This window comes from Bos indicus x Bos taurus, chromosome X, assembly GCF_003369695.1.
Source record: "Bos indicus x Bos taurus breed Angus x Brahman F1 hybrid chromosome X, Bos_hybrid_MaternalHap_v2.0, whole genome shotgun sequence".
Taxonomy (NCBI): Eukaryota; Metazoa; Chordata; class Mammalia; order Artiodactyla; family Bovidae; genus Bos; species Bos indicus x Bos taurus.
The window spans coordinates 59,516,165-59,588,253 of NC_040105.1; the positions used below are offsets into that span (position 1 = coordinate 59,516,165).

General features: G+C 42.3%; 3 pseudogenes; 1 reads left to right on the plus strand and 2 right to left on the minus strand.

The window, feature by feature from the left end:
* Nucleotides 1-1,128: 1,128 nt before the first annotated feature.
* Nucleotides 1,129-14,060, minus strand: LOC113888056 (annotated as a pseudogene).
* A 26,722-nt stretch (nt 14,061-40,782) lies between these two features.
* On the minus strand, nt 40,783-42,472 carry LOC113888057 (annotated as a pseudogene).
* A 9,076-nt stretch (nt 42,473-51,548) lies between these two features.
* On the plus strand, nt 51,549-54,240 carry LOC113887499 (annotated as a pseudogene).
* The last annotated feature ends 17,849 nt before the right edge of the window (nt 54,241-72,089 follow it).

The window sequence follows — 72,089 nt, forward strand, 5'->3', positions numbered from 1 at the left end:
TCATGGTTATACAGTGGAGTTTACAAATAGATTTAAAAGATTAGATCTGGTAGACAGAGTGTCTGAAGAACTGTGGACGGAGGTTTGTAACACTGTAAAAGAGGAAGTGACCAAACTCATCCCAGGGAAAAAGAAATGTAAGAAGGCAGAGAAATTGTCTGAGGAGGCTTTACAAATAGTTGAGAAAAGAAGAGAAGCAAAAGGCAGGGGGGGAAAGTGAAAGATGCACCCAACTGAGTGCAAAGTTCCAGAGAATAGCAAGGAGAGATAAGAAAGCCTTCTTAAGTAAACGATGCAAAGAAATAGAGGTAAACAATAGCATGGGAAAGACTAGAGATCTCTCCGAGAAAATTAAAGATATGAAGGGAAAGTTTCATGCAATGACAAGCATGGTAAAAGACAGAAATGGTAAGGACCTAACAGAAGCAGGAGAGATTAAGGAGAGTTCCCAAGTACAAACAGAAGAACTATATAAAAAGCTCTTGATGATCCAGATAGTCATGATGGTGTGGTCACTCACCTAGAGCCAGACATCCAGGACTGTGAAGTCAAGTGATATCATATGCTCTAGGTCCATCCACGTTGCCTATTGACTGTAGGAGTTTAACAGCATCATCTTTTAGGATTTGAAGGAGCTCAGCTGGAATTCCATCACCTCCACTACCTTTGTTGGTCATAATGCTTCCTAAGGCCCACCTGACTTCACAGTCCAGGGTATCTGGCTCTAGGTGAGTGACCACAACACCATGGGTCACTGACTGATATCCGGGTCATTGAATTTTTTTTGTATAGTTTTTCTGTGTATTCTTTCCACCTCTTCTTAATATTTTCTGCTTCTGTTAATCCCATACCCAACTTCCAGATGTAGAAGCTAGATTCTGAAAATGCAGAGGAACCAGAGATCAAATTGCTGACATCCGATGGATCACAGAAAAAGCCAGTGAATTCCAGAAATGCATATACTTCTGCTTCATTGACTACATAAAGCCTTTGACTGTGTGTATCACAACAAACTGGGGAAAATTCTGAAAGAGATGGGAATACCAGACCACCTTACCTGTGTTGGGGATTTTCTCCCCAGGACTTGGAAGCGACGAACCTGAAAGAAAGACACTTGGACAGTCTCTTGCAAGGACTGACAAGTTTATTTCTGCAGTCAAGCTTTTTTATAGAAGTAGGAACAAAGAGCTTAAAGTATACGGTCAGCAGAGCGCATACGGAGTTAACACATAATCAGTAAAAACATTTCAAGGACAGCGTGCTCTAAATGACTCGTGGGCTTATCCCACAACCCGCTTTCACAAGTAACATCCCTATTAACTCTTGGCGCTGAGCACAACCAAAGGCAGGAGATGTTTTTCTGTCCACAGCGCAAAGCCGGGTATTTCTGCCCCTTCGCCATTTTCCCAAGGACTTTCTCCTTTTATGGCTATTTTGCACTACGCTTCCCAACATATCCTCCTTTTGTTTTTAAATTAAGCATGATGGCTTCTAGTTGGACTCCATTGTGGGAGGCATGGAGTCTTGAGTAGAGACTTCTGTATCCCATAATCAAGGACAAAAAGAGCAGGGTGATTAATACATATATAAAAATATTGCTTCCTGAAAGCCAAGCTCTAGGGTCTAGAGACGATAGGGTTTTGGTTAAAGTATCATAGAATTGAGTGCTATACAATTCTCTAGGTACCCTAACTTGAAAATTAGCAACTTGTTGTTTCAACAAATTGATGTCTAAACTTGAGTTATTTGTGAGATCCTGCAAATGCGTCTTAACCTTATTCCAAGGATATTCAGTGCTATTATAGGGCATGTTAGTCAGACAAAAAGAAGTAAAATTCCAGTGACAATGTATACGTGTTTGGAAAGCCAGTTGCTGCACTTGATCTCCTAAGTGGATAACCACAGTTTGTAACTCATTAATTCGTGTTTGTAATTGCTGATCTATTTGAGCTTGTCAAGTCCAAAGATCATGAGAGTCTTTGTGCCAAGCAGTGATAAAATCATGATTTTGTATAGAATTATGTAAAGCCATACCGGACAAAGTTCCTACAGTCACAATGGAGATAAGGCTTAAGATGCCTGCAATAATCCACCCAATGATGCGCTTAGATCGCCTAAGCCTAGTTTTCAACAATACGGAAAGAAATATAGAATCAGTCCAAGGCTCAATTAAGTTTATGGGAAGCCATAACTCAGATCTTTGTTTAACTAGTGCAATGCTAGCATTGTGATATGAAATGGTGTGATTAAGGCAGGTATACAGTGCACATGCAGTACAATTGACAATCTTGGCTGGTAAGTCAATATCAAAATGCCCTACAATAAACAAGTATGGAAGGTGAACACACGATTGAATATAGCCAGTACTATTGTATAGGAAGGTATAATTAGAAGGACGAAACACACCCACAGTCTCATAAACACTAGCAAAGTGCTCTAAGGCTGCTGGAATTTTCCAAATGTGGCATTGCTCTGGCCCCACAATGGGGACGACAATCCTGGGTCATGGGGGTGATAAGCCCCCGTTATACCAATTCAGCAGTACATCCTTATCAGTACAGAAACTTGTCTTAGATTTATGAAAGCCTCCAGTGCTTGATCTATTAAACCAGGAGCAGTTATAATGTTCCTCTTGCTCTTCAGTGTCTGCTCAGCCTGACGAGTCATGTTTTTTCACTTGAGCCCATGTTGGGTAAGGATTAAGACGATGGCGTTTCCTCATTGGCTCCTCCAGGGTCATTGATGAGACCCTTCGCGTCAACTTCGTCACTTCCCGAGGGAGTCTGGTCTTGGGGTCCTTCTCAGTAGCAGACATGGTGAAGGGGAACCCAGATTTCCTCTCCATCTGCAATGACAAGACCATAACCCTTGCCTAGGAGTCGTAAGATTCCTGGCAGCCACTGATTAAATTGCTTATACAATATTGGTGTATTGATTTCTAATTTGCTGCTTTTGTCTTCTGTAAAATGTCTATCTGCACGAGTGTCAGAATTATTTTTTGTTAAGTTTAAGTGAAAGTGAAGTTGCTCAGTCATGTCCGACTCTTAGTGACCCCATGGACTGCAGCCTACCAGGCTCCTCTAGTTAAAGATAATAGTAATTGAGGGTTCATGGGATAAGAAGTGTATCTCCTCTTCCATATTCCCCCTTTCTGTTTTAATAAATGAGTTTTAAGGTGCGGTGGGCTCTTTCAATAATGGCTTGACCTTGAGGATTATAGGGTATTCCTGTAATGTGTGTTATGTTCCATTCTGATAAAAATGAACGAAATGAATGCCAGGTGAATGTAGGTCCATTGTCTGTTTTCAAGACAGAAGGAATCCCCATAACGGGGAAGGTGAGTAAGAGTGCGGAAATGGTGTGTTTGTTGGATTCTGAAGAGACAGGCACTGCCCAGATAAAGCCTGGAAATGTATCAAGTGAGACAAAAAGCAAAGAAAACTTTCTTAAGGAGCAGTGAGTGAAATCAGATTGCTAAAGGGAATTAGGTTGTTGCCCCCGGGGATTAACTCCTGAAATCGTAGTTCGTAAGCCCACAGGGGCACAGACATCACAGGTTTTAATAATATGTCGTGTTTCAGTGAGAGGAATATGGTATTTAGAGTGCAATCTGTTAGCATTGGTATGAAGATTAGCATGTTCGTCATTGGCAGATGTAAAAATGGGAGCTATGAGCCTGTCAACAGCATCATTTTTTGTGACCAGGGGGCCAGGTAAACCTGAATGAGCATGTGTATGTGCAATAAAGAAAGTTCCGTACGTGAACGAATTAAAGTTTGAGTCTGTGAAAAGAGAGTATATAATCCTTCATCTAGGTTGTATAAAAAGGCGGTAACAAAATCAGGAAAAGGGAAGCAAGGTATTTGGAATCAGTATATACGTTGAAGGATAATGGTTGAAGCGACAAAAGAGCATATAAAGCATACAATTCAACTCTTTGTATTGAAGAATAGGTAGTGGGTAATTTCTCTTTGATATCAGGGCCGACAATCCCTGCTATGCCTTTCTTGTTACCATCAATGAAATAGGTGGGTGCATTGGAAATAGGCTGGGATGCAATGATATTAGTTATAATGAATTTAGTACATTGTAGAAAGTCCCATAATTTTCTTTTTGGCAAATGAAATGAGATAACATTTTGAAAATCATTTAATGCCATTTGCATGGTCAGGTTATACTGTAAGGCAATTTGCAATTCCTTTTTTGTCAAGGGAACGTGTATTGCATATGGATCAAATCCAGTCAAAGTTTGTACATTGCTTCTTCCTGACACAATTAAGTGCCCTGTTTTCTCAATATGTGATACAATTTTTTTAGATTGTTTAGTGTGTAAATATACCCATTCTATTGGGCTATGCTGAGCTATAATTGTAGTGGGCGAATGCTCAGTAGGGAATATATATAAAGAAACTGGTTGATCATAATCTAGCTGAGTTGAAAAAGATTGTTGAATGTGTTTCTCCATTAAGGCCAGTTCTTCTTTGGCCTCTTTTGTTAGTTGCCTAGGGCTATTAGGGTCAGGGGATCCCTCTAAAAATTTAAATAAATTTTGTAAGGCATAGGTGGGGATGCCAACAGATGGCCGTAGCCAATTAATATCTCCTAGCAATTTTTGAAAATCATTCAGCATGCGTAGAGATTGCACAGAAATTTGAGTTTTTTGACATTTGATTTTAGATTCTTCCATAACATGTCTTAAATAATTAAAGGGTGCTTTCCATTGAATTTTATCTGGTGCTACAAGCAGGCCATGATTTTGAAAAGTCATAGTAACTTCATTATATAACTGTTGTAAACAGAGTTCAGATTCCATAGAGGGAAATATATCACCCATATAATGAATTATAAATGCAGTAGAATACTTGTCTCTAATGGGTTGCAATAAGACAGATATGAGATATTGGCAAATGGTAGGGGAGTTCATCATTCCCTGAGGTAGCACCTTCCATTGGAATCTTTTAACAGGAGCCGTGTGATTTATAGAAGGAACTGAAAAGGCAAAACGTTTTCTATCCTTAGGGTGCAAAGGTATAGTAAAAAAGCAGTCTTGTAAGTCAATAATAACTACAGACCATCCTTTTGGTACCATAGAAGGGGAGGGCAATCCGGGTTGTAAGGGCCCCATAGGTGACATGGTATTATTAACATTTCTTAAATCTATCAACATTAACCACTTTCCTGATTTCTTTTTATTACAAAAACAGGGGAATTCCACGGGGAAAATGAAGGTTCTATATGAGCTTTTTGTAATTGTTCATTTATTAATTGTGTAAGAGTTGCCAATTTTTCTTTAGTTAGGGGCCATTGAGGTGTCCATATTGGGGTATCAGATTCCCAATTGAGAGGCAGTGGTGTTAACTCAATGGCCCCCATTAAAAAGGTTCATTTAAAGAAATTGTGGCTTTCGTTTGTTCAAGAAAATTTCGTCCCCATAAATTGATAGGGATATTAGTAATATATGGTTTAAGATAAGCTACAATTTGATCAGGGTCATACAGTTGTAAATAGGATGCACTGATAAAAGTTTGTGTGGCATCAGTTTTATCCATTCCTAATAATCTAGAAGGAGCCACAACCTTACCCCAATTGAGGGGCCATTCTGCAGCTCTAATGATCGAAATGTTAGCTCCGGTATCTAACACGCCTGTGAAATTCTTTCCCCGTATGTGTAAAGTAAGCATGGGTTCCTGATGTTCCTTTAATAAGATGGATAGTGTAGCAGTAAGGTTGGTATTGCCAGAGCTTCCCTGCCGAAGTTTATCAGATGCCTTCATTGGTTTGACATATGGCAAGAGTAATAATTGTGCAAAATGTTCCCCTTTTTTGTAAGTATGCATTTCCCGTTTTCACAACATTTACCATAACATGTATTTTCCCTTCATAATCTTCATCCATAACACCAGTCAATACCACTAAACCTCTCATTGTGCAGCTACTACATCCCCAAATCAGTCCCATTGTCCCGGGTGGAATCGGGCCATAATAGTCAGTGGGAATTGTGTGGGGGTTGTATAATTCTATTAGTTCCATATCATAAGGACTAGGTACGAGCACTCTTAGATGTAGCTGCTTGTAGCGTCATAACATTAGGTCCTCCTTTTGTAGTGGGGCTAGAGGATGGCCCCTTTATTAGTTTCCTTGTTGTTTTTGTTGTGCACCAGGGTTCAAGGTGTTTCCATCCTTATCAAATATAGAATGACATTCATTCAGCCAATGGAACCCCCTTTTACATCTTGGACATACTCCTGGGGGTCTCTTCTTATTAGAAGTAATATTATTTTTTCTGGCCTGTGTTGGCATGTGACATTGTTTTTTCATATGGCCGGGCTTCCCACAGTTAAAACATTTGGCATTAGCAGCTTTCTGTACATTAAAGGTTTCCAATGTTGCCAATTTTGCTCTATGGGACATAGATCCAACGTCCCTACATGCTTTCAAATATTCCATAAGAGAGCCAGTCTCTCGAATTGGTCTGAGCACGGATCGACATTCTCATTAGCATTTTCAAAAGCAAGTTGTTTTAAAATAATATTTTGTAAAGTCACATCCTTAATAGATTTCTCGATTGCATCCTTTAATTTTCCTATAAATTGAGGATATTCCTCTTCATGTCCTTGAATAATCTTAACAAATGAACCATCAGAGTTAGTGCTATCAACCTTTGCTTATGCCCTGCAGGCAGTTTCTTTAATGAAATGCAACATCTGAGGGGTAATATTAGCTAATTGTGCAATCATATCAGCCATGGCTCTTGTTCCAGTGAGTATATCATAGGTTAAATTGGCAGGGTTACCATGAGATTGCTGGTCAATCATCAGCTGTTGGGCCTCATCATTAATCCATATTTGCCATTGCAGTAATTGTTGAGGATTTAAAATCATCTTTGCTATTTGAAAAAAAAAAAATCATATGGCATCCAATGGCCAGCCCATCCTCTGAGAAATTCTATACAGTAAGGAGAGGTAGGTCCATACAGAGTGCATGCTTTATTAAAGCTAGACAACATGCCAAAATCTAGATTAGCCCAAGTATTTTGGTCTTGGGCAGGTTGATTAAATTGCATTGGGAAAGCAAAAGTGCAAGCAGGCATCTCCCGAGGAGGAGTGAAATGATTAGTATGAGCAAAGTTAGCAATTGCTGTTACAGGCGGAGCAAAAGGAAAAACCTCAGATTTGAGTTGTCAGTTGAATGAAATGACTTCCGTTCTAAGTGGCTTCAGTTTTGACATATCCTGTATATATGTGTCTCTAAGTTGTTTTTCTAAGGATTGTATCTGATTGAGCATAACATTCTTATATTTCAAAGCACCTTGCATATCTTATTCCTTAAGCTCATATTCATGTAAAGATCGAATAGTTTTTACTTCCAAATCAACATTATGCCCTTCAATTTGTTGTATGATAGGCCGTATGAGTGACCATGTAACCCTTGCCGATATGCTGGCAAAATATTATTTTTAACCCTTTTCTATATGTCTAGATTGAGTGTCCCCTCTTCTGGGAACCATGAATTGTTCCAGTAAAATATGATAGCAGTCGTTCAACTGATCTCTTGAAACATTAACACCGTTTTGTTTCAAAAAATGATGCATTATAGAAATGAAAGGAATTTTACTGCTATGTTGTCCCATCCTGCCTATCTCTTTCTGCAGGGGCTTGTTGCTTTGTTCAGCCTTCCTCTCAAGTCCCTGTTCGTGGCACCACTTGTTGGGGATTTTCTCCCTGGGACTTGGAAGCGACGAACCTGAAAGAGGGACACTTGGACAGTCTCTTGCAAGGACTGACAAGTTTATTTCTGCAGTCAAGCTTTTTTATTGAAGCAGGAACAAAGAGCTTAAAGTATATGGTCAGCAGAGTGCATACGGAGTTAACACATAATCAGTAAAAACATTTCACGGACAGCACACTCTAAATGACTCATGGGCTTATCCCACAACCTGCTTTCACAAGTAACATCCCTATTAACTCTTGGCGCCAAGCATAACCAAAGACAGGAGATGTTTTTCTGTCCGCAGTGCAAAGCCGGGTATTTCTGCCCCTTCGCCATTTTCCCAAGGACTTTCTCCTTTTATGGCTATTTTGCACTACGCTTCCCAACAACCTGCCTCTTGAGAAACCGGCTACAGCTGGGACCAGACACAGAACAACAGACTGGTCAAAATTGGGAAAGGAGTATGTCAAGGTTATATACTGTCACCCAGCTTATTTAAACTCCATGCAGAGTACATTATGCAAAATGCTGGGTTGGATGAAGCTCAAGCCGGAATCAAGATTTCCGGGAGAAATAGCAATAACCTCAGATATGCAGATGACACCACCCTAATGGCAGTTTATTTTATGCAGGTCTTTTCCTTCTCGTGTTGCTCTTGCATAGAGAAAGAAGTTCCTTTAGCGTTTGTTGTAAATCTAGTTTGGTGGTGGTGAGTTCTCCTAACTTTTGCTTGTCTGTAAAGCTTTAGATTTCTCCATCAAATCTGAAGGAGAGTCTTGCTGGGTAGAGTATTCTTGGTTGTAGGTTCTTCCCTTTCATCACTTTAAATATATCATGCCAATCCCTTCTGGTTTGTACAATTTCTGTTGAGACATCAGCTGATAGCCTGATGGGAGTTTGCTTGTATGTTGTTTGTCATTTTTCCCTTGTTGCTTTTAATATTTTATCTTTGTCTTTAAATTCTGTCAGTTTGATTACTATGTGTCTTGTTGTGTTTCTCCTTGGGTTTATCCTGCCTGGAACTCTCTGTGCTTCGTGGACTTGGTTGACTATTTCCTTTCCCATGCTAGGAAAGTTTTCAACTATTATCTCTTCAAATATTTTCTCAGGTCCTTTCCGTCTCTTCTCCATCTGAAACCCCTATATTATGAATATTGGTGCATTTAATGTTTTCCCAGAGGTCTCTTAGGCTGTCTTCATTTCTTCTCATTCGGTTTTCTTTACTCGGTTTTGCAGCAGTCATTTCCACCATTTTGTCTTCCAGGTCACTTCTCCATTCTGCCTCAGCTATTCTGCTGTTGATTCCTTCCAGTGTATGGTTCTTCTGCTATTTTGTTCTTTAGTTCTTTTAGGTCTTTGGTAAACATTTCTTGAAAGTGAAAGGTGAAAGTGAAGTTGCTCAGTCATGCCCGACTCTTTGCGACCCCATGGACTATAGCGTACCAGGCTCCTCTGTCCGTGGGATTCTCCAGGCAAGAGTACTGGAGTGGGTTGCCATTTCCTTCTCCAGGAGATCTTCCCACCCAGGGATCGAACCTGGGTCTCCCGCATTGCAGGCAGACGCTTTACCATCTGAGCCACCAGGGAAGCTCAGAGTGAAGTCGCTCAGTCGTGTCCGACTCTTTGCGACCCCATGGACTGTAGCCTATCAGGCCCCTCCGTCTATGGGATTTTCCAGGCAAGAGTGCTGAAGTGGATTGCCAGTTCCTTCTCCAGGGGATCTTCCCAACCCAGGAATCAAACCCGGGTCTCTCACACTGCAGGCAGACACTTTACTGTCTGAGCCACCAGGGGAGCCCACAAACACTTCTTGCATCTTCTCAATTCTTTTTCTGAGATCCTGGGTCATCCTCGCTAACATTATCCTGAATTCTTTTTCTGGAAGGTCGGCCATCTCCACTCCAGTTAGTTGTTTTTCTTGCAGTTTTGTCTTGTACCTTCACCTGGGATATAATTCTTTGCCTTTTCATTTTGATTAGCTTTCTGTGATTGCGGTTTTCCTTCATGAGCCTGTGGGACTGTAGTTCTTCTTGTTTCCTCTGTCTTCCCTCTGGTGCATGAGGCTAAATTGCTGTTGTGCAGTCCCTCAGTCATGTCCAACTCTTTGCGACCCCATGGACTGCAGCATGCCAGGCTTCTGTCTTTCACTGTCTCCTGCAGTTTGCTCAAACTCATGTCCATTGAGTCGGTGATACCATCCAATCATCTCATCCTCTGTCGTCCCCTTCTCCTCCTGCCCTCAATCTCTCCCAGCATCAGGGTCTTTTCCAATGAGTTGGCTCTTCAGATCAGGTGGCCAAAGTATTGGAACTTCAGCTTCAGCATCAGTCCTTCCAATGAATACTCAGGGTTCATTTCCTTTAGGATTGACTGGTTTGATCTCCTTGCTCTCCAAAGTACTCTCAACTTCCTGATGGGAGTGACTTGCAATGGGAAAAAACAGGATGCTGCTCTAGTGGACAGGGCCGTACTCAGTAAAACTTTAATTCACTTCTCTGTTGTGCTGATGGGTGGAGCTGTGCTCCCTCCCTTTTGGTTGTTTGTCCTGAGGTGACCCAGCCCTGGAGTCTACAGGCTCTATGGTAGGGCTGATGGTGACCTCCAAGGGGGCTTCTGTCAAGGGGCACTGCCAGGACTGCTGCTGCCAGGGCTTCAGTCCTGGTGGTGAGCCAATGCTGACCCATACCTCTGCAGGAGACCCTCCAACATTAGCAGGTAGGTCTGGTTCAGTCTCCTCTGGGGTCACTGCTCTTTTCCTGGTCCTAGTGCACACAGAATTTTGTATGTGTGCTCCAAGAGTAGAGTCTGTTTTCCCCAGTCCTGTTGAAGTACGGCAATCAAATCCTGCTGGCCTTCAGACTCAGATTCCCTGGGGATTCCTAGGCCCTTTGCAGGACCCCCAGGCTGGGAAGCTGGATGTGGGGCTCACAACTTTGACAACAGTGTGAGAATTTCTTTGGTATTACTGTTTTCCAGTTTGTGAGTCACCGACCGGGTGGGTATCAGATTTGCTTTTACTCAAGGTTGCACCCCTCCACCATCTTGGTGTGGCTTCTTCTTTGTCTTTGGATGTGGAGTATCTCTTCTGGTGGGTTCAGCATCCTCCTGTTGATGGTTGTTCTACAGCTAGTTGCAGTTGTGAGGTGCTCTCACAAGAAGAGATGTGTGTATGTCCACGTGTGCATGCATGGGTGCATATGTGTGATAGATTCAAGGGATTGGGTCTGGTAGGTAGAGTGCCTGAAGAACTAGGGACAGAAGTTTGTAACATTCATTGTATAGGAGGCAGTGACCAAAACCATCCCAAAGAAACAGAAAAATGGCAATGTGGTTGTCTGAGGAGGCTTTACAAATAGCTGAGGAATGAAGAGAAGTGAACAGGAAAGGAGAAAGGGAAAGTTATACCTAACTGAATGCAGATTTCCAGAGAAGAGCAAAGAGAGAGATGAAGGCCTTCTTAAATGAACAATGCAATGACATAGGGGAAAACAAGATCAGGAAAAATGGAGATATCCAGGGACCATTTCAAACAAGGATGGGCACGATAAAAGACAGAAACGGTAAGGACCTAACAGAAGCAGAGGTGATTAAGAAGAGGAGGCAAGAATACACAGAAGAACTATACAGAAAAGGTCTTAATGACCTGGAAAACCACGATGGTGTTGGCACTCACCTAGAGCCGGACATCCTGGAATGTGCAGTCAAGTGGATTTTAGTCAAGTGGGCATTACTACGAACAAAGCTAGTGGAGGTGACAGAATTCCAGCTTGGAGCTATTTAAAATCCTAAAAGATGGTGCTGTTAAAGCACTGCACTCAATAGGTCAGCAACTTGGGAAAACTCCGTAGTGGCTACAAGACTGGAAAAGGTCACTTTCCATTCCAATCCCAAGGAAGGGGAATGCCAAAGCATGTTTAAACTGCCATACAGTTGAGCTCATTTCACTTTCTAGCAAGGTTATGCTCAAAATCCTTCAAACTTAGGCTTCCACCAAGAACTTCCACATGTACAAACTGGGTTTCGAAGAGGCAGAGGATCCAGAGATCAGATGGCCAACATTTGTTGGATCATGCAGAAAGCAAGGGAATTCCAGGAAAAAAAAAATCTACTTCTGCTTCATTGCATACCCTAAAGTGTATGGATCCACAACAAACTGTGGAAAATTCTTAAAGGGATGGAGTACCAGATCGTCTTACCTGTCTCCTGAGAAACCTGTATGTGGGGTCAAGGAGCAACAGTTAGAACTGAACATGGAGCAACTCACTGGTTCAAAATTAGGAGAGGAGTGTGAAAAGATTGTATATTGTCACTCTGCTTATTTAGCTTATATGTAGATTGCATCATGCAAAAAGCCAGGCTGGGTGAATCACAAGCTGGAATCAAGATTGCTGGGGGAAATATCAACAACCTCAGATATGCAGGTGATACAACTGTAATGGCAGAAAGTGAAGAGGAACTAAAGAGCCTCTTGATAGACATCTCATAGGTGTAACAATCAATTTTAAGTCTCTAGCAAGTTAACTTCTATCACATACAAAAACACTATGCTTCAACTTCTCCCCCACACCCACCTCCCCCAGCCAACATTTTATGTTATTGATGTCACAGTTTACATCTTTCATATATGGTGGTGTAGTGTCAGACTTTATTTTCTGGGGCTCCAAAATCACTGCAGATGGTGACTGCAGCCATGAAATTAAAAGACGCTTACTCCTTGGAAGGAAAGTTATGACCAACCTAGACAGCATATTCAAAAGCAGAGACATTACTTTGCCAACAAAGGTCCGTCTAGTCAAGGCTATGGTTTTTCCTGTGGTCATGTATGGATGTGAGAGTTGGACTGTGAAGAAGGCTGAGCACAGAAGAATTGATGCTTTTGAACTGTGGTGTTGGAGAAGACTCTTGAGAGTCCCTTGGACTGCAAGGAGATCCAACCAGTCCATTCTGAAGGAGATCAGCCCTGGGATTTCTTTGGAAGGAATGATGCTAAAGCTGAAACTCCAGTACTTTGGCCACCTCATGCAAAGAGTTGGCTCATCGGAAAAGACTCTGATGCTGGGAGGGATTGGGGGCAGGAGGAGAAGGGGACGACAGAGGATGAGATGGCTGGATGGCATCACTGACTCGGTGGACGTGAGTCTGGGTGAACTCCGGGAGTTGGTGATGGACAGGGAGGCCTGGCGTGCTGCGATTCATGGGGTTGCAAAGAGTCGGACACGACTGAGTGACTGAACTGAACTGGACTGAATCCATTGACAAATTATAGTAGATTTTCACATCTCTGATATGTTTGCCTTTTAACGTCTATACTAGAGTTTAAAGTGATTTGTGCACCAGTATTACAGTATTTGTTGGTGGTGGTGGTTAGTCACAAAGTCGTGTCCAATGCTTTTGCAACCGTATGGACTGCAGTCCACTAGACTCCTCTGTCCATGGGCTTTTCCAGGCAAGGATACTGGAGTGGGTTGCCATGTCCTTCTCCATGGGATCTTCCCGACCCAGAGATTGAACCCATATCTCCTGCATTAGTAAGCACATTCTTGTTTGCTGAGCCACCAGTGGAGCCCCATTACAGTATTAGGCTTCTGAATTTGACTATATTCTTACCTCTACAGTGAGTTTTATGCTTTTTCATAAGTTGTCATGTTACTAATTAGCATCCTGTTGTTTCAGATTGAAAAACTCCCTTTTGTGTTTCTTGCAGGGCAGGTCTAGTCGTGGGGTATACGCCTGCAGTTTTTGTCTGTCTGGGAAGGGCTTTATCTCTTCTTCATCTCTGAGGAATGACTTTTCTGGGTAGAGTATTCTTATGTGGCAGTGTTTTTCTTTAGCACTTTAAATATACCTTCCCAGTCTCTCCTGGCCTGCAAGTTTTCTGCTGAGAAACCCCAACTGCTAGCCTTATGGGCGTTCCCTTCATGGGAAGATTATTTTCCCTCTTTCTTCTTTCAAGATTTTTCTCTTGTCTTTGATTTCAGACATCCTTATTACAATATGTCTTGGAGAATATCTTTTCAGATTGCGTCTCTTGGGGGACTTATGAGATTCATAAACTTAGATGCCCAGATCTCTCCCCAGATTTGAGAAGTTCTCATCATTATTTCTTTAAATAATCTGTCTGCTCCTTTCTTCCTTTTCTCTCCTTCCAGGACTCCAGTCATGCATGGATTCTTTCTCTTAATGGTATCCAATAATTGACTTAGGCTATCTTTACCTGTTTCTTTCTCCTTTTTTCTCTTTGATTCCTCTGGCTTGATAATTTCAGATAACCTGTCTTTGAGATCACTGGCTTTTTCTTCTGCTTGGTTGAGTCTGCTGTTGAAGTTCTCTATTGCATTCTTCAGTTCCATCATTGTACTCTTTAACTCTTGGACTTTTGTTTGGTGTTATTTTAATAGTTTTGATTTCTCTGTTGCACCTCTCATTTTGTTTATGTGTTATTTTCCTAATTTCATTCAGTTTTTAAAAAATCTGTGTTTTGTTTCAGTTCACTGAATTTCTGTAAGAGGATTATTGTGAATACTTTGTCAGACAGTTCATCGTTCTCCATTTCCTTAAGGTCAGATATTGGAGCTTTATTCATCTCCTGTCATGTTTCCCTGATTATTTGTGATCTTTGTGTCCTCGTGTTGGTGTCTGCTCATTTGGAGACGTTGGCATCTCTTCCAGTTTTTACATGCTGGCTTTGGCAGAGAAAGTCCTTCACCAGTCACCCTGTCCAGAGATTCAGATCACTCTCTTTCCATCAGTTTCTCTTTTTGCACATGTTAAAATAGATGATTTTAGAGATTTCTACATGCTAAAATAGAAGACTAAAGACTTTGGCTAGTAAGGCCAATGTCTGGGCTTCCTCAGTAATGGTTTCTATTGAGTGTGTCTTTTTCCTGTGTTTGGAATTTGTTTTCATATATTTTGTATGTCTCCTGAGGTTTTTTTTTTTTTTTCCCTTGAAAACTGCATATTTTATATAATATACTATGGCAACCATGAAAATCATATGTCTGATCCTCAGTCCCACCCCGGTTTTTCTCACTGTTATTGTTATAATTCTATTTGTGTAATGATTTTCTGAAATAATTACATAAAGTCTGTATTCTTTGTCATATGTGGCCACGAAAGGCTCTGCTTGGTTAGTCAGTGGTCTGTTAACAACTGGACAGACAGAGATGAGTTCCTTAAATACCTGGAATCAATAAGTTTCCCAGTGTGCCATGGGGCTCTGTGTACCTGTTAGGACTTACCTTCAACCCTTCAGTCACAACCCTTCATTGACAATCCTGCCTTAGCTTCCACTTTCTCCTTGCAAGGAGCTTCAAGGTCAGCCTGAATAAGACAGCTTACAGTCTTTTCATGTCTTTCCTGATCACAGGCACAATCTTATGCCCAGCCTTCTACACCCCCAGGAATATATGGGAGCTTATCAAAGCTCTACATGGACATATCTATTCTCTAATTTTCCTTTTAACATTTTGGTTATCCTACTGTCTTCTCCACCTGTTTATCTACTTCTGGAGGCAGTTGTGGTACTATTGCCTCTAACAGTTTTGGACAATTGTCCCTGGGGTAAATTTGTTTCCCATCGGGTGAGCTCTGAGTCAGACCAAATAAAGACAACCTTGTGAGTGATTGTCCACCGGGGCTTCCAGGGAATCACCAGACAGGTCAAATAATAACAATTTTCTGGGAATGGGTCTTTGATGGAATTCCAGTCCTGTTCTGTTCTCTCTGGCAGCTACCAGGCTGTTGGTGTTCACTGCAGTTTCAGGCTGTTGTTTCTCAAAGTTGCCATGAAGCTGGGGACGGAATGGAAACGGGACAAGTTAAAACACCAGAAAGCTTGCAGTTCTATAGCCGGTTTTCTCATTACTTTTAAGAAATAGATAATTTCCCAGAGGTTGTTACTCTTCTCTTTTAACCAATGTCATCTTCAATTTGGGCTTGAAAGAAGGGTAGAGGTTCTCCAGGAAAACAAGGGGGTTTGAGTACAATATTCTTTGCACAGGGACAGACTTTTCATGGGAAAATTTGTATGCAAGAAAACCTGAGGAAGGAAATAGAATGATGTGAATTCCAAGATAAATAAAATCTGAGTCTTCTCGGAATGTGCAACAGTGAACAGAGGGGACTTTTCCTGTTTCATGCCTCTTTTATGCTCTTCTTTCTAGGCACTTCCCCCTGTATCGTCTTGACATCGGGCCTCTTTATACATTTTCTATGTAAGAGGCACCAGCTGAAACCCAGGCTTGCCTCTTTGGTGTTCAAGAGGGGTGAGAGACAAATGGATAGAAAAAGAAGTTGTCTCATCTTGGAGACAGTGTCTGCCACAAACTTCAAAATAACCTGTACCTTCTGGATCTCTAGAATAAAAATGACTACAAAGACAATGATGATAATATAAATAACAGCTAACACCTGCCTAAGTCTTCCTGCTTGCCAAGGACTGTTGAAAATGTTGATTGGTATGGAAATAATATATACCCACAAGGACACTGTGGGGTAGATACTGTATTTTACCCAATGTGAAATGAGGGCCAAATACCTTTATTCCTCTCCCTATTCACAAAATTCCTGTGAATTCCAAATCCTATCAAATCAGGTGTATTGTACTGGCTACTCCAGTACAATGCCACACGTTGCAGTTGCCTTTCAGAGATACGATTTTCTGAATGGGTACACAGTTATTGGTGAAACTGCGAAAGGAAAAACACAATACAATGTTTCCTTGATTTACATGATCATTTCATATATAATATAGAAATGTGAGTCCATATTGAAACTGTGTAAACTGTATGATTTGTGGTTATACACAAAATGGAGTTTGTTTCTACCTTGGGATGCTTTTAAATGGCTTTTTCACTTCAACTTGTATTCAGTAAGCTATTTGACGACCATGTTATCTTCCACTTAAGGGATGTTCTGCACATCCCTGATCTTGAACACCCAGTAATTCCCTCCCATCTTTTTTTTTATTTCTATTTTAGAGATTGGTTTGTGGTCTCGGACCTCCACTCTCTCTCACTTTTTAATTTTTTTGGTTTTTGGTCACACTGCACAGCAGACAGGATCTTAGTTCCCCGATCAAGGATCAAACCTGTGATCCTTGCCATGGAAGCTCAGAGTCTTAAACATTGGACCACTAGGGAATTCCCCCCCACCCCAACCCACATCTATCTTTTGACATTCAAAACCGCCTATACACATTTCCAAAACATGCACTAGGTTTTGGAGTTATCACTCTATTGAAAGTACTGCCCTGGACTCTGTCATCAATAACTGCAAGTCATATCAATTTCAAGCACTGCAATGTCCCAATAAATACTTCCTCTCTCCAACCCACTTCCAAAGTGCCCTGAAACTGACAGTTTAACAACCCCCAATGGGACCTACTCTCCATTAGCCCTGCAAATTTTTACTGTTCTTCACACTTTTTATGTCCTTGTTTCCCTCCTTACCCAGTTTCAGGCCTTTGATCAATTATTAAAATACCTCTCCTATGTATAAATAACCTCAAATCTCCCTCCCCACCCCACCCCCCACCCCCCCGCCGTGTCACCCACCCTCTACCTCATACCAAAGTTCCATTTCTGTCAGATCATCTCCATACCTACTTAAAACCTGCAGGCCTCCAATGCCCAGTTGAATGTAGCTAGAGAAACCATGATGAATGGTACCATCTTAAATCCATGACCAAGAATCTCAAGTGGGTCTTTAAAGTTGTCTGAAAATAATACTACACTTTCCTAGTCCAGATCTTTCCAATCGTGGCTGAATATTAGAAAAAAGATATAAGAGCTTTTAGTAATACCAATGCTCTGACTCTGTGTCTAGAAAGTCTGCATTTAATTGGTAGTACAAACCATTAACAGCTCTCCAGGTGATTCTTTTGTTTGTTTTTTGGTATTTGGGTTAAAAAAATTTTATCTTTGTTCTGTTTCATTGAGATATATTTGACATACAGCACTATATAAATGTGTAGTGTCCAGCATAATGACTTGATTTATAGATATAGTGAAATCATTATCACCACAAGTTCAGTGGTCAACTCCTATTTGAGAAGGGAGCCAAGAATATTCATTGAATATTTAATGGAGTAGTCATTCTTCAATAAACAGTGCTGGGACAATTGGATATTCACATGAAAAGAATGAAACTAGACCCCTATCTTTCTCCAGGTAATTCTACCATGAAGCTGGAGTTAAGAACCAATGCCCTAGCTCATTCATTCTCTTGCTCTCTTGGATGACCCTTTCCTACATTGTCTCTCTCTCCTATCCTCATTCACTGCCACTGACTTTGTTTTCCACTTCACTAAAAACATAGAGGCAATAAGAGAAGAACATCTACAAACTCCCACTGTCATTGCATGCCACCTGTGCTCATGATACTTGGCACTTCGTCCAGTGTTTCAAATGAACTCCCAGGGCTTCTCTCTAAAGCCATTTCATTCCACTCATGCACTGGGGTCCCACTCATACTTGACAGTTTCCCAAGGAAGTTGCTTTAGAAATTCTCCCACCCACTCCCTCTCTTTCCTTCTTTTTCTCTTTCATTCTTGTCAGTAAACAGACATGCTGTAACTTCCCCCACTTACGCCCCCCAGCTGCCATACCATTTTTCTCTCCCTCTTTCTGGCAAATATCCTTCAAATGCATATCTATTTTCACTGTCTCCAAATCCTTTCCTCCCATTCTCACATAAACATACTCCACTCAGGCTTTCTCTCTTAATTCTCCGCTGAAACTGCTTTGTATCAGGGTCACAAACGACCTCCCTGTTGCTAAATCCAATTGCTGTTTCCCTGGTCTTCATCTTACTTGACCCTCTCAGCTGCATTTGAGGCAATTGATCACTCCTTCCTCCTTGAAACTTTTTCTTCACCTGGCTTCTAGAGAACCATTTTTTTCCTGGTGTTCCTCCTAACTTCTCAGATTTTGCTTGTCTTCTTTATCTTGACTTCTGGATGTGGTTGGCTGTGAGCTCCATATTTAGGCTTCTTAACATCTCTAGTTACTCTCACTCCCATCGAGAGTTCATCCTGGCTAGTGACTCAGAACCCCGTCTGGAGCAGGGGTTTTTTGTTTTACCCTTTTTTTTTTTTTTTTTTTGGATTGTGATAAAGTTATGGCCAATTATTTATTCTAGATCCTTTTCTCTGAGTAAAAAGACAGAATCTCACAAGGGAAAATGAACAGACAAATTCTTAACCTCTTTGTCTTTTCTCTATATTGCTACTATAGTTATGACATGACACATATTATTACATCATATTGCTTTATACTTTATATGCTTATGTTTTCTTTGTTTTCTTCAATTTTTTATATGGTTGGTGCTTTTGCCAATTTCCTTTTTACCCTTTCTGCTCATTTGTAAGGTTCTTAGCCTATCTCTTTTTTAAATGTAGTTGATTTACAATATTATATCAATTTCAGGTATATACAGAAACATTAATTCAAAAAGATACATGCATCCTAATGCTCACAGCAGTGGTGAAATTCTGCCATTTGCATCTACGTGGGTGGACCTAGGGAACATTATACTTAGTGAAATAAGTCAGAAAGTCAAGTCCTGCATGGTATCACTTATATGTGGAACCTTAAAAATAATACAAATGAACACACACACACACACACGGACACACACATATTCGTCCTATCTTTAACTCTACTCTTGGTGTCTTTAGGTCAGTGGTTTTCAGTGCAAGGCACCTGCACCAGCAGCAGCAGCATAACCTGGGAATTTACAGTGCTCATCTCAGACTCACTCACTCAGAAACTCTAAATCATAACAATCTTAGTTTTCACATAACCCACCCTCTGCATGTTGCTAATGTATACAAAATTTGTTTATGTCTCTAATTTTCAGTTACTGTCAGAAATAGAACAGTATATACTGGCTATCCTGTATGAAAGCTGAAGATTTAGTGCCTTTATCCTTCTCATATCTACCCATTTCCTGCCCTCCCTGTAAATGTTTTATTGGTTGCTATCCTCTCAGATCGAGGGACATGTTGTCATGCTGGCACGATTATCCCTAGAGCAGCTTCTTCCTTGCCCACTCTTAGTCATACTGCTGCTGCTGCTGCTGCTGCTGCTGCTAAGTCGCTTCAGTCATGTCTGACTCTGTGCGATAGGTTGAACACTTAGGTTGTTTGCTATCATTAATATTACAGGGATGCCTACTCGTGCTGTCATTCTATATTGACCAGAAGCATAATACCTACATATAGCTTAAATTGCTCCAGCTAGTTTATATGGTTTACTCTCCGTAACGTCTCAGCACATGCCCCTGGTTGGGAGACTAGAAACTAGTCAAAAGTAGTGTTTGTAGCCCTGTGGTCATGTTTGTGGAAGAGTCTGGCCTGCTTTCTTGGTGGAATTCTCTCTGTGCTTTGTTAAGCTTCTTTACAGTGTTTCTGTTGTGGTCTTTCTTCTCTAAATATAGAGCTTTCCCCAAAGACTGAGGTTAGAAATTTACATGCCTCCAGTAAATTGTACCTGGGCCAATGTTACTGGCAGTTTGTATGCTGCAATTTTGACTCTGTGGAAGGGAAATCCTAACATTCTGTGAGCTCCTGTGAGAGAGTCTCTCCATCCTCAGTGTATGTACTGTGGCGATTAGAAACTTTGGGGAGGTATTGAGATGACTGCATTCACCACCTAGAACCTCTCTGCCCAGAGAAAATCACTGCAAAGATGTTACTGTATTTCATTCACTCCTTTTCTCCAGAAATGCATGCATGTATGTAGGTATATAGATATAGCTATCTACATAGGTACATATCTACATACATACATATACATACTGTATTTACACTACCTTTTGGAATAAAAAGAATTTAAAATGCTCTTTTATCATTCAATACAATGAAAAACTTAATTGTATGGATACCCAAAAGTCCATCAAATGTTTTAGCATAATTATTTAACTACTTCCCTAATTATTTCTTCTATAATTAGTACTATAGTGAATACCTTTGTTCCTAAATATTTCAAGGAATATATTTCTCTTATTAAAATAATCAAGTGGAGATGAAAGGTTTAAGATGTGTTACAACAAAATGATATGTGATTCAAATAGAGGTTTGTGGCTGTATTCCATTGACATGTACCAAGGAGCAAATGAAGAGTAAGTGACAATTTAAGCAAGGTCAGAGTTTTATAGGGTAGCAGGAAAGATGTTCTTGCTGTTTTCGATTAGGCAGCAGTTTTCTTCTTTAACTGCAAGTCACAGTTGGAGGCTGCTCCTGGTTGTGTGCTATTTGCTTGGGGTGATTGATGCCACCTCAATAAACAAGAGAGTAGTATATTCTGAGAAAAGTTTTTGCAAGCCTTGTAGCCAAAATTTTCAAAGTGGGGGAGGTAGAAAGGAAAGGAAGGAAGGAAGGAAGGAAAGGATGGGAAAAAAACGAGAGGAAAGGAAAGCAAAGGAAGGAAGAGGAAAGGAAGAAAGAAAGGGAGAAATTGGAGACCTTTCATCATGCCTGTTTTAGTCCTTTCACAGTCCCCGTGGCCAAACTGAATTCTTTTTCACTGCTGGACCATCTAGAAAAAGATATAGACAGATATAGATATGGATGTGGATATGGATATAGATATAGATATAGATATAGACATAGTATAGATATAGATATGTTCAGCCAGACTCCTCAGGAGCTAGAGTTAAAGGAACTTCTTGAGAAGAGTTGGAAGAGGCTTGTTCTTTGGCTTTTTGTTTTCCTTAATCATGGCTTGAATCATCTGCTTGGTACTGCTGTTTTGATTAGATGTGATAAGACTGACTTAATGAGGAGTCACTAGCCCTTGAGGGGGAAAACGTGTAAGGAAGACAGCCCTAATTGGAATCTATAGGAAAAGATGTCCCATCCCTTCTACCTGAAGCTGACTCAAAATGTCCCGAGAGGTAGGACAATGTCATTCAGTTATCAAATGTTTTAGTTATCTTCACAGATGTGTTAATACATCAAAAAGGCACAGTAAAGGTTTCTGGGATTCCACTGGATTCCACTTGCAGCAGTTTTCAGCAGTGACAGTGCATGTTCTCCCCCTAGTGCCAGAATGATTCCAGTTGATGATGGGAGACAGCCTTTTGTCTGGGAGTTTCTGTATTTATCAAGCAAGTATGCCAATACTTTTAATGGTATCAGTGAGTGGCTCAGGTGAATTCATAGATGATGGCATGGAATACTCAGGCATTACATCCAGGAACTGTGTAATTGTGTGGTCTACAGGGTACCCCTCAGGTGATAGCTGCAGCATAAAATCCATCCCGAGCAATGAAGAGTCCTTAAAAACTGGTGTTTTTTCTATCAGATTCTTCACACAATTACTCTTCATCATCAGTGGCAATGGATGTTTTTCAGAAGGGTCTACCTGCCCCTAACCTAAGCTGTTCTTCTGGTTTAGATGATAGCTTATGGTGAACGGTGGCAGATTCATGATCTCCAAAGAAGGTTTAGCTTTGGGACCAGGGACCAGGGTTGATCACTCAAGAGCTTTTGTGTAGCAGAGTTTTATTAAAGTATGAAAAGGGACAGAGAAAGCTTCTGACATAGACATCAGAAGGGGGACAGAGAATGCCCCCTCACTAGTCTTAGCAAGGGAGCTATATACTTTTTTAATTGGTTATTACAGTAAATCAAAAGAATGTCTCAAGGTTGTAAAGGTCTTCCTAGACCAACTCCCATAATTTACATTTTAAGATGACAGGATTAGAACTAACAGTAGAAAGATCTTACCAGACCCACTCCCATAATGTACATTGTAAGATAACAGGATTAGTCATTAGGTCCTCAGGAAGGAGAAACATATCCTCAAGCAGGATACATTGTTGTTATGTAATCCTTAGTACAGAGTTTAAGCTGAGTTGTTTTGTTGTACAATCATCAGCTCTAGGCTTAAAGAAAAAAAAATGTTTTATGAATAAAACAAACAAACACGTTTGTCCTTTTGTCCTCCTTGAGAACTCCAGACCCCTATCTCCTCTTTGAGAACACCAGATTCTCTCTCCTCTTTGGGGATCCCGGACTTTTATCAACCTACCTAGAAATTGACTCTCTCATTCCCCGCTTTTCTTTTAGGAGAATGATGTTGCCAAGGGAAAGGGGCATCGTTTTTTGTTCCATAACTACTTCCTGCTGTTGAGGGGCGTCATTCCTCGCCCCTCAATTGTTGAGGCAACATATTCTCCGAGCCCTCATATTGCGGGTCTCTGATCTAGGGGCCCCATGTAACAGTTGAAGGAGGCTGTGGCACTCCTAGGAGCCTGGACAACCATTTGTAACTTAAAAGCTTTCAGATGGTTAGAAACAAATCCAGTTACACAGTTGCAGATGCAGGGAGCAAACAGTAAAAACAGAACAATTAGAATTATTACAATTAAGATAGTTTTGACTATGGGGAGCTAGTTAACCTTTCCCAAAGTGAGGTGACTGAAGTTTCAAGGGAATCCATAGCCTGAATCATCTTGTTCGTGTGTTTAGTATGTGAGTAGCATTAGTACTCACATCTGGTATATGTGTGCAACTTTGGGTATGAATAATGGCACAAGTTCCTCCTTGTGCGGCTGTTAGAATATCTAAGGCCAATCTGTTTTGTAAAACCGCCTTTCTAATTTGTATTTGTTTAGCATTAAGGGCTGAACTAGCTTTGTGAGAATCTTGTAAAGCCTGTTGAGTTAAGTTAGTCAGAGCATCAACTCGTAGCATAACATCTGTGTCCCCAGAGAGGGGATGGATATTGCAGCCAGATAATCATACCAGTGAAATACAGACCTTGCCCAACGAGTTTTAAGGTGCAGCAGATCAGCAGGATTCTCTGGAAGCTCTGAAAATATGAAGCCACGAGTAAAAGCTAGACCTAGGGTGCACCTCCCTATCCAGCCAGGGGGAAGCCATGCCCATAGATAAGAGCCACATATCCAATAGGTCCTGTTGGGAGCAAACCAGCGTGACTGAGGGATCCAGTCCCAATGAGTTCCTGGCCAGGCAAAAGGAGGGCCTGAACTGGAATTGGAAAACACAGGAATGATGACATTGCATATTTCTTGAGGCAAAAATCCCAATTGTTTCCGATCCTTTTAATTAAGTTGTCAGCTAACTTCTGGGGATGGCTCTATTTGTTCCCAGCTTATGGGAGCATTAGGTAGTAGGCGTCCCTTTTCAGGAGTTAGCCATATGACCTCATCCCATATTTGATAAACATTAGGCAGGAAACCATGAGATCTAGACCCATTTACTTTCTTAATGTTCAGCAAAATAGACATTAAATCAAGATACTGTATGATCAAAGTTGAAAGTCACATTATATCCATAGTTAAGGTACAGAGTGTTACACCAGTCCATTTTAGGATTGCTAGATGTCATCAGATTAAAGAGAAGCATCACATGTGATTGTTGTTGGTGAAGATATTTTCACAGAGTTGAAGAAAGTCTTTTCCTTGAAATGGAAAAACCCACCATGGGAACACTTCAACTGATGAGAGGGGAGCACTCCGCAGACCCAGCAATTAGACCGATTGTGGAATGCAGCATGAGAATGAGCCCAGGACAGAAAGGCGTTGTCTTGAGGGTCAAATGGCAGACTCGGGACGTTTGGAGTCAGCAGAAGCAGGCCCATGTAGATTATCAGGCCCATCTGAAAAGTAAAAGGTAAAAGCATAGAGGATAAAGACGTAAAATGACATGGTTTAGTTTTGGTCAGGGTGCCACTTCTTAACTTGAGTGTGGTGCACCCAGGAATCAATTCCTGGCACCTTGACAGCTGTGGGGGAAGAAAGAATAACCTGGTAAGGGCCTTCCCAGAGGGGCTCGAGAGACTGATCTCCAGATCCCAATGTCTTTTTCAAGACCTCGGTGCCTGGTTCAGAGGCTTGTTTGACTCAGGCTGGGTCAGGAGTCACCTCCCAGAGTTTCCGTAATGTCTGTTGAAAGGCTGAAAGCTGCGTCACATAGTTAATTCTAAGGCTTCAGGGTCTATAACGATGTCTGTGCATAAGAAGGGTCTTCCATAGATACATTCAAAGGGGGACAGTCCTTCCTTTTTAGGGGCAGTCTGAGCCCTCATTAAAGCTATGGGTAGAACTTTAAGCCAATCGTCCTGTGTCTCTTGAGTTAATTTACGTAGATGTCTCTTAATAATATCATTAGCCTTTTCAACTTTTTCTGAAGATTAGGGTCTCCAGGAACAGTGTAAGTGATACTCTATTCCTAGAGCTTTCGACATCCCTTGAGTTACAGCAGCTTTAAAGGTGGAGCGTTGTTGCTCTGAACTTTAGAGTTTAAGATCCCACTTACATCATGACAAGTCAGTACAGTAAGATTTCGCCCATTCCTTAACCTCAGGCTTTAATGGATACTGCTTTTGATGTGGAAATAGGTGAGGGTCTTTGAGCTTGATAGGGACAAGAACAGTATTTTGTGCTCAATCCACAGTTTTTCCATCAGCCCACACTTTAGGATTTACATTTTGTTCAATTAATGGGAGAGAAAGAGCAGACTCCATATTCATGAAAACAGAGGCCTGGACCTTCCTCAGTCTGTCCCTCCTGAGAAGGGGTGAGGGGGACTCTGGCATGATCAGAAACTCGTGGGAAAACAGCACAGAGTCCCGGTTGCAGCTTAAAGGATGACTGAATATTTCAGTCATAGCGTTTGGCTCATCCTGACAGTCCCATTACAGTAGTGGATCAGGAGGAAAGCAGACTAGGGGCTTCAGTGAGCACAGAGAAAGTTGCCCCAGTGTCCAAAAGAAAATCGACTGATTGGCCCCCCACAGTTATTAATACCTGTTGTTCCTCGGGTGTTATTAGGACAGGAGCATGTGTGGGGATCCCTGGGCACCTTCAGTCCTGATTGTCCTGAGAGTCTGACCCCTGGGACCTGTGCCTCTGGGGGCAGTCTGTCCTCCAGGGTGGTCCTTTACAGACCAGACAGGGAGCCAGGGGCGGCTTAGACCCCTGAGAGCAACTTCGCTTGTGATGCCCCTCCTTTCCACAGTAATAGCAAGCCCATCCCTTTTCACCTGGGTTCCTCTGGACATTTTTCTCTTCAGGCTGATTCATAGCAGTTTTCATAGCCATCACTAGAGCCTGAGCCTTTTCTTTGGTTCCTTTCTGTTGTCCTTTCCCATTCTCATATTCTCTACTCTAATATACCGTCTGAGCCAGCTGTAACAGTGTTTTAAAAACTGATTTGGCCCAAACGCCTGTGTTTGTAACTTACAGCAGATATCTGGAGCTGACTGAGTGACTGAGTGAGAAATCTATCTTTAAGATCATTCCTCCTCTGCACATTTGGGATCAATGTCAGTAAACTTGTGGAGAGCCTCCCGTAGTCTATCTAGGAATTTACCAGGAGTTTCCTTCTCTACCTGTTCTATGTCAGCCAACTTAGCATAATTTGAGGCTTAGTTCGAGCTCTCTTAAGCCCTTCAATAATGTAATTGACAAAGTTGGTCTCCTCCTGTCTCCCTTCCTCTTTGTGATAATCCCAGTCTGGCTCTGCTGTGGGAACTGCTTGGCTCCCTGTAGGGAGGGCTAGTTCGTGTTCCCTCTTTCCCCTTGTCTCATGTTCAAGCCATTCATCTCCAAAAATAGTAACTTCCCCAAAAACTCAAGCTCTCGAGTCACGAGTCAGCGTCTGTCCAAAGACATACATTATATCTCTCCAAGTAAGCTCATAAAGTGAGTCCTGTAAAGGGTTCTATGTACTTTTCTGGATCATCTAGTCTCCCAGATCTCTCTTTATCTGTTGTACCTCTGGGTAGGAAAAGGGCTTATGGATTTTTATGGATTGGTTATTTTTCCCAGTGGGGGCCTCCTGGAGAGGCAGTAAGTTGTGTGGCTGTTCCTCGGCCCCTCTAGCTACGCTTCACTTACGTTCCGAGGGATAGATTAGAGAAACCTGCTTTTTCTCATCCTCATCCTCTTTCTCATATTTTACCTTAGTTTTAGTTATCTGCACCTTCTCTACTTTGACTGTCTGAGTTCCCATTGAAACCAGAGTACTCTGAGGCTGCATTGGAACTGGGGTTGTTTGAACTTCTATCGAGACTGATGCAACCCTTCCTGGAGGGGTGCCTTGACCCTCAGCGTGCTCAGTTGTGAGCCCCGGATACAGAGGCAGAGGCAGAGTAAAAGGATAGGAGGGAGCTGAAGGCTTTACACCCAAATCTGTACCCTTAGGACTTAAGTCTGGTATATCTCACAGAGAGAAAAAGAGTAACACATATGGCACTTCTACCCATTTCCCTTGTTTTCTACAGAACCGGTCTAGTTGTAAAACAATATCATAGTTAAGAGACCCTTCAACTGGCCACCCTTGTCTGCCACCCTCCAATGGATATTGTGGCCATGCAGATTTGCAAAGGAAAGTCAGGTGTGTCTTCTTTATGCTCTGGGGTCAAACTTATCCCAGGTTTTCAGCACACAATCCAAGGGTATGGGTCTGGAACTTTGAGAGTGGAGGAGGAAATGGCAACCTACTCCAGTATTCTTCCCTGGAGAATCCCAAGGACAGAGGAGCCTGGTGGGCTGCCGTCTGTGGGGTCACACAGAGTCGGATACGACTGAAGCAACTTAGCAGCAGCAGCATCTGTAAGAGAGAAAAAAGTGGCAACCAGCGCCTTTGCTCCTTTCCATCGGAGGTGTCCCTCCCTGCTCTAGATGGGGGTGGAGACAGACTTTCCACCGAAGCTTTTCCTTCCCTAGACGGACTTAGTCTGTCACTTACTGACTCAGGCGCCTTCCCTTCAGCCCGCTCATTCTACCATCGAGGCAAGAGGGAGATGCACCAGGGGTAGACCTGATGGCATCCCAAATTGATTTCTAGTTCCATACCACCACGACCTTTGTTTGATTTGTCCTTTTCCTCTGATGCCACCTGGGGTGTAACAGAGTAGTTTCCTGGAATGTTTCCCAAGCTGGGACTCCTAGGGGAAGCATCCATCTTACGAGTGCCTGTGCACATTCCTGAGTACAGTCCTGACCACAGTGGAAGTGGTGAGTTATAAAGGGACAAACAACAATCAATATGTCCCTTCTTTGTGTCACCACACCAGTGTATGTGACAGCAAAAGAGGTGGTAGAGTGTCGGCCAGTGAGGAAAAAGTGACTTTTGTCCTCAAGCTATTAGGGCCAATCCTTCCAGCTCATTTTCACAGATTCCACAAAAGGAATATCTAAGGAGTTGAGACAGAAGGCACTGGAGAGCTTTCTCTGGTCTGCTAAGAGCTAGCACTACCAAAGGAAGAAGCCCATTGTACTTCCAGTCTGGAATTCCTGACCTATGTTCTTAGAAACCTCATGCTCTCTAGCAGCACTTCCATCCATGTAGTTCGGAGGCACAGGTATGGCAAGGACTCGCTTTTAGGACTCTGGCCCCATATGGAAGCAGTCAAGAGAGAGACGCTGCTGAAGCTAGAGTTTCACCTAGTTCCCAAAGGTGCTGCTGGACCTAGAGTTCCACCTCATTCCTGAACGTGCTCCTAGCAAGTCTGGGTTCCCCATGGCTACCAAGCTTGGGGTCTAAGTAAAAGTACACAGTAATGGCATGGATCACAAGTCCCTTGAAAGTCTATGATCTGACGGATTAGGTTAGTAGTTCTAATTCCCCATGCAATTATGAAATGGTGGAAGAGACCAGGAAAAGGTGACCAAGAAAGGAAAGTTCAGCCCACGTGCTTTGCCCTTTTCTGGCCACTCCCCTCGAAGGGAAGTTGGGTGTCTCTTGGCATTGGCAGGTGGGTATAAACTCCCAACAAGGCTCCCTTTTTGGGGGCTGTCTCAGTCATTACGAGGCACCATGAAACTGCAGAGCAGGGCTCAGTGCTCATTTCATACTCATTTTGGTACATCTCTTTCATTCTACATTCACACAGACAGGCACAGCATAGCGTTAGTAAAGTAAAGCAGAAAACGTGTATACTGAGAAAGCAGAGACTAGAGCTCTGAGTGTTTTTACCTTGTCCTGAAGATCCTGGATGAAGCCCCAAGATGTTAGCTTACAGTGAACCGTATCAGATTCATGATCTCCAAAGAAGAAGATTTAGCTTTGGGACCAGGGACCAAGCTTGATCACTCAAGAGCTTTTGTGTAGCAGAGTTTTATCAAAGTATGAAAAGGGACAGAGAAAGCTTCTGACATAGACATCAGAAGGGGGACAGAGAATGCCCCCTCACTAGTCTTAGCAAAGGAGCTATGTACTTTTTTAATTGGTTATTACAGTAAATCAAAAGAATGACTCAAGGTTGTAAAGGTCTTCCTAGACCAATTCCCATAATTTACATTTAAGATGACAGGATTAGAACTAACAGTAGAAAGATCTTACCAGACCTACTCCCATAATATACATTGTAAGATAACAATAAGAGAGTCAGAAGGTCCTCAAGAAGGAGAAACATGTCCTCAAGTGGGATACATTGTTGTTATGTAATCCTTAGTACAGAGTTTTAGCTGAGTTGTTTTGTTGTATTATCATCAGTTCTGGGCTGAAAGGAAATTATGTTTTATGTGACTAAGACAAAGGAGTGTCAGCTCAGTTCTGTTCAGTTCAGTTCAGTCGCTCAGTCGTGTCCAACTCTTTGCAACCCCATGAATCGCAGCACGCCAGGCCTCCCTGTCCATCACCAACTCCCGGAGTTCACCCAGACTCATGTGCATCGAGTCAGTGATGCCATCCAGCCATCTCATCCTCTGTTGTCCCCTTCTCCTCCTGCCCCCAATCCCTCCCAGCATCATAGTCTTTCCAATGAGTCAACTCTTAGCATGAGGTGGCCAAAGTACTGGAGTTTCAGCTTTAGCATCATTCCTTTCAAAGAAATCCCAGGGCTGATCTCCTTCAGAATGGACTGGTTGGATCTCCTTGCAGTCCAAGGGACTCTCAAGAGTCTTCTCCAACACCACAGTTCAAAAGCATCAATTCTTCAGCACTCAGCCGTCTTCACAGTCCAAGTCGCACATCCATACATGACCATAGGAAAACAATAGTCTTGACTAGACAGACCTCTGTTGGCAAAGTAGTGTCTCTGCCTTTGAATATGCTATCTAGGTTGGTCATAACTTTCCTTCCAAGGAGCAAGCGTCTTTTAGTTTCATGGCTGCAGTCACCAACTGCAGTGATTTTGGAGCCAAAAAGATAAAGTCTGACACTGTTCCAATGTTTCCCCATCTATTTCCCATGAAGTGATGGGACCGGATGCCATGATCTTCGTTTTCTGAATGTTGAGCTTTAAGCCAACTTTTTCACTCTCCACTTTCACTTTCATCAAGAGGCTTTTTAGTTCCTCTTTCCTTTTTGCAATAAGGGTGGTGTCATCTGCATATCTGAGGTTATTGATATTTCTCTCAGCAATCTTGATTCCAGCTTGTGTTCTTCCAGTCCAGCGTTTCTCATGATGTACTCTGCATAGAAGTTAAATAAGCAGGGTGGCAATATACAGCCTTGACGTACTCCTTTTCATCTTTGGAACCAGTCTGTTGTTCCATGTCCAGTTCGAACTGTTGCTTCCTGACCTGCATACAGATTTCTCCAGAGGCAGGTCAGGTGGTCTGCTATTCCCATCTCTTTCAGAATTTTCCACAGTTTATTGTGATCCACAGAGCCAAAGGCTTTGGTATAGTCAATAAAGCAGAAAAAGATGTTTTCCTGGAACTCTCTTGCTTTTTCCATGATCCAGCAGATGTTGGCAATTTGATCTCTGGTTCCTCTGCCTTTTCTAAAACCAGCTTGAACATCTGGAAGTTCACAGGACACATATTGCTGAAGTCTGGCTTGGAGATTTTTGAGCATTACATTACTAGCGTGTGAGATGAGTGCAATTGTGTGGTAGTTTGAGCATTCTTTGGCATTGCCTTTCTTTGGGATTGGAATGAAAACTGACCTTTTCCTGTCCTGTGGCTACTGTTGCGTTTTCCAAATTTGCAAGCATATTGAATGCAGCACTTTAACAGCATCATCTTTCAGGATGTGAAATAGCTCCACTGGAATTCCATCACCTCCACTAGCTTTGTTCGTAGTGATGCTTTCTAAGGCCCACTTGACTTCACATTCCAGGATGTCTGGCTCTAGGTCAGTGATCACACCATCGTGATTATCTGGCTCGTGAAGATCTTTTTTGTACAGTTCTTCTGTGTATATTTGCCACCTCTCCTGAATATCTTCTGCTTCTGTTAGTCCCATATCATTTCTGTCCTTTCTCGAGCCCATCTTTGCATGAAATGTTCCCTTGGTATCTCTTGTTTTCTTGAAGAGATCTCTACTCTTTCCCATTCTGTTGTTTTCCTCTATTTCTTTGCATTGATCGCTGAGGAAGGCTTTCTTATTTCTTCTTGCTATTCTTTGGAACTCTGCATTCAGATGCTTATATCTTTCCTTTCCTCCTTTGCTTTACGCTTCTCTTCTTTTCACAGCTATTTGTAAGGCCTCCCCAGACACCCATTTTGCCTTTTTGCATTTCTTTTCCATGGGGATGGTTTGATCCCTGTCTCCTGTACAATGTCACGAACCTCATTCCATAGTTCATCAGGCACTCTATCTATCAGATCTAGGCCCTTAACTCTGTTTCTCACTTCCACTGTATAATCATAAGGGATTTGATTTAGGTCATACCTGAATGGTCTAGTGGTTTTCCCTACTTTCTATAATTTAAGTCTGATTTTGGCAATAAGGAGTTCATGATCTGAGCCACAGTCAGCTCCTGGTCTTGTTTTTGCTGACTGTGTAGAGCTTCTCCATTTTTCGCTGCAAAGAATATAATCAGTCTGATTTTGGTGTGGACCATCTGTTGATGTCCATGTGTAGAGTCTTCTCTTGTGTTGTTGGAAGAGGGTATTTGTTATGACCAGTGCATTTTCTTGGCAAAACTCTATTAGTCTTTGCCCTGCTTCATTCCGTATTCCAAGGCCAAATTTGCCTGTTACTCCAGGTGTTTCTTGATTTCCTACTTTTGCATTCCAGTCCCCTATAATGAAAAGGACATCTTTTTTGGGTGTTAGTTCTAAAAGGTCTTATAGGTCTTCATAGAACCGTTCAACTTCAGCTTCTTCAGCCTTACTGGTTGGGCCATAGACTTGGATTACTGAGATATTGAATGGCTTGCCTTGGAAATGAACATAGATCATTCTGTCCTTTTTGAGATTGCATCCAAGTACTGCATTTCAGACTCTTGTTGACCATGATGGCTACTCCATTTCTTCAGAGGGATTCCTGCCCATAGTAGTAGATATAATGGACATCAGAGATAAATTCACCCATTCTAGTCCATTTGAGTTCGCTGATTCTTAGAATGTCGACATTCACTCTTGCCATCTCTTGTTTGACCACTTCCAATTTGCCTTGATTCATGGACCTGACATTCCAGGTTCCTATGCAATATTGCTCTTTACAGCATCGGACCTTGCTTCTATCACCAGTCACAGCCATAGCTGGGTATTGTTTTTGCTTTGGCTCCATTCCTTCATTCTTTCTGGAGTTATTTCTCCAGTGATCTCCAGTAGCATATTGGGAACCTACTGACTTGGGGAGTTCCTCTTTCAGTATCCTCTCCTTTTGCCTTTTCATACTGCTCATGGGGTAGTCAAGGCAAGAATACTGAAGTGGTTTGCCATTCCCTTCTCCAGTAGACCTCGTTCTGTCAGATCTCTCCATCGTGACCCACCCGTCTTGGGTTGTTCCATGGGCATGGCTTAGTTTCATTGAGTTAGACAAAGCTGTTGTCCTAGTGTGATTAGATTGACTAGTTTTCTGTGAGTACAGTTTCAGTGTGTCTGCCCTCTGATGCCCTCTTGCACCACCTACCGTCTTACTTGGGCTTCTCTTACCTTGGGCGTGGGTTATTTCTTTATGGTTGCTCCAGCAAAGCCCAGCCGCCGTTCCTTACCTTGGACGAGGAGTATCTCCTCACCGCCGCCCTTCCTGACCTTCAACGTGGGATAGCTCCTCTAGGCCTCCTGTGCCCAGGCAGCCACGGCTCCTTGGATGTGGGGTTGGTCCTCCCGGCCGCTGCCCCTGTACTCGGGAGTCGGGGCTTGGAGTAGCTTCTCCCAGCTGCCGCCCCTGACCTCAGACGTGGGGTAGCTCCTCTCCACCATTCCTGCGCCCTATCGGCGAGTCCTACTCAATCAACAGTAGGCTCCGTTATTGGAGCCACCGTGACCCTGATAGTCAAATTTGCTCAAGATATTCCATTTGTTCATGATAGTCAGCCTGCTTTGTGAAACTGGTTGAAAGTGAAAGTCACTCTGCCGTGTTCGACTGTTTGTGACCCCATGGACTATACAGTCCGTGGAATTCTCCAGGCCAGAATACTGGACTGGGTAGCCTTTCCCTTCTCCAGGGGATCTTCCCAACCCAGGGATCGAACCCAGGTCTCCTCCACCGCACGTGGGTTTTTTACCAGCTGAGCAACACAAGGGAAGTTCTGCTAAATACATTACTTACCTTGAGGAACACAAAATTGGCTTTCTCTACTTGTAATAAATGATGCTTATTCTCCTGATAGAGGCCGTGCCACAGTGATGTACTATTCATTATGTAACATCTTATATAACAACCATATGGCATACGCTAACTTATCTTGTGTGTTCAGGATAATTGTTGAGACTCTGTGATATGTTAAACTAAACATTCCAGCAGATCTTGTTTCCCAGAAACGGGTGGGGGAGGGGGGAGGGGTTAGAGAGAGGGGATTATCCAGTAACAGTCAAACCAATTTCTTTTAAAAACTCACCAGGAAGGGCTTCTCTGGTGGCTCAGATGGTAAAGAATCTGCCTGCAATGCAGGAGACCCGGATTCGGTCCCTGGGTTGGGAAGATCCCCTGGAGAAGGGAATGGCAACCCACTCCAGTATTCTTGCCTGAAGAATACCATGGACAGAGGAGCCTCCTGGGCTATAGTCCATGGGGTTGCAAAGAGTCAGACATGACTGAGCGACTCTCTCTCTCTCTCTCTCTCTCTCTCTCTCTCTCTCTCACACACACACACACACACAAGAAGAATAACTGACTCCCTATTCATATAGGCTTTGTGACTTGCTATTCTCACATAAGGGAAAATCATAACTAGCAAGGGTGGTCCAAAACTTGTCTTTGATTCTAACAAAAGTCATGTGGTGCTCAAAGGTGAACCCAGCTGGATTCATTGCCTGGTTTTTATAATCCAAGCCCTTGACTTCAAGTCCTGTTTCAAGGACTAATAATCATTGTGTTTCGTTTGATTACTTGTTTTGCAGTTGGCCAATGCATCCTGTCTGGAGTCTTAAATGCTATTGCACAGCCCGTGTCACACCAGAGTATTCAATGATGCATTCTACTGCAAAAGGAGCAGGAGAGACCAATCCATGTCCTACTACAGACTACATTCTCTAAACAAATTCCTGATCATCAAAATCAGAGCAATGTTGATAATCTAGATAACATGGGTTAATGGCTTGTGGCCAGAAGGGGGTACTAAAAAATATCTCTTGACATCCAGGCTAGGACATGTTATTCTCCCATTAGACATTGAAAAAAATCTCAGGGAATGCCAACTTCAGGTGAGATCATGAGATCTTGTCACTCTGAGATCATGATAAAGTGAGACAAAACAAAGGCCACTTCATGATTTTTTTGTTCCTTAGCACAGACAAAAGCAAAATCACTGTACAAATCACCGTATATCCCTCTCCTAGCTAGTATGAGTGACTGCTAGTTTGGGGGTTTTGTTTTCCCCTTTGCTTTGTTTCTTTGTTTGTTTTCAGCAATTGTAGCTTTAACCTCAATCTAATCTATTCTCTCTATACAAAAGGTTTATTAAGATACTGTCATAGAAATTCCCTGTCTTCCTGACAGTATCCAATCCAGATCAGAGCTCTGCTTCTTTAAAAATTCACCCAAATCACCTAAAACAAGCCCACCTCTTTTCTTCTTTAATTTTTTTTTTTGAGGTGGTCCCTTTATTTAGTCTTGATTCAATTTGTTACCATATTGCTTCTGTTTTGTTTGTTTGTTTGTTTGTTTTCTTTTATGTTTTGGTTTTTGGCCACAAGACATGTGGGACCTTAGTTTCCCCAACCAGGGAGCGAACCCACACCACCTACTTTGGAAGGCAAAGGCTCATCCACCGGACCAGCAGGGAAGTCCCAAGCCCAAATCTCTTAACATCCCTTTTCTATCACCCACGTACTTGTGTGGCCCACAGTTCCTTCACTGTGTATGTTCTCCTTCACTGCAAAGAATAATAAACTCAGATTGTTCAACTACAAATGTGTTCCTGCTGGTCTTAAGCTGGGAGGCATCGAAATATCATATCACGTTAAACCTGATGGCAAAGCAAAGCAGAAGACTCAAATGTATTTGATTTATGTATTTACGTATTTGTATCTAAATGTATTTACAATAACCCCACATGCTATTATTTCTAATGTAAGTTTCAGTTTACAAAGACATTTATTTTGTATCCTTTCAACCAGCGATTTCAAGGCCTAGCGACTGAGAAGAGGGCTAGTATACTGGTGGAGATACTAACAATATGAACAGTAAAAGACCAACCATCAAATATATTGAAAATAGATATTCATGATCGTGGAATGGGAGAAAGAAAGCAAAGGTTGAGTTTTGGACAATGAGTTTGAGATGATGGCCTGACCACCAGGTCAGATGCTGTATGGGCCACAGAAGATTAGACCCAAATTCTTCACATTCCAAAGCACAGGGTTCCAGAACAAACGGTTCCTTTGGGTGGCTACCAACCTTCCTCAAGCCCTGTCCCCAGCCTCCATAACATCTCAGTAAGCACAGTGAGACAAAAAAGACCCTGATGAGACCCTGTAAATCCAAATGTGACCATTCTGTATGTCCGTTTTTCTAACTCCTCCCCATCCCCACAAACATCACCCACCCCCACATAGGTTATCCAGGCGACCTATGTATTCAGAAGCAGAAGGAAATGTAAATTTTACTTGGAATGACTGATTATAGAACAGCACTATCTCACAGAATCCTCTGCGCTGATAGAGATGTTCCATATCTGCGCTGCGCACAGTATAGTAGCCACGGGTTTACATGTAGCCATTGAGCACTTCAAATGCTGCGAGTGAGACTGAGAGACTGAATTTTCCATTTTATTTAATTTTAATCATTTTAAATAATCACATACCACTAGGGGCTACCATCTTTAAGAATATACCTCTACAGCAAGTCTCCTCACCTGTGGTGGACCATACTCAGCCACTTGCCTTCACCCAAAACATGCTCTTCGTGACCGCTTGGATGATTTTAATTCACTTAGAGTCACCACTCTTCATAAAATCCCATGTACAGCAAACACGCTCATCAAAACCATCAGCTGCTTGTAGATTCCTATTTTTGCCATCACCATGTACTATTTTTATTTTTTAAAATAATTGACAGACATCACCAATGTAATGCAGTGTGTTTATGTGATGAATACTGCTCAGAGAATTAAGGATCTTTTGGGTATTCAAATCTTACCTTGAATCTGCCCAGATAGTTTTTGTTCCTTCCACTGCATCTTATTACCCTGCTGGTCTTTAAACCAAGTTTGATAGTTGAAGTTTGCTACAATGTGGAGTGAAATTTATCCTTTGGTGTCTGATCTCAGAATCTAATCATAGCAATTGACATGGAAAACGTGTTCAGAGACCAAACCAAACTTTCATCTGCACTGTTAGAACAAATCATTCCCGAAGACTGTTCATATATCAATTGGCTATTGTCTAAATAAATGAGGTAAATTTCAATTCTCTTACTACTAGAAAAAAAAATTGCCACCTTTCTTTAGAATGTCATGAATAGACAAATTTTACTTCTGAAACACAAGCACTTGAAGAAGTATAAGTTTCAGCTAACATCCTGGTTATTTTCTCCTTACCAGCATCAGTGTCTTTCTATTTATTTACTCAAATGAGGAAGGAATCTACATTTAGATTAAAATTGGTTGCCTGGACTATACGTTCTATTTTGTTCCTTTGTAGATCGCACCACCTTTGAGATTTCCAAGTGGTGGGGCAGACTGCTGGCTATAGGTCTGGATTCAAAGAAGAGGTCTGTGCATGGGCTATGAATTTGAGAGTCTATGACATATAGATGGTGCCTGGAGTCAAGCAAGTAAACCTTAGAACAGGGGGCAGATGACACACCCCTTTCAAGAGATTTATCTTGAATAAAGGGAAGGGCATCAAGGCCCAGGTAGCTGAGTGGACAAGGAAAGGGTGGAACCTCATGAGGGCTCATAAAATATAAATATGTGTGTGTGTGTGTATGAATGTCTTAGAAGTCATGTTACTAGCTGAACAGGTGATGACATAAAAACCTTGGATTCTGCTTCAATCCACTTATTTCCTTGTGTGTGTGTGTGTGTGTGTGTGTGTGTGTGTGTGTGTGTGTTTGCTGACCCCAATTCAAAAGTTTAAGTTTAATCGCATGATTAAACTGATGTGATGTGCTTATATAAAATAGGTGAATTTTGCTATTTTAACTCTCACCAGGCAGTTTCATGTCCAAATTCTGTGGCTGAGACTTGGCAAGTACCTTCCTGTAGACCTTGTGGCTGGACACTCCCTCTTCTTTTTATTTTCCTCTTAAAAAGATGGTTTTCTTTTTCCAGCACATGATTTATCTTTCATCGAAATTTCAGTGTCATCTTGGTGCTGTTTATATATAGACCCTTTCCACAGTAGCATAATTTACACTGGTCTGCTGTCTGTGTCCATCCCACTTCCACCCCTGGGGCACTGCTTTCTCCTTCATAAGTCATTGTTTATTTAAGTCTCTTGTGTCTTTGCACACGAATGCTAAGCTTTATCTTCTTACAGCACCTATCTCTAGGACACCACTGGAAGGGAAGATGACAGAAGAGGGTTTGTCTACCGAATTGTAATAACATTTCATTCCTGTCTCCTTAAGACAGGCAGAAGAGAGATGGACTATCAAAAGATGCAACAGAACCAGATGTAGAAACAGCCAGAGACAGGACTTCCTGACAGAAAAACGGAGATAGCTGGTCAGGCAGGCTGAGAAAGCCCAACAGATGGACAGACTCAGAAATTGTACCTCCTCCCCCAAAAGAGACAGGTAGAAAGGCATACACAGAAAGGGGCAGACAGAGACAGGTAGAAATAGATGGAGACAGAGACAGGGAGGCAGAGGAAGCCAGGCACAGACAGGGACAAACAGACACCCATTCAAACTAAGGCAAAGAATGATGGTTGCAGACAGAGACAGGGAGACAGGCAGAGGCTGATTGACACAGATAGAAAGACAGAGACAGACAGACTGAGAGACAGAGAAAGACAGATGCACACTGAAAGAGAGCCAACAGACATAGAGATAGTGATGGGGAAAGAGAGAGTCAGAGAGAAACAAGGTTCGGGGTGGGGAGAAAGACAGAGACAGAGCGGGACAGAAACGGAAAGACAAAGACAGACAGATGGAGAAAGAGACACAGAGAGATGCAGATACAGACGGATACAGAAGCACTGGAGAAATACAGAGACAGAGACAGAAACATAGAGACCCAGACACAAACAGATTGTCAGAAACAGAGAGAAACAGAAAGATAACGGACAGTAAGACAGAGACAGAGTGACGAAGATAGGCAGTCTGAGACAGAGACTGAGGTAGACAAAGACAGAAGTAGATAGAAATTAGACAGGGATGCAGACAGACATCATGCAGACAGAGATAGGGGATGACAGAGAGAGTGGCAGACATACAGAGAGGGAAAAACAGAGACAGGGATAAATCCTCATCATTGTCAAGGACCACGTGGTATCCCATAGGGGTACATCTCCTTTAGTGTGGCGTTTACTTTGCTGTTATTTAGCTTGATGGTTTCCTGTAGCGTTACCATGACTGTTCGTCGCCCTACCTCCACATTTCCCCATGCCTTACGAAAAGGCTAACAAAATGAGTATCAACATGGGAAAAGGTTTCTTCCTCATCCTGAGCAGTCAAAAAGAAAAGAAAAAAAAAAAGAGAAAAATAGAGACAGGTATTGGATAAATTGCCCAAACTGGCAAATGGCAACAGTCAGGGTTTGTGAGAGTTTAAATGTTTAAATGAGTGTATTTCAGCTGTCACTGTTTGTACATTATTGAACATCTTTCTATTGTAAGCGGCAACAAGCAATTTAAGGATTTAAAGCTCGTTGGGTAGGAAAACAAAAGCAGATCTTTCAGGCAAGGTACACTTGTAGCTAAGTAGTCTCTGAATTTCCCAACTGAGGATACCTCTGTTTAGATGAAATGGCATCTTGGCATTCAGCTCAAGAACAAGTGATTTCAAATTGCTTAGAGAGTTTATATAAAGAAAGTGAAATTCTTACCAAAAAAAAAAAAAATAACAACAATTTTTACGTTTCAACTGAATCATGACTTACTCTTCTCCCCAGTTATTTTTAAACACAAATAAAATGAAGTCTATTGTTTGTAGTTGGTTAGGTATATGGAATATAAGGGAACACGAGAAAGGGTAGGGGGCTGCAAAATTAAGGGCAAACATCGAAGGATGCAACAGCAGCTTCCTGGTTGAACCATTTCATATAAGTAACTGTCACGTAAATATTACTCTAATACTAGTATGTGGGTTTGGGATAAGGAAGCCTTTCAAATCTCCTTAAAGAGTAAAAGGAATGAATGAATGGATAAAGTCAAAAGTAATTTGTTCACTGAATGACAATGGATAAAATCTAATTGGGAAGAGAAACATAAACCACCAGTAAGGAAAATTCTGATTTCAGCTAAGTAAAGCCTTAAATCTGGTGACTGTTTTTTTTTTTTTTTTTTAATTAAATTTACATTTATTTATTTTAATTGGAGGCTAATTACTTTACAATATTGTATTGGTTTTGCCATACATCAACATGAATCTGCCAAACACCAATAGAGTATACTATTTTTTTTATTTGTTCATCTTGTATTAATTTATCACACTCTTTCCAAGCATGTATTTATTATTTATATGGATTCTTAAATAGAGTTTTCCATTCTTTGACCTCAAAATGACTCAATGGAGGGGATGGGATGGTGACAATTTGTAAGTTAACAGTAATCAGAAACTAACAAATTCAAATCGTGACTAGTGTGCTTCTCCTTTTGTGACAAAAACACTTTTTATCTTACCCTTTTGATTACTAGTGTGGACTTCTCGTGATCCCACTTCCAGATGCCAAATAATTCCCATTATAATTCAAAAGCGTTTCTTTCCAGAGGTTACCAGACCTGTTTTTAAGCGGGAAAGAGTCTTTCCACGTACAATTCCAACGTCAAATGTTTCTGAAGGGCAAAGGCCATCAGCGTGCTTAGAGAGTGCATTCTGGTGCATAAATAATTCATGGCTGTATGCCACAGAAAAAGTCTGTCTAGTACCGAGATGTCCTCATAGCATCAATCTGCCGCCTTCCACTCCACCCCCAATATAGGGTTGTATAAGATTTGAGGCGTCTTTCTAGGGTTAAAATGCTAGGAAAGTCAAAATAAAGCCAAAGTAACATCAAGATACGATATGAAATCAACTAACCTAAGAATGTTGAGGAACAACCAATAAAGAGAAGATCATCAGTGTAGCCTGGGTGCGTTCACAGAGTGAGAGATCATGGGAACCAAGTACTACACGCTCAGTGGCAGGGAATGGGGAAAGGGAAGCAATCCAAAGGAAGCTAGCGGTAGTAGTGGTAATGAGTGGGGCAGAGTGGCTCTAAACACGCGAACTGAAAGAGAAACCAAACGGTTTCTTTAACATTCCTTTAATCAAGCTAAAGGAAATGCATATTTTAAAAGAGTTTCCCCAACAGTAGTAGAGTAGGTAGGTTCACAGGTTCTCTCTAAAGTCAACTGGCCTTTGACTTTGCAGAAATGATGGGAGGGGGCATTGATGGATGGTAAACCAGGAGGACAGGTTGCCACTTTAACAGCACAAATGAGGTCTAAAGGTGTTGGGGGAGCAGGGCTTTAAAATTTCTCCTCTTCATAGGCTCAGGTAAACAATCTCAAGTATTATGAGCTACAGTTCAACAAAGACTCTGACAGAGGTGGGCCACCAGAGGTGGGCAAGTCCGGTTGGTCCCGCAGAAGGAGCTGGCATCTGGACAAAGCTGGTCATCCCTGACCCCAGGAAAAGAGCTGCTCACCTCTCTGAGATTTTGTTTTCAGGAGTCCTCACTCAGGAAAACGCCCCTCTCTGGGGAGGTACAGGAAATTACAGGTCACATATATGGGGAAAACCACATCTTCGTTCTCCAGATTCACCACCTCTAGCTCTTCATCCTTTCCCAGGGAAAGCACCTGGAGTTCTGTCTCCTTCCGGAAAATGGCTCTTCCAGCCCTGTCCAAGGAGGCCAGGCGCAAGCGGAACGCGACCTTTCTCTGCCAGAGTAAGCTGACCCCGAGACCGCAGGACTTGTTCAGTGCGCTGCGCTTGAAAATGATGCGCCGGTTGGCATAGCACACCACCAAGTCCCAGCCGACGTTGAAGCCTGCCCACCGCCAGCTGCACTGCTTATCCCTGAGGAGCTGGCCCCCGCACCGCATGCTGGTCCTCTGGAGGTCGGACACGACGACATCCACGGGCCCGAGGTCTCTGGTCTGCTCAGCCCGGAGGAGGGCAAGCCACTGCTCTTTGTACACTGGGGTCAGCCACGTGGCAGGGATCAGTGCATCCTGGTCGATGATGCGTGCTGACGGCAGGTCGCAGATCATGTAGGCAAGCCGCAGCTGCTGGAACGCTGGCACGAAGGCTCTGCCCTGCTCGGTCTCCAGGAAAGGGGTGCCCTCTGACTCCTGCCTGGACCTGGCAAACCACGAGTCGGCGTCAGGCAGCAGGTCTCTGCGGGGGCCTCTCCATGTCGGCTGCAGCTGCAGGAACATCCACTTTTTCAGCGTCGTGTACACATCCATCTCTACCTCCATCACGAAGAGCTCTGAAGAGGCAATGACCTCTTTCATGAGATCCAGGCTAACTTCTCTCAATACCTCCTCACTATGCTGGGTCATCAGGTTGTCCAGCAGCCACTGAAGACACATGGCCCTGATGTTCTGGAGTCCGTAGCTCTCAGCAGAGCAGTAGTAGCTGCACACGGTCTGATCACTGACCGTCTCCTTCATTATCTCTCCGCACTGCTGAATCAGCTTGTCCAGCTGCAGCATGCTGGCTGTGGCCAGCATGGGGACCACTCGACCGGGTGGGATGAGCACAGAGTTTCGGTACAGGGAACCTAAAGCCTCGTGCAGTGCCTCACAATCAATGTTCTCGTCAGGCATCTGCAACTCTACAGTATCCATGGTTGTCTCACGCCACGCACCACTGAACATGCTAGCAAAGTATCCTGACCGGCACAAGTAGACCTTGTGCAAGTTCCACTCCTCCCCCAGGGCACGGATCTGCACGTCACTCCCTTCTCCTCTCAGAAAAAGTGTCTTATAAACGGACTCTAAACGGTCTTTTGCTCGCTTCCTGTGAGGCGCTTTTGTGAGCTGCCCTTCTGGGCCTGTCTTCCGCTTGTGGCGCCCTTGGCTAGTGGTGGGTCTGGCCTCTTCGCTCTCCTCCCCTTCCTCTATCACTGCCACTGCTACCTCCTCGGCCTCCTCCTCCCCTCAGGGGCACCTGGCTCCTCTGGGGCATGCCCCACTCTGTTCGAGGGCATCTGACTGTTGACTGCTCCCATGGCTTTTACCTCAGGGGTACAGAGGGCAAGCTTCCTCACCAGACGCAGCCGCCACTGGCACTAGCTCAGCCCACGGTGTCGTTGGATACGGCTGATGTTTGTGACGTCATCTTGGACGCCACGCAAAGCCACACCCACGAGGCTTTCCCCTACCCCTCCCACTCCCCATCACAGGATAAGTGCACTCTGTACCAGGAATTCCACTCTGTGTATCTTTCCCTCCAGGGATGATTTCTCTGCGGCTCCCTTCGTAGGATAATGGTGGAACAGAGGACTTTGTGTATGAATTTTCCCCATGAATCTTAAGAACATCATTTCCTCTTCCCCATTTGACATAATTACTGATCACTCCTTTTTTTGGATAATTACATCTTGGTTCCAGCTCTGTGCTCTATGCACCTTAATTTCCGTAATTATTTTCTTAGGTTATCCCATCATTTGCGGCTGTCAAAACATTTTCTGTGATAAAAGTGGCAATGTGTGCCCAGTCTTTGCTTTTGTCTCTATTTTAGACACCAGCTAAGCATGTAACAAACTTAAACACTGAAAGAAATGAGGAATGAATGAGATGGATTTTGATTTTTGAGGAAATTAATAATATTAAATACTGACAAGTGTTATATGCTAAACAAAGTATACGGTGTAGAGAGAGTGTGGACCTTTCAATGACAAGGAAAGTACAATGCAAGGGAAGAAACCTTGAAAACGGTAAGTCTCTCAGGTCATTTGACCTTGCCTAAGTAGAATGTTTGGGGCTTCCCAAACATTCCCAGTGGTAAACAATCCACCTGCCAATGCAGGAGACGCATGAGGCATGGGTTGGGAAGACTTCCTCGAGGAGGAAACGACAACCCACTCCAGTATTCATGCCTGAAAAATTCCATGAATAGCACAGACTTGCAAACTCGTGTCCATGGGGTCGCAAAGATTCTGCCCTATTCAAATCATGTGAGTAGAATGTTTACACACTTTGAATAGGACAGGATAACCTTAAATCACATTTTAAATATTCTCTGTTAGATGGCTATAGAAAGTTGATAAGAAGGTCTATATAATGCTTCAGGTTGAGTGGTGCTTGGCATGAGAGAAACATGAATACTGACTCTAGAGTTGTGACAGCTAATGGTGAATGGTGAACAGTGCCGCCAGATTCATGGTCTCCGAAGGAGAAGATTTAACTCGGGACCAAAGACAGTCTCAGTCACTTGGAGCATTGTGTAGATTTTATCTAAAGTGAAAGTGACAGAAAAAGCTTCAGACATAGACGTCAGAAGGGAGCAGGAGAGAACCCACCTCACTACTTTAAGCAAGGCGTTATACACTTCTCAACTAGCTGCTGAGACTAGATAAAAGATACCTCAAGACTTCGAGAATTTTTCCAGACCCTTTCCTGTAACATACCTCCTGGGATGACATCAGCACGAGATTAGCCAGAAGGAACAGGTTAACCCAGAGCTACAGCTGTGGAAGTTTTTACCCAGACCTTCTCCCATAACATATATCCAAAGCTTAAAAAAAAAAAAAAAGACATGTCCTTGAATAAGAGATACTGCTGCCTACGAGGCCTACATATCTATAGCAAAGAATGTGAAAAAGAAAGAATGTTTATCTCCTCCTTAAAGGGGCCTTAGGCTTTGACTCCTTATCAACCTGCCTAAGTTAACTCTCTCATTTCCCCCTTTTTATTTTAGGAGAATATTGTTGCTGAGGGGAAAGGGGCAGAGAAATCTGTCAGTAACTGCTTCCTGCAGGTGAGGGGCACTGACCCTAAGTGGTTGAAGCAACATATTCTCCTTACCCTTTTACTTAGGGTTTCTGATCCAAGGGCCCCAAGTAGTAAATACACAGTTACATATGTAAGGAGCAAACAGCAAAAAACAGAATGATTACAATGATTGTAGTCAAGATAGTTTTTCACAAAGGAGAGCTTGTAAACCAAGATTGTATCTGTAACCATGGTGGAACATCAGGGGAGTCCATTTTGAAGAGTGGCCAGAATCTCTGCATCACTGTTACTTTGTCTGGGAAGCCATTGTATCCTTTAGAAAGAACAAACTAGATAAGTAGATTAAAAGGCAGAGACCAAATATCAGTAGATGAATTACTGTAATCAGCAGTCCAAGAATAACCTGCAAGAATCAGCTTACATTTGATAGTAACTTTGATCCTGGTCTGGGTAGAGTCAACACTTGGGCTGCCCTATTTATAAGAATGGAGCCATCTGGCATATTCATATACATTTTGAATGTAGGTATAAAAAACCCAGTTAGAAGTAGCTGAAAGAATGAAAACCTGAAATTTAACAGACAAAATAAATCTTATAATTTCCTTTCAGGTGAATGAGTCTATAACCCAGCGTAGACAGGTGCTTGAGGTAGCCAGTTGTCAAAGTTTGTCCAGGTAGGCCTTGGCTTCTTACTGTGGTATTACTGTAAAAGCCAAAATAGTTGTCCCCATTAACAACTTAGGTGCTTTTCTAGGTATGAGAAGATGCAAGAATTTGGGCTCAAGAAAATCTTTACCTGAAAATCTCTAACTCTCCAAAGGCCTGTTTTGTCCATTTTTCCAGAACACAGAGCGAGTGCCTAATTTCTGATTTTCACCCTGAACTCCTTTCAGGGGACGTTGAAGGTCAGCAGCTGTAGTGTCCATGAGTTAATCTTTGTAGAGGCAGATAGCAAGTGCCAGTTGCCAGAGCAGGGCCCTTTTATGGCCATGAGTTTGACCATGGTTCGCAGAGCATTTCATTACCATCTTGTTCCATCGTGTTGGGAGGGTTCGTTCGCAGGTCTGTCAAAGACCTCACTGATAGGCCACTCAGTGTGTTATTACTGGACTAGGCCCTGTGAGTAACAAAAGTCTCTGGACCACACCTGTCTTACTAGTCTCTTGGTCCAGGAAAATATTCTGTCTTGTTGCTTCTTATATACAGAGTCACACCTTTATACTTATGGATTTCATATGGAGCTGCACACCATCATTATATCAGTGGCTCAGTCACACACTTGATAATGTAAGGAACAACACTTCTTGAAGCAGGCAGTATAGAAAATAATATCGTTAGAAGTAATAGTAGAATCATCAGTAAGAACTTCAATCAAGAACTTCTATTAAGTATAGCCCAGTGACATATCCATGTCATCTGATTTCGTTTGCTAAATGACTTTCAGATCAGATCAGATCAGATCAATCGCTCAGTCGTGTCCAACTCTTTGCAACCCCATGAATCGCAGAACGCCAGGCCTCCCTGTCCATCACCAACTCCCGGAGTTCACCCAGACTCACGTCCATCGAGTCAGTGACGCCATCCAGCCATCTCATCCTCTGTCGTCCCCTTCTCCTCCTGCCCCCAATCCCTCCCAGCATCAGAGTCTTTTCCGATGAGCCAACTCTTTGCATGAGGTGGCCAAAGTACTGGAGTTTCAGCTTTAGCATCATTCCTTCCAAAGAAATCCCAGGGCTGATCTCCTTCAGAATGGACTGGTTGGATCTCCTTGCAGTCCAAGGGACTCTCAAGAGGCTTCTCCAACACCACAGTTCAAAAGCATCAAGTCTTCGGCACTCAGCCTTCTTCACAGTCCAACTCTCACATCCATACATGACCACAGGAAAAACTATAGCCTTGACTAGACGAACCTCTGTTGGCAAAGTATTGTCACTGCTTTTGAAATGGCTATCTAGGTTGGTCATAACTTTCCTTTCAAGGAGCAAGTGTCTTTTAGTTTCATGGCTTCAGTCACCATCTGCAGTGATTTTGGAGCCCAAAAAGATAAAGTCTGACACTGTTCCACTGTTTCCCCATCTATTTCCCATGAAGCGATGGGACCGGACGCCATGATCTTCGTTTTCTGAATGTTGAGCTTTAAGCCAACTTTTTCACTCTCCACTTTCACTTTCATCAAGAGGCTTTTTAATTCCTCTTCACTGTCTGCCATTAGGGTGATGTCACCTACATATCTGAGGTTATTGATATTTCTCCCGGCAATCTTGATTCCAGCTTGTGCTTCTTCCAGTCCAGCATTTCTCATAATGTACTCTGCATATAGGTAAAATAAACAGGGTGGCAATATATAGCCTTGACGTATTCCTTTTCCTCTTTGGAACCAGTCTGTTGTTCCATGTCCAGTTCGAACTGTTGCTTCCTGACCTGCATACAGATTTCTCCAGAGGCAGGTCAGGTGGTCTGCTATTCCCATCTCTTTCAGAATTTTCCACAGTTTATTGTGATCCACACAGTCAAAGGCTTTGTCATACTCAATAAAGCAGAAATAGATGTTTTTCTGGAACTCTCTTGCTTTTTCCATGATCCAGCAGATGTTTGGCAATTTGAACTCTGGTTCCTCTGCCTTTTCTAAAACCAGCTTGAACATCTGGAAGTTTACGGTTCACATATTGCTGAAGCCTGGCTTGGAGAATTTTGAGCATTACTTAAGTACCATATGAGATGAGTGCACTTGTGTGGTAGTTTGAGCATTCTTTGGCATTGCCTTTGTTTGGGAATGGAAGGAAAACTGACCTTTTCCAGTCTTGTTGTTAATCTCCTGGTTGTAGATCCTGGAGCATTTAATCTTTATTCAAAACTGTTTACTGAGATAAGCTTCAGAAACAAACTCAGAGTGTCCTTTTTCATAACTTAAACTTCTTAACAATATTAACATAACCACAAGGAACTACCTTAGAAGTTAGTCTTAGTAAATACAGATCTTAATTAACAAAACTAGAACCTAATATTCAGTGAAACTTAATAGATACCTTAGGCCTGACATCAGTTGGGTCAATTTTTCTTTTAGAGCCTCCCAGTATACTTTTGGAGAAGGCAATGGCACCCCACTCCAGTACGCTTGCCTGGAAAATCCCATGGATGGAGAATTCTGGTGGGCTGCAGTCCATGGGGTCGCTAAGAGTGGGATATGACTGAGTGACTTCCCTTTCAATTTTCACTTTCATGCATTGGAGAAGGAAATGGCAACCCACTCCAGTGTTCTTGCCTGGAGAATCCAAGGGATGGCAGAGCCTGGTGGGCTGCCATCTCTGGGGTCTCACAGAGTCGGACACGACTGAAGCGACTTAGCAGCAGCAGCAGCAGTATACTTTGAGATTTCCGCATATGTTGGGAGGCAGTCTTTTTATTTACCTGATCAGGCTGTTCAGAACCCAAGTGTCTCCAATTTCTTCTGGAAGGACGAGGCAGAGAGAAAAATGTGATAATTTTACCCACAGATGTAAATCACTAAATTGTTTTGAACTATCAGTAACTTGAAAAGAGCTTCTTTATATCTGTAAACAAAGATTAGAAGCCAGTAATATGTCAGACAAAAAGTCATGAAAATTTCAATCATATTTAGCATTCTGTTCAATCCCATGTAACCAATCCCTTTGTTCTGCCGTCCTTGCCTGACAACTGAGGATGCCAGTGAAAGCGACAGTCTCCAAGAAGTTCGTGAAGATTTTTATCAACATCTGTACGACCTGTCCAGCAAAGTGGGTACTCCAATTACTGGAGATTGTAGAAAACACATTTTAACCTTTTTTTTTTTCTATTGTGAGACATTAACCCTGAAGCCGGGAAAGGGTTTGTCTTATCAAATAAAAATGAGATTTGTCAGGGAGCCAGGAAAAGCTAAGCAGTCATCTTGGATTTCCCATAGCCCCAACTATTTGGTTTACAGCCATTGTTTATCCATTTAAAATGCCCTGATGAGGGGTTAATTTTTGTAGAAGCAGAATGAGCTTTGTCTATGTGTGCCATTGTCTGTTATCAAAAGCCACATTCCAAGAAAACTTTGTTCTTTTATCAGGAAGAGAAAACCAAATTCCAGATTGGTGCCAGCTTATATTCACTGTCAAACAATAGTTATTCTCTTAGTCAAAGTAACAATAAAAGATTTCAAAGGCAGTTTAATGTCTTAAGAAACTTGAGTCATGCACAAAACTCTCTTCCACTTGCCACAAACCTTTTTTCATTTGCCACAAACATTTTTTATATTTTTTGTATTCATCACTTTATTTGCCCATTCAGAGAACCTGTAAGTTCAAATTTACTTCCTTTTTTAATAGAATGTAATTTCATTCCTTATACCTTTTTATTGAAAACACACATCCTACTTTCTTTCAGCAACTATGAATTGTACTTTATATCATCATTTTGTAGACTGGTAAATATAATTTTCTATCTTCAAAATGTCTATGTTAATTAGATCAATAAACAAACATCAATACCAGGTATCAATTCAACAGTGAATATTTCCCAGTTCATACAAGTCTGAAATTCATTTAATTTAGTTTTCTTGAATTTAGAACTGTTTGATTTATAAGTGCTTACTTCTCCTTAGGCCAGATAAATAGAGCTCACTGACCAACTGGCCTTTAGCAATTTTGTCCAAGGACAAAGACACACACTGAGACACACATAAATCTAGACAGAGACTTCACAGTTTTCCATTTGAAATTTAAAATGTCTCTGCCCATTTTTTCCCTTGGCTTGAAGTTCTACCAATTTGCTCATGGCTGGAGTTTCAGACAGAGTGGGCTGTGTATCTCAAGGACATGATAAGAGTTAACTTCAGGTTTTTTCCCCAGACATATTTTTGTTTCTCATGCAGGATCAGAGCTCCCAAAAAAATATTTTAACAAGCCAGCTTTTTCTTAATTGCATGTGCAAAAAGAAACAATTTTGCAATTTCAAAAAGACTTCATTTTAACCAGTTTTCTCTGGAGTCTAAAGAATATCATGGCCATTCAGTGTCAAAAATGTCATCTCTCCTTTTTGTAGTCATAGTTTTATATCTAAAATTTAAACCAGACAGTGTTCAAATTGGCTCTGCTGACAGGAGTTGACTGACTGATAAGATGTTGTCCCAGCAGGGATTGTCTCTCTGGGGAGGTGAGGTCTTCTCTTAAAGCAAAGAAAGCCTTCATATAAGGGATTTTTTAGGCTCTGGGGATCAAACTTATCCCAGGTTTTCAAAATACAACTCAAAAGGGTGATTCTGGAACTGCTAGCTCCCATCTGTAAGAGAGAAAAAAGCGATGCCCAGTTCCATGGCTTTTTTTGTACTGGAGGCATCCCTCTCTGCTCTAGATGGGGGTGGAGAGACAGGTGTTCCACCCAAGCTTCCTTGCTGGCTGGAGTTAACCTGTCCCTTATGAATGCAGGTTTCTCATTACTGTCCCTTCTCGTTCTACCACGGAGGTGGGGTGGAGATGCAGCAGGGATAGACCTGATGGCATCCCAGATTGATGTTCAGTTCCTCACCATTAAAACCTTGGCTTGATTTCCCTTTTTCTCCAGTGCCATCCAGGGTGGAGCAGAGTAGTTTTCTGGAATGCTTTCAAAGGTAAGACCACCAGGTGAAGCACCAGTCCTGTATGTGTCTGTGCACATTCCTGAGCATATCCTTGACTGCAGTAGAAGTGGTAAGTCATAAAGGGATGAACAGAAAACCCAAGATGTCCCTTCTGAGAGTTGCCACATGCATCTATCTGATAACAAAAGAGGTGATGAAGGGTCAGCCTGTGAGGAAAAAATAATTGTTCACATTCATGGTGTGTCAAGGTCAACCTTTCTATTCCTGTCCAGGAGATTGTACAAAAAGAATATCTAAGGATGAGACAAGAGCCAATGGAGGGCTTTCTCTGACCCACTAAGAGCTAACACTACCAAGGGAAGAAGCCAGCCACATTCCCAATCTGCCCAAATCTGGAGTTCCCCAATCTGTGTCCTCCAGAATCTCATGCTGACCAGCAATGCTTCAATCCATATCCATATAGTCTGGAGGCATAGTCGTGACAATAACTTGCTTCTGGGTCTCTGGGATTAGGATGGTGATTTCTGGTCTGAGAGATGTCCCTGGAGCTAGAGCTATAGCTAGCTCCCTAAGTGTTCCTGCCTGCAATGTCCTGTAAAACTTGGAATGGAGTCGGGCTAGAAAAACACAACAACAGCATGGATTGCAAGTCCATTGAAAATCTACAACCCAGCATACTAGGTTAGTAGCTTTAATTCCCCAAGCATTTATGAAATGGTCAGACAGCCCAGGAAAAGCTGACTGGGGAAAAGAAGTTTGGTCCATAAGCTTCTGAGTTAGTAGAGACTTTACAGGAAAAGAGCAAAGGAGTCCCAGCTCTGAGTATACTTACCTTGTCCTGTATATCCCAGATGAGCTCTCAAGATGATAGCTTATGGTGAATGGTGAACAGTGCTGCTGGATTCATGGTCACTGAAGAAGATTTAACTCCAGGACCAAAGACAGTCTCAGTCACTCAGAGCATTGTGTAGATTTTATTTAAAGTGAAAGTTCCAGAAAACGCTTCTGCCATAGATATCAGAAGGGGGTAGGAGAGAACCCACCTCACTAGCTAAGGGAAGGCCTTATATACTTCTCAACTTGTTGCGGAGAATAGATAAAAAAATATCTCAAGGCTGTAAGAATTTTTCCCAGACCCTTTCCTATAACATACATCCTGAGATGACATCAGCACGAGATTAGTCAGAAGGAACAGATTAACTCAGAGATCCAGCTGTGGAAGATTTTGCCCAGAGGTCCCATGACATACATCCAAAGGTACAAAAAAAAAAAGGCATGTTACTGAACAAGAGATAAGGCTGCCTACCAAATCTACTTGTCTAAGGCAAAAGAATGTGAAAACGAAAAAATGTTCATCTCCTCCTTACAGGGGCCGTAGGCTTTCACTGCTTATCAACCTGCCAAAGTTAACTCTCTAGGATGGAGATGCCTGACATGAGGCACTGCACAAGGCTTTAGGTTCCCTGTCCCAGGGAGTCTGTGCTCATCCCACCTGGTCGAGTGGTCCCTATGCTGGCCAATGCCAGCATGCTGCAGCTTTGAATAGGACAGAATGTTTGCAACCCCATGGACACTAGTTTGCAAGTCTCTGCTATTCATGGAATTTTTCAGGCATGAATACTGGAGTGGGTTGTCGTTTCCTCCTCGAGGAAGTCTTCCCAACCCATGCCTCATGCGTCTCCTGCATTGGCAGGTGGATTGTTTACCACTGGGAATATTTGGGAAGCCCCAAACATTCTACTTAGGCAAGGTCAAATGACCTGAGAGACTTACCGTTTTCAAAGTTTCTTCCCTTGCATTGTACTTTCCTTGTCATTGAAAGGTCCACACTCTCTCTACACCGTATACTTTGTTTAGCATAACACTTGTCAGTATTTAATATTATTAATTTCCTCAAAAATCAAAATCCATCTCATTCATTCCTCATTTCTTTCAGTGTTTAAGTTTGTTACATGCTTAGCTGGTGTCTAAAATAGAGACAAAAGCAAAGACTGGGCACACATTGCCACTTTTATCACAGAAAATGTTTTGACAGCCGCAAATGATGGGATAACCTAAGAAAATAATTACGGAAATTAAGGTGCATAGAGCACAGAGCTGGAACCAAGACGTAATTATCCAAAAAAAGGAGTGATCAGTAATTATGTCAAATGGGGAAGAGGAAATGATGTTCTTAAGATTCATGGGGAAAATTCATACACAAAGTCCTCTGTTCCACCATTATCCTACGAAGGGAGCCGCAGAGAAATCATCCCTGGAGGGAAAGATACACAGAGTGGAATTCCTGGTACAGAGTGCACTTATCCTGTGATGGGGAGTGGGAGGGGTAGGGGAAAGCCTCGTGGGTGTGGCTTTGCGTGGCGTCCAAGATGACGTCACAAACATCAGCCGTATCCAACGACACCGTGGGCTGAGCTAGTGCCAGTGGCGGCTGCGTCTGGTGAGGAAGCTTGCCCTCTGTACCCCTGAGGTAAAAGCCATGGGAGCAGTCAACAGTCAGATGCCCTCGAACAGAGTGGGGCATGCCCCAGAGGAGCCAGGTGCCCCTGAGGGGGAGGAGGAGGCCGAGGAGGTAGCAGTGGCAGTGATAGAGGAAGGGGAGGAGAGCGAAGAGGCCAGACCCACCACTAGCCAAGGGCGCCACAAGCGGAAGACAGGCCCAGAAGGGCAGCTCACAAAAGCGCCTCACAGGAAGCGAGCAAAAGACCGTTTAGAGTCCGTTTATAAGACACTTTTTCTGAGAGGAGAAGGGAGTGACGTGCAGATCCGTGCCCTGGGGGAGGAGTGGAACTTGCACAAGGTCTACTTGTGCCGGTCAGGATACTTTGCTAGCATGTTCAGTGGTGCGTGGCGTGAGACAACCATGGATACTGTAGAGTTGCAGATGCCTGACGAGAACATTGATTGTGAGGCACTGCACGAGGCTTTAGGTTCCCTGTACCGAAACTCTGTGCTCATCCCACCCGGTCGAGTGGTCCCCATGCTGGCCACAGCCAGCATGCTGCAGCTGGACAAGCTGATTCAGCAGTGCGGAGAGATAATGAAGGAGACGGTCAGTGATCAGACCGTGTGCAGCTACTACTGCTCTGCTGAGAGCTACGGACTCCAGAACATCAGGGCCATGTGTCTTCAGTGGCTGCTGGACAACCTGATGACCCAGCATAGTGAGGAGGTATTGAGAGAAGTTAGCCTGGATCTCATGAAAGAGGTCATTGCCTCTTCAGAGCTCTTCGTGATGGAGGTAGAGATGGATGTGTACACGACGCTGAAAAAGTGGATGTTCCTGCAGCTGCAGCCGACATGGAGAGGCCCCCGCAGAGACCTGCTGCCTGACGCCGACTCGTGGTTTGCCAGGTCCAGGCAGGAGTCAGAGGGCACCCCTTTCCTGGAGACCGAGCAGGGCAGAGCCTTCGTGCCAGCGTTCCAGCAGCTGCGGCTTGCCTACATGATCTGCGACCTGCCGTCAGCACGCATCATCGACCAGGATGCACTGATCCCTGCCACGTGGCTGACCCCAGTGTACAAAGAGCAGTGGCTTGCCCTCCTCCGGGCTGAGCAGACCAGAGACCTCGGGCCCGTGGATGTCGTCGTGTCCGACCTCCAGAGGACCAGCATGCGGTGCGGGGGCCAGCTCCTCAGGGATAAGCAGTGCAGCTGGCGGTGGGCAGGCTTCAACGTCGGCTGGGACTTGGTGGTGTGCTATGCCAACCGGCGCATCATTTTCAAGCGCAGCGCACTGAACAAGTCCTGCGGTCTCGGGGTCAGCTTACTCTGGCAGAGAAAGGTCGCGTTCCGCTTGCGCCTGGCCTCCTTGGACAGGGCTGGAAGAGCCATTTTCCGGAAGGAGACAGAACTCCAGGTGCTTTCCCTGGGAAAGGATGAAGAGCTAGAGGTGGTGAATCTGGAGAACGAAGATGTGGTTTTCCCCATATATGTGACCTGTAATTTCCTGTACCTCCCCAGAGAGGGGCGTTTTCCTGAGTGAGGACTCCTGAAAACAAAATCTCAGAGAGGTGAGCAGCTCTTTTCCTGGGGTCAGGGACGACCAGCTTTGTCCAGATGCCAGCTCCTTCTGCGGGACCAACCGGACTTGCCCACCTCTGGTGGCCCACCTCTGTCAGAGTCTTTGTTGAACTGTAGCTCATAATACTTGAGATTGTTTACCTGAGCCTATGAAGAGGAGAAATTTTAAAGCCCTGCTCCCCCAACACCTTTAGACCTCATTTGTGCTGTTAAAGTGGCAACCTGTCCTCCTGGTTTACCATCCATCAATGCCCCCTCCCATCATTTCTGCAAAGTCAAAGGCCAGTTGACTTTAGAGAGAACCTGTGAACCTACCTACTCTACTACTGTTGGGGAAACTCTTTTAAAATATGCATTTCCTTTAGCTTGATTAAAGGAATGTTAAAGAAACCGTTTGGTTTCTCTTTCAGTTCGCGTGTTTAGAGCCACTCTGCCCCACTCATTACCACTACTACCGCTAGCTTCCTTTGGATTGCTTCCCTTTCCCCATTCCCTGCCACTGAGCGTGTAGTACTTGGTTCCCATGATCTCTCACTCTGTGAACGCACCCAGGCTACACTGATGATCTTCTCTTTATTGGTTGTTCCTCAACATTCTTAGGTTAGTTGATTTCATATCGTATCTTGATGTTACTTTGGCTTTATTTTGACTTTCCTAGCATTTTAACCCTAGAAAGACGCCTCAAATCTTATACAACCCTATATTGGGGGTGGAGTGGAAGGCGGCAGATTGATGCTATGAGGACATCTCGGTACTAGACAGACTTTTTCTGTGGCATACAGCCATGAATTATTTATGCACCAGAATGCACTCTCTAAGCACGCTGATGGCCTTTGCCCTTCAGAAACATTTGACGTTGGAATTGTACGTGGAAAGACTCTTTCCCGCTTAAAAACAGGTCTGGTAACCTCTGGAAAGAAACGCTTTTGAATTATAATGGGAATTATTTGGCATCTGGAAGTGGCATCACGAGAAGTCCACACTAGTAATCCAAAGGGTAAGATAAAAAGTGTTTTTGTCACAAAAGGAGAAGCACACTAGTCACGATTTGAATTTGTTAGTTTCTGATTACTGTTAACTTACAAATTGTCACCATCCCATTCCCTCCATTGAGTCATTTTGAGGTCAAAGAATGGAAAACTCTATTTAAGAATCCATATAAATAATAAATACATGCTTGGAAAGAGTGTGATAAATTAATACAAGATGAACAAATAAACCATAACCTTGACTAGATGGACCTTTGTTGGCAAAGTAATGTCTCTGCTTTTCAATATGCTATCTAGGTTGGTTATAACTTTCCTACCAAGGAGCAAGCGTCTTTTAATTTCATGGCTGCAGTCACCATCTGCAATGATTTTGGAGCCCCCCCAAAAAAGTCTGACACTCTTTTCACTGTTTCCCCATCTATTTGCCATGAAGTGATGAGACCAGATGCCATGATCTTCGTTTTCTAAATTTTGAGCTTTAAGCCAACTTTTTCACTCTCCACTTTCACTTTCATCAGGAGGCTTTTTAGTTCCTCTTCACTTTCTTCCATAAGGGTGGTGTCCTCTGCATATCTGAGTTTATTGATATTTCTCCCGCAATCATGATTCCAGCTTGTGCTTCTTCCAGCCCAGCGTTTCTCATGATGTACTCTGCATATAACTTAAATAAGCAGGGTGACAATATACAGCCTTGATCCCTCCTTTTCGTGTTTGGAATCAGTCTGTTGTTCCATGTCCAGTTCTATCTGTTGCTTCCTGACCTGCATACACGTTTCTCAAGAGTCAGGTCAGGTGGTCTCGTATTCCAATCTATTGAAGAATTTTCCACAGTTTATTGTGATCCACACAGTCAAAGGCACTTATCATGTGTTAAACATTGTGTATTGGATGGGTGGCTGGATTGATAGGTGGCAAAGTTCCTGAGAGAATACACAGTGGAAAATGATGCCTTTTTAAAAATTTTCCTTCCACATTCAAAATCTCCTTGAGCAATGTCCTCAGGAGCATAGTTAAACATTTCATCCTGCTGGTGCAGAGTAAGACGTGAGGTCAAAACAGAGTAGCACTGTTGAGCTCAGAAATGCAAGGCCTAAAGGATGAACCAATTTATATTGAAAGCTGGAAAACCCAACCTACTCCTGGGTTCTCCCTATAAGGTGAACAACCTAAAGCAACTCTTTGCTCTTCCACCATTGTGTACACCATGGTAAATTTCATGTCCAGTCTCACAGGATGATGAGGACATTGCTTAGGTTACTCTAGATCCTCCAGCACATGGAGATCTCTGGACAACAGCACTGGTGAAATGTGACAAGGTTAAACCCTAAGATACCGTAGTGGACTCTCCTGAGAAAAAGGCACAGATGCCTTTTGCCTGCCCAATAGCCTTGGTGTGCCTGCTTGCATTTAAGTGTGGTGGCCTGGACTCACTGTAATGGATTTGGTCTGTGATGGCTAATGATCTTATTAATGTTGATGATGATCTTCCAATTTGTCTGTCATCAGTGAATTGGGAATTGATGTAAATAGAGGGTGAATTATCTGGCAAGAGAAAGGTTTCAAGTGATGACTAGATTATGGGATGCTGCTGCTACTGCTGCTGCTAAGTTGCTTCAGTAGCATCCAATTCTGTGTGACCCCAGAGATGGCAGCCCACCAGGCTCCCCCGTCCCTGGGATTCTCCAGGCAAGAACACGGGAGTGGGTTGCCATTTCCTTCTCCAATGCATGAAAGTGAAAAGTGAAAAGTGAAAGTGAAGTCTCTCAGTCATGTCCGACTCCTAGCGACCCCCATGGACTGCAGCCTACTAGGCTCCTCCATCCATGGGATTTTCCAGGCAAGAGTACTGGAGTGGGGTGCCATTGCCTTCTCCACTGAGGCATAGGGAATTGCATAAAGAATATATGCCAGGTTTAGATAATGCCAGGGAAGCCCCTTATAAAAGCAAACTCCTACTTAACCAAGACTAAGGTCAAGAAACAGACCATTGCCAACCTTCCAGAATACCGCCACTGGTATTACTCCCAATCACAACCCACTCCCTTCCCTATGGATCTTGACTTTATGATAATCAGTTCAGTGCTTTCCTAAAAAACATGACCTTACAAATTTTGTATGCATTCCTAAACAATACAGTTTATTTGAAGTTGTATCAGAGGAATCATACTGCATGCTCCCTTTTATGGCCTGCTTCTTTCACTCTATCATATTTATTTGAGAGACTCATCTATCTTGTTCCTAGTAGTCTTAGATCTTTTGTCTCCATCATTGACTAGCATTCCAATGCATGATTTTAGCAAAGTAATTTTGAAATGATTATACTGTTCTACACTGTGTGAATACTGGGATGCTTTTAGCTATTTTTTTCCCTAACAATGCTTTTAGCTTTTTCTTATGAACAATGGTGCAATGAATATTCTTGGGTGTTTTTCATGTGACTCATGTTTAAAAGTCTCTTGGGTATACATGCAAGAACAGAATCACTGGTCCATAGTTATACATATCTTCAGCTTTTCTGCAGGGTGACAAACTGTTTTCTGTAGTGGTTGTAACAACATGTAATCCCTGCAGCAACACAGAGAGTTTCTCTGCCTGCACATCTTCATCTACGCCAAGTGTTGGCAACATTTAATTTACTTGTTTATCACTACTATTAAGTTTTTGCACATTCTCACCTTTATGAACCTTTTGGACATTCTCTTCTATGAAAAGCCTGTTCATGTTCAACTCTTTTGCCATTTTTCTATTCTATTTTCCATCTTGTTCTTACTGATTCAGTGAGTTATTTATGTGTTTTCAATACGAGTTATATGTGTGGCTAAAATAATCTTTTGCTTTGTTGTTTTTATTTTCTCTTTTGTGCTGTGCTTTGTGAACAGACTTTAATTAAGACATACTTAATTATATAACATACTTATAGTCAAAATTTATCATTCTTCTGCTTACGGCCAGTGCTTTTCTGTTTTAAGTAATCTGTCCCTGCACTGGGGCCATGAAACTATTCTCTATCTTGTCTTCTGGAATATTTATGGTTTTGCCTCTCACAGGTCATAATCCAGCTACAAGTGACGTGTGTGTATAATGTTGAGTAGGGTTTCTTTCTGTTTTTATATTTTATCCTATGAACAGCTACCTAAACTTTTATTGATTCTCCCAATTTCAGTGAACCACTTATTGAAAAATCTGCCCTTTTCCTACAGATTTGCAGTGCCACATGTGTCATAAATCAAACATCTACCTATGTATGGGCTAATTTGTGTACTCTCCATTAAGTCCTATGGCCCAATTTATCCGTCTATTTAAAATACCACATATCAGTATTCATCACTACAAATTTAAAGTCAATTCTGATATTTGGATAAGGCCACTCAATTCTGTCTTGCTCTTCAAGAATATATAGGTTATTTTTGGCCTCTCTCAAATCCATTTCAATTATCAATTCATCAGAAAAAGTTTAACCAAAATCCTTTCTAGGGCTCTAATTAGAATTGCATTGCACTTTTGATGTAATACACCACATTAACAAACTTAAAAATAAAAACCATATGATTATCTCAATAGATGCAGAGAAAGCCTTTGACAAAATTCAACAACCATTTATGATAAAAACTCTCCAGAAAGCAGGAATAGAAGGAACATACCTCAACATAATAAAAGCTATATATGACAAACCCACAGCAAACATTATCCTCAATGGTGAAAAATTGAAAGCATTTCCTCTAAAGTCAGGAACAAGACAAGGGTGCCCACTTTCACCATTACTATTCAACATAGTTTTGGAAGTCTTGGCCACAGCAATCAGAGCAGAAAAAGAAATAAAAGGAATCCAAATTGGAAAAGAAGAAGTAAAACTCTCACTGTTTGCAGATGACATGATCCTCTACATAGAAAACCCTAAAGACTCCACCAGAAAATTACTAGAACTAATCAATGAATATAGTAAAGTTGCTGGATATAAAATCAACACACAGAAATCCCTTGCATTCCTATACACTAATAATGAGAAAACAGAAAGAGAAATTAAGGAAACAATTCCATTCACCATTGCAACGAAAAGAATAAAATACTTAGGAATATATCTACCTAAAGAAACCAAAGACCTATATATAGAAAACTATAAAACACTGGTGAAAGAAATCAAAGAGGACACTAATAGATGGAGAAATATACCAAGTTCATGGATCGGAAGAATCAATATAGTGAAAATGAGTACACTACCCAAAGCAATCTAGATTCAATGTAATCCCTATCAAGCTACCAATGGTATACTTCACAGAGCTAGAACAAATAATTTCACAATTTGTATGGAAATACAAAAAACCTCGAATAGCCAAAGCTATCTTGAGAAAGAAGAATGGAACTGGAGTAATCAACCTGCCTGACTTCAGGCTCTACTACAAAGCCACAGTCATCAAGACAGTATGGTACTGGCACAAAGACAGAAATATAGATCAATGGAACAAAATAGAAAGCCCAGAGATAAATCCACACACATATGGACACCTTATCTTTGACAAAGGAGGCAAGAATATACAATGGATTAAAGACAATCTCTTTAACAAGTGGTGCTGGGAAAACTGGTCAACCACTTGTAAAAGAATGAAACTAGAACACTTTCTAACACCATACACAAAAATAAACTCAAAATGGATTAAAGATCTCAACATAAGACCAGAAACTATAAAACTCCTAGAGGAGAACATAGGCAAAACACTCTCCGACATACATCACAGCAGGATCCTCTATGACCCACCTCCCAGAATATTGGAAATAAAAGCAAAAATAAACAAATGGGACCTAATTAAACTTAAAAGCTTCTGCACAACAAAGGAAACTATAAGCAAGGTGAAAAGACAGCCTTCAGAATGGTAGAAAATAATAGCAAATGAAGCAACAGACAAACAACTTATCTCAAAAATATACAAGCAACTCCTACAGCTCAATTCCAGAAAAATAAATGACCCAATCAAAAAATGGGCCAAAGAACTAAACAGACATTTCTCCAAAGAAGACATACAGATGCCTAACAAACACGTGAAAAGATGCTCAACATCACTCATTATCAGAGAAATACAAATCAAAACCACAATAAGGTACCATTTCACATCAGTCAGAATGGCTGCAATCCAAAAGTCTACAAGCAATAAATGCTGGAGAGGGTGTGGAGAAAAGGGAACCCTCTTACACTGTTGGTGGGAATGCAAACTAGTACAGCCACTATGGAGAACAGTGTGGACATTCCTTTAAAAACTGGAAATAGAACTGCCTTATGACCCAGCAATCCCACTGCTGGGCATACACACTGAGGAAACCAGAATTGAAAGAGACACGTGTACCCCAATGTTCACCGCAGCACTGTTTATAATAGCCAGGACATGGAAGCGACCTAGATGTCCATCAGCAGATGAATGGATAAGAAAGCCGTGGTACATATACACAATGGAGTATTACTCAGCCATTAAAAAGAATACATTTGAATCAGTTCTAATGAGGTGGATGAAGCTGGAGCCTATTATACAGAGTGAAGTAAGCCAGAAAGAAAAACACCAATACAGTATACTAACACATATATATGGAATTTAGAAAGATGGTAGCAATAACCCTGTATACAAGACAGCAAAAGAGACACTGATGTATAGAACAGTCTTTTGGACTCTGTGGGAGAAGGAGAGGGTGGGATGATTTGGGAGAATGGCATTGAAATATGTATAATATCAAATATGAAACGAATCACCAATCCAGGTTCAATGCACGATACTGGATGCTTGGGGCTGGTGCACTGGGACGATCCAGAGGGATGGTATGGGGAGGGAGGAGACAGGAGGGTTCAGGATGGGGAACACATGTATACCTGTGGCAGATTCATTTTGATATATGGCAAAACCAATACAATAGTGTAAAGTTAAATAATATAAAATTTAAAAAAAAAAGGATTGCATTGCACTTTTGGATTTGACTTCTTTTCTATAATATAGAATGTGATTGAATGGATAATGGTGCACTTTTCCTTTTAATAAAAACTTCCTTAATATGTCCCAATAATATTTCTTTTTTTTCCCAATAAGAGAGCGTTTTATCCTAGGCACTTCATATTTTGCAACTACTGCCTTTGAAATTTTCATTTTGTAAATCTGTTGCTGGTAAATAGAATAAAATTGTCTTCTGTATGTTAATATTTTATCCTGTGAACAGCTACCTAAACTTTTATTGATTCTCCCAATTTCTCTGTAAATACCTGTAGAATTTAGTGTACAGAATCATATCATCTGCAAACAATGACAGTCTTGCTTCTTCCTTTCTGAGCACTTTGTTCTTTCTCTTCCCACTTACTATATTTTCTGGGTGATAGTGGACATTCTTACTTGATGCAACTCTCACAAGGAAGCTTTCAGTAATTCCAAGAATGATATTTGCTATAGGTGTTGTGTTCTGTAGCAATCTGGATCCAATCAGGAGATGGAAAGTACACAGTGGTCAGGGGAAATTTAACATAAAATTTAACATAATGTTTAAACATAAAGAATTATTAAATATGACACGTGCAGAATATATAAGATTTAGGAAAATTCTATATGGTATCCTGGGTTTAAGAAGCATACCCAAAGAAAGACAAACTTGAAATGGGGGTTCCTCCCCAAGCCTGGAGATCACATCTCATTGGAGAAGGTGTAGGAGAACCTTCTGAAGGCAGAGAAGTTTGCTAGTTTACCAGCACCAGAGCCAGTCTGCAGAACCAGAGCTGGTCTACAGTTGAAGAGTAAGCAGGAAGGTACCCTCTGGAGCACATCAGTGTGGAAAGGCCACAGCTGGTGGCTGGCATGTGGACATGTAGTAGGAACAAGGGACCTGGCGGAATTGGAGGCCTGGAGCTGGCAATGGCCTGGAGCTGGCAATATGTAGGATCAGGAGGGCCTCAAGCTTGTGAGGGCTGCAGCCTTGGGATAAGTACAGGAGATAAAGCTAGTGGTGGGGTAAGGTGGGGGAATGAGTGAAATTAAGTAGGGGGAATCTGTGGGTAGGTGGCTTGGAGCACAAAATATCCATATGAAGAGGGCTACAGAAAGCCAATGACTAGGCCACACTGGTTCTGCACAGCCAACAAGGACAGTTGTTCTGGGCACATGCTTGGAGCAGAACACCTAGGCTATCATTACACTCACACTGCTGACAGCCTGAAGTCACAGGAGAGCTACTTCCTCCTTCAATGTCCATCCAGTGTCTTCTAACTGAAAAATGGAACATCATGATCACTCTGAAGGAGAGATTCTTAAAGTAACCCATCCATTATCAGAGAGCTTATCATAAACAGTGAATTTAGAACAGAGAGGCAATGCCCTAAAAATTGGCTTCATATCCTTTATCAGTTTAGGGGAGTCCCTTCTACTGCTATTTTGTTACATGAATCATAGGCACCCTGTTGTTGTTCAGTCACTAAGTTGTGTCCAACTCTGTGCAAACCCTTGGACTCTAGCGCACCAGACTTCCCTGTCCTTCACTGTCTCCCAGAATTCGCTCAAATTCATGTATATTGTCAGTGATGTTATCTAACTACTTCTTCCTCTGTGGCCCCCTTCTCCTCCTGCCCTCAATCTTTCCCAGCATCAGAGTGTTTTCCAATAAGTCAGGTGGCCAAAGTATTAGAGCTTCAGCCTCAGCATCAGTCCTTTCAATGAATATTCAGATTGATTTCATTTAGGATTGACTGGTTGATCTCCTTGTTATCCTAGGGACTCTCAAGAGTCTTCTCCATCACCACAATTTGAAAGCATCAGTTCTTTGGCACTCAGACTTCTTGTTCATCCAGTTCTCACATCCATACATGACTACTGGAAAAAGCATAGCTTTGACTATACGGAACTTTGTCAGCAAAGTGATGTCTCTGCTTTTTAATCTGCTGTCAAAAATAGGCACCCTCTCTATCATCATATTGTTTCTCTGGTGAATTAATGATTGAAGCAGCAGGACTGCCCACATCCAGAGTTTTAATAGACCACTTATAATTCTTGTTGGACCCAGGGCTCCTTGGCCTGAAATGAGTTTTGCTGCAAAACCTAGGCTCTGGCACAAAGCGGGTGTCATGGGGTAGGGCAGAGACACTGTGACGTCTGCATTCTAGTCCTACCAGGGCTTGCCTGTTCTACCTGCAAGAAGAGACCAGGTGTATGGTAAGATTGCCTCTTACACCATGAGTGTGAATAGCACATGTTCCCCTCAGGAATAGACTAGTTTATACATGAAATGTTGCTCTACTGTCTTGATAGCTGTACCTGAGATAAACAGGGAGAGAGGATACTTGGATTTCATTTAAAGCCATGCTCATCAGAGCCCTGTCCACGGAGGGGCAAGGCAAAAGATGCCTGTGTGCTAACAAAGTCTATGTGTTTACCAGTGTTGGCAACTTGAATACTTTAACTACACTTTTCTAACTTGCCTTTAGGCTTGAAAATGGACAAAAACTGATGAGGGGAAATGACCCATAATTTTGCTGTTCTTAAGTGACAAATTATCCATTCTTTAGTGATTGAAATGTCATCGTATACTGGGAAGGAGAGAAAATTTAATTTAAAAGAAAAAGAACTTATGTCTGTATTCAATAGATAGAATAAGAAACCACAAAATCCAGAGGGAAAAATATACTGCTATATTTCTCTTTCTGACTTACTTCACTCTGTATAATAGGTTCTAGCTTCATCCACCTCATTAGAACTGACTCAATGTGTTCTTTTTTATGGCTGAGTAATATTCCATTGTGTATATATGCCACAACTTCTTTGTCCATTCATCTGGTGATGGACATCTATTCTAACACATATATACATAATTTAGAAAAATAGTACTGAAGAATGTATTTACAGGGCAGCAGTGGAGAAACAGACATAGAGAATTGACTTATGGATATGGGGAGATGGGAGGAGAGGGTGAGATGTTTGGAAAGAGTAACATGGAAACTTACATTACCATATGTAAAATAGATAGCCAATGGGAATTTGCTGTATGGCTCAGGAAACTCAAACAGAGGCTCTGTATCAACCTAGACAGAGTGGGATGGGGAGGGATATGGGGGGTGGATTCAAAAGGGAGGGGATATATGTATACCTATGGCTGATACATGCTGAGGTTTGGCAGAAAACAACAAAATTCTGTAAATCAATTATCCTTCAATTAAAAAATAAATTAACTTTTAAAATACTGTTATAGTTACTCATCCTGGGAAAATTGTACTCTCTTCCTAGTACTTCAAATGTATAGAGCATATTCACATCTTCTGTTCAGAAGTCACACAAGACACATTAACCCATAGCCTTATGTTGTCACACAGGACTGGGCTGGCTTCCTTTCCCAAGCACCCAGAGACCTTGTACAGGAGGAATTGAATATGAACAATAGGTTCATCCTTTAAAGGATGTTGGATCTGCTGCCTGTGCTCTCTTAACCGTCAGGCATGCAATGATGAGACACAAATGTGAAATCTGAGACTTTCTCACTAACAAAAGGAGAAACTCTCTAGGGCTGCCACATGGGAAGTTTTTACCACTGGGAATCCAAGCAGGCTCTCTCACTTGGTAGAAGTCATTGAGAACTAGGTTTTATGGAGATACACACTTCTAGTCTGGTTTCTGAAGGTGGGCTGTGTAGCTTCAGCTGTTGTCTCTCTCCCTGCAGGAGGAAGGTGAATTTGTTAGCTCCCCACAAACCACAGTCACAGAAAGCTAACCAAAATGATCACACGGGTCACAGCTTCATGTAACTCAATGAAGCTATGAGCCATGCAGTGCAGGTCCACCCAAGATGAATGGGTCGTGGTGGACAGTTCTGACAAAATGTGGTCCATTGGAGAAGGAAATGGCAAACCACTTCAGTATTCTTGCTTCTAGAACCTCATCAACAGTGCGAAAAGTCAAGAATGTAGGACACCCGATGATGATCCCCCCAGGTCAGTAAGTGTCCAATATGTTACTGGGGAAAAGCAGAGAAATTGCTCCAAAAAGAATGAAGAGGCTCGCCAAAGTGAAAACGATGCTGCCGTGGGTATGTCTGGTGGTGAAAGTAAATTACAATTCTGTAAAGAACAATATTGCCTAAGAACTTGGAATATTAGGTCCAGGAATCAAAGCAAATTGGATATGGTCAAACAGGAGATGGCAAGAGTGAACATTGACAGTTTAGGAATCATTGAACTAAAATGGATGAGAATGGGTGAATTTAACTCAGATGACCATTATATCTACTACTGTGGGCAAGATTCCATTAGAAGAAATGGAGTAGCCCTCATAGTCAACAAAATAGCCTGAAATATAATATTTGGGTACATTCTCAAAAACAACAGACTAATCTCGGTTCATTTCCAAGGCAAACCATTCAATGTCACAGTAATCCAAGTCTATGCCTCAACCACTAAGGCCAAAGAAGAAAATAATCAAACAGTTCTATGAAGATATACAAGACCTTTGAGGACTAACAGCATAAAAGATGTACTTGTAATCTTAAAGGATTGGAATGCAAAAGTAGGAAGTTAAGAGATACCAAGTAACATGTAAGTTTGGACTTGTAGTACAAAATGAAGTAGGTCAAAGGCTAACATAATTTTGCCAAGAGAACACACTGGTCATAGCAAACACCCGCTTCCAACAGCACAAGAGATGACTCTACACAAGGACATCAGCAGATAGTCAATACCAAATTCAGATTGATTATATTCTTTGCCACCAAAGATGGCAAAGCTCTATAGAGTCAGCAAAATAAGACCGGGAGCTGACTGTGGCTGAGGTCATGTGCTCATTCTTGTGAAGTTCAAGATCAAGTTGAAGAAAGTAGGGAAAACCACTAGAACATTCAGGTATGACCTAAATAAAATCCTTTATGATTATACAGTAAAGGTGACAAATAGATTCAAGGGAGTAGATCTGGTGGACAGAGTGCCTGAATAACTATAGATGGAGGTTCATAATATTGCATAGGAGGCGGTGACCAAAACCATCCCAAAGTGAAAGAAATGCAGGAAAGCACAATGGTTGTCTGAGGAAACCTTACAAATAGCTGGGGGAAAAAGAAGTGAAAGGCAAAGGAGAAGGGGAAAGCTATACCCAACTGAATGCAGAGTTCCACAGGATATCAAGGAGAGATAAGAAAGCCCTCCTAAGTGCACAATGCAAAGAAATAGAGAAAAAACAATAGAATGGGAAAGACTAGAGATCTCTTCAAGAAAATTAGAGATACCAAAGGAACACTTAATGCAAAGATGGGCACAATAAAGGACAGAAATGGCAAGGACCTAACAGAAGCAGATGTGATTAAGAAGAGGTGGCAAGAGAACACAGAAGAACTAGACAGAAATGGTCCTAGTGACTCAGATAACCACAATGGTGTGATCATTCCCTTAGAGCAAGACATCCTGGAGTGTGAAGTCAAGTGGGCCTTAGAAAACATTGCTACGAACAAAGCTAGTGGAGGTCATGGAATTCCAGCTGAGCTGTTTAAAATCCCAAAAGATGATGCTGTTAAAGTGCTCCAGTCAATATGCCAGCAAATTTGAAACACTCAGCAGTGCAGCAGGACTGGAAAAGCTTTTCATTCTAATCCCAAAGAAAGGCAGTGCCAAAGAATGTTCTTACCTCCATACAGTTTCTCTCATTTTGTATTCTAGGAAGGTGATGCTCAAAGTCTTTCAAACTAGGCTTCAGCAGTAGGTGAACCAAGAAATTCTGGATGTACAGGCTGGATTTAGAAAAAGCAGAGAAACAGAGACCACATTGTCAACATCTGGTGAATCATATATAAAGCAAGGGAATTCCAGAAAAAAACATCTACTTCTGCTTCATTGACTATGTTAAAGCCTTCAACTTTGTGGATAAAAAAAAAAAAAAACCTGTGGAAAATTCTTAAAGAGATGAGGATACCAGACCACATTACCTGCCTCCTTAGAAACCTGTATGCAGATCCAGAAGCAACAATTAGAACCAGACATGGAACAATGGACTTCTTCTAAATCAGGAAAGGCTTGTCACCCTGCTTTCAACTTATATGCAGAGTATGTCATGCAAAATGCCAGGCTAGATGAATCACAAGCTGTGATCAAGATGGCCAGAAGAAACAACAACAACCTCAGATATGCAGGTGATCCCACTCTGATGGCAGAAAGTGAGCAGAAACTAAAGAGTCTTGATCAGGGTGAAAGAGGAGAGTGAAAAGCTGGCTTAAAACTCAACATTAAAAATGCTAAGGTCATGTCATCTGGTCCCATCATGCACTTCATGGCAAATAGAAGGGGAAAAAGTGGAAACAGTGACAGATGCTCTTTTCTTGGGCACCAAAATCACTGTGGATGGTGACTGCAGCAATGAAATTAAAAGACTCTTGTTCCCTGAATGAAAAGGTATAACAAATCTAGTCAGTGCTTTAAAAAGCAGAAACATCACTTTGGCAACAAAGATCCATATACTCAAAGCTATGGTTTTTCCAGTAGTCATTTATGGATGTGAGAGTTGGACCATAAAGAAGGCTGAGTGCAGAAGAATTGGTGCTTTCAAATTGTGGTGCTAGAGAAGTCTCTTGGAAATCCCTTGGACAGGAAGGAGATCAAGCCAGTCAATTCTAAAGGGAATGAATCCTGAATATTCATTGGAAAGACTGATGCTGAAGCTCCAATACCTTGGCCATCTGATGCAAAGAGTAGACTCATTGGAAAAGACCTTTTTGCTGGGAAATATAGCAGGCATGAGGAGAAGGTGATGACATAGGATGAGATGGTTGGATAGTATCACTGACTCAATGAACCTGAGTTTGATAAATCTCTGGGAGATAGTGAAGGACAGGGAAGCCTGGCATTCTGAAGTTCATAGAGTCACAAAGAGTTGGGCTGAACTTAGTGACTGGACAACAACATGAGGCATAGGCTGGGAGGATCCAAGTCCACCTGCATGACTCTTGTCCTGTCACTCCTGAACCCCAGCAAAAGAATGAAAGTTCTCCTGTTGTGTCAACAGGGGAAAAGTACAGTCTTATTTACTGTGTTTCTCACTCCAACCTGCCGTGCTCTGGCAGAGGATGCATAGTGAGAACACTGAAAGTTCATGTAGCTGTTTCTCCCTGGTTCAATTGACAGATGAGGGGTGTGGCCAGGGTAAACTCTAAGTTTACTCCTGGGGACCAGCTAGCTGTGCTTTGTGTGAACTTGACAACTACAGCACCACAGAAACCTTCCCCATGCCCTGCATCTACTCCTCAGTATATATCAAATATACAATTTATGAGAATGCCCAGACTTCCTTAAATAAGCTCCAGTTTCCCCTCAGAAATTATGTGGGTGAGAGAGTTTTCATTCATTCTCCCTTTCTTCTTACAAAAAACACCCCAAGCCACACTCAGTGATTGCATGGCTCTGCCAAGCTTTGGCCCAGGCCTAGATTCTCTGCAACGTTGGTGCACTCTGACTAGCTCAGGGGAATTTGATCTCAAGAACAGAACTCATGGGGCCAATCGTTTCTCTAGAGAAGATCTCTCTGGGACCAGAAAATGAACCAGGGACTGATGGCCTGAGCCCCCCTATCGAGAATATTTTCACTGTCTGACAATAGAGGGAATGTCTGAAGGGATTATCTGTTAAGCAGGGTACTGTGCAGAACTTGACCCTCTGTCTTCCATAGCTGTTGAAAGTTTAATCCCCTTCATATTCTGACGATGATTTAACTTCTCTGAAGGATACATGCTATATTCCACTGGTAATCATGGAAACCACAATCTATACACATTTTTTTTTCAACTTCCATTCGTTTCACTGCTGTCTTCACCTCCCTCCTCATCTTCTTGGATTTTGTTCCCCAGGGCCCCATGCCACAATTAGACAACCTCACATGGATCTGAGTTTTGGCTTTGAGTTCTCTGTGAGGTAAACTTTGAACTCAGGCTCAGCACAGAGGGCAGGGCCTAGAGTGAAAAGATGTTCACAAGAGAGATGGCTACTTTGCTCAAAAGGAAATTTTTTCTTGCAGCTGGCTCAGCAGGAGAGCTATTGGGGAGCTCCACATCATTTATCCCACATATGCAGATGCAGATGCTTGCTTCAAAACCCAATGGACTTACATATTGAATCTTCATACTGAGGCAGAGCTGCCACTGACCATCACTGATACAATAGGGAGCAAATATATCTGAACACATACAGGTGTATGGACCCTCTTGGACGCACATAAGATGGCAGAGTGGAAGGACTTGCACTCATCCTCTCCTGCATGAACTCCAAAATTACATCTCGCTGCTGAACAACCATCAACAGGAGAATGTTGGCTCCAACCAAATAAGATACCCTACTTCCAAGGGCAAAGGAGAAGCCACAGCAAGATGGTAGGAGGGGTGAAATCGCATTTAGAATCAAACTCCATACCCATCAGAGATGCCTGGAGGGCTCAAACAAAACCTTGTGCTCACCAGAATCAAGAGACCCCACAGAAACTGAGCCAGGCCTGCGTTTGAGTGTTTGAGTATCTCTTGCAGAGGTACGGGTCAGCAGTGGCCTGCCACAGGGGCAGTGGTTCTCAGTGCAGCAGACCTGGGTCACACAGTGTGTGGCATAAACCGTCTTGGAGGAGATCGTGATTAACCCCACCATAGAGCCACCGAGCAGAAGACCCACAAACTGAGAACAATTATACCAAATACATTCTCACACTCTTAAAGTTCTAGGACCCTCAACAGATTTCCCAACCTTGGGGATCTGGCAAAGGGACTAAGAACCACCAAAGAATTTTACTTTGGAGGCCAGTGGGATTCAATTACAGAACTTACACAGGACTGGGGAAACAGACTCTTGAAGGGCACAAACAAAACTTTGTGCACACCAGGACCCAGGAGAAAGGAGCAGTGACACTATTAGAGACTGACCCAGACATGCCTGTGAGTCTACAGGAGTCTCCGGTGGAGGCGTGGATCACCAGTGGCCTGCTACAGGGTCAGTGACACGGAGTGCAGCATTGCGTGCATGGGATCTTTTGAAGGACTTCACCATTATCTTCATTACCTCCACCATTTGGTCTCAGGTCGAGCAATAGGGAGCGAACACAACCCCATCCATCAACAGAAAATCGGACGAAAGATTTACTGAGCATGGCCCCGCCATTCAGAACAAGACCCAGTTTCCCCCACAGTCAGTCTCTCCCATTAGGAAGCTTCCATAAGCCTCTTATCCTTAAACTTCAGAGGGTAGACAGAATGAAAACCACAATCACAGAAAAATGAAACTGATCACATGGACCACAGCCTTGTCTAACTCAATGAAACTGAGAGCCATGCCATGTAGTGCCACCCAAGACAGATGGGTCATGATGGAGAGTTCTGACGAAACATGGTCCACTGTAGAAGGGAATGACAAACCACTTCAGTATTCTTGCCCTGAGAACCCCATGAACACTATGAGAAGACAAAAAGATATGACACTGAAAGATGAACTCCCCAGGTTTGTAGGTGCCCAATATGCTACAGCAGAAGAGTGGAGAAAAAGCTCCAGAAAGAATGAAGAGATGGAGCCAAAGCGAAAACAACGTCCAGTTGTGAAAGTGACTGGTGATGGAAGTAAAGCCTGATGCTGTAAAGAACAATATTGGATAGGAACCTGGAATGTCAGGCCAATGGATCAAGGTAAATTGGAAGTGGTCAAACAGGAGATGACAAGAGTGAGCATTGACATTTTAGGAACCAGTGAATTAAAATGGACTGGAATGGGCAAATTTAATTCAGATGACCGTGATGCCTACTACTGTGGATAACAATCCCTTAGAAGAATGGAATAGCCCTTATAGTCAACAAAAGAGTCTGAAATGCGGTAATTGGGTGCAATCTTAAAAAAGACAGAATGGGTCATTTTGTCCCATGGAAAATGTCCTTGGAAACGAAATGGGTTCATTTCCAAGGCAAACCATTCAATATCACAGTAAATACAATTCTGTGCCCCAACTAGTAATGTTGAAGAAGCTGAAGTTGAACAGTCCTATGAAGACCTCAAGACCTTTTAGAACTAATACCCCCCAAAGTTGCCCTTTCCTTCATAGGGTACTGTAATGCAAAAGAAAGAAGTCAAGACACACTTGGAGTAATAGGCAAATTTGGTCTTGGAGTACAAAACAAAGCAGTGGAAACACTAACAGAGTTTTGCCAAGAGAACACAGTGATCATAGCAAACACCCTCTTCCAGCAACACAAGTGAAGACTCTTCACATGGGTATCACCATATGGTTAATATTGAAAGATTGATTATATTTTTTGTAGCTGAAGTTGCAGAAGTTCTGTACAATCAGCAAAAACAAGACCAGGAGCTGACTGTGGCTCAGATCATGAACTCCTTATTGCCAAATTCAGGCTTAAATTGAAGAAAGTAGGGAAAACCACTAGACCATTCAGGTATGATCTAAATCAAATCCCTTACAATTATACAGTGGAAGTGAAAAAAGAAAAACAACCTCAAAGCAACAGATTTGCTAGACACAGTGCCTGAAGAACTGTGGACAGATGTTCATGACATTGTACAGGAGGCAGCGATCAAGATAATCCCCAGGAAAAGTAGTGCAAAAAGGCAAATGGTTGTCCAGGGAGGCCTTACAAATAGCTTTGAAAAGAAGGGAAGCAAAAGGCAAAGCACAAAAGGAAAGATATACCCATTTGAATGCAGAGTTCCAAAGAATAACAAGCAGAGGTAAAGTCTTTCTCAGGGATCAATGTAAAGAAATAGAGGAAAAGAATAGAATGGGAAAGACTAGAGATTTCTTTAAGAAAATTAGAGATACCAAAGAAACACTTCATGCAAAGATGGGCACTATAAAGGACAGAAATGGTATGGACCTAACAGAAGCAGAAGATATTAAGAAGAGGTGCAAGAATACACAGAAGAACTATGCAAGAAAGATCTTCATGAATGGTGTGATCACTTACCTAGAGCCAGACATCCTGGAATGCAATGTCAAGTGGGCCTTAGGAAGCATCACTACTAACAAAGATAGTGGAGCTGATGGAATTCCAGTTGAGCCATTTCAAATCCTTAACGATGATGCTGTGAAAGTGCTGCTCTCAATATGCCATCAAATTTGGAAAACTCAGCAGTGGCCACAGAACTGGGAAAAGGTCAGTTTTCTTTGCAATCCCAAAGAAAGGCAATGCCAAAGAATGCTCAAACTACCGCACAATTGCACTCATCTCACATACTAGTAAAGTAATGCTCAAAATTCTTCAAGCCAGGCTTCAACAGTACATGAACCATGAACTTCCAGATGTTCAAGCTGGATTTAGAAAAGGCAGATCAGATTGCCAACATCTGTTGCATCATTGAAAAAGCGAGAGTTCCAGAAAAACATCTATTTATGCTTTATTGACTTTGCCAAATACTTTGACTGTGTGGATCACAACAATCTGTGGAAAATTCTTAA